General features: G+C 40.4%; 1 protein-coding gene and 1 long non-coding RNA gene across 3 annotated transcripts; one reads left to right on the plus strand and one right to left on the minus strand.

The window, feature by feature from the left end:
* The first annotated feature begins 1,831 nt into the window (after window positions 1-1,831).
* LOC114550361 (uncharacterized) lies at window positions 1,832-29,717 on the plus strand. Its single transcript, XR_003691686.1, has 2 exons — window positions 1,832-2,347; window positions 29,517-29,717. It is a non-coding gene; the product is annotated as an uncharacterized LOC114550361 (long non-coding RNA).
* Window positions 29,718-43,063: 13,346 nt separating this feature from the next.
* On the minus strand, window positions 43,064-51,602 carry ifrd1 (interferon-related developmental regulator 1). 2 transcript variants are annotated; one of them, XM_028571215.1, is made up of 12 exons: window positions 51,370-51,602; window positions 49,569-49,673; window positions 49,110-49,191; window positions 48,610-48,734; window positions 48,315-48,472; window positions 48,083-48,133; window positions 47,574-47,752; window positions 47,313-47,421; window positions 46,987-47,121; window positions 46,712-46,840; window positions 43,933-44,028; window positions 43,064-43,763 (listed from the first exon to the last, which is right to left on the minus strand). In XM_028571215.1, exons 1-12 carry the CDS (start codon window positions 51,398-51,400, stop codon window positions 43,677-43,679), a joined length of 1,287 nt encoding a protein of 428 aa, XP_028427016.1. In that variant the 5' UTR covers window positions 51,401-51,602; the 3' UTR covers window positions 43,064-43,676. The 2 variants fall into 2 exon arrangements, with proteins under 2 accessions (XP_028427016.1, XP_028427015.1); XM_028571214.1 differs by having other exon boundaries at window positions 48,598-48,734.
* Window positions 51,603-72,089: the final 20,487 nt, after the last annotated feature.

A 72,089-nucleotide genomic window follows, 5' to 3' on the forward strand; every position in this document is an offset into this window, starting at 1 on the left:
TGTCAAGATAAGCTGAAATGTATAGATTTTTATATTCAAGGCAGATATGTGCAGAGATTATTCATGGTTCAAGGATTGGAGTTACTCTGGGCATGGATTTACGAGCTGATGCAGAAAGGGGGTAGGGCGAAGCAGACCTTGTAGCCTCAGTTATTACACATCTGCCGTCTTGTAAAGTGAAGGTCAAGATAATGGGAGGATAAAGGAATTAAGTGTATTTTGTGTGGGGGCGGACATCTGGCCCACTGTGGCCTATTGTCATCTTGGCCCCATTAACACAAAAACACATTCACTGTCTTAACTGGATGATAAAAAAAATGCTGAATATAAATGCATGCAGACGCAGCTAACATTGGAATCAGAATGTGAACAGATGTAGAAGAAATTCAGGGCCCATCAAATCTGATCACATAATATGAGATGTGAGCGGGGCCTTGTCCAGGTGTGTCATCAGTATGAATTGCTAATTTTGAACTCATCCTTAGTCAAACTCAACTGCTCTGGATATTGGCTCTTGTAAGCAGCCAAATATACTTAGTATGAACCAGATGATGCTGAGACGCTTGATTCAATTAAAAGTGTAAATCGGAGGCTAACAAGACTGTCTCACTGTGCTCACTGTGGGATCGGAGGTTGGGTAATTAGCTTTGTTGTCACTTGTCACAGTTGGGTCGAGATGGGACAGGGCGAGGCTGAGCTAGGCTAGTGAAACAGATGAGTTTCCTATCCTGATCTCACAACTGGAGACACCAGACGTCAGCCGAGTCAGCCAAAGCAGGCTTCTCTTGCTCGAGGGAAATATCTGTTCATGTCACCTGGGAGTTAGGTCTGGACGGTTGAAATTTTGCTGCACTGATAACAGTTTAAATACTTGGATGCAATGTCAAAAATGGTTCTCAACAGACTTTTTTTCAGTGTTGCTTATTGAGCAACATCACATTTCATTGTGCAAGAAAGTTATTTACTCTCAATTACACATTACGTATGCTATTTTGAAGATTAGTCCTTACTAAGAGGATTTCTCCAGGAAAAAGTTGCATATACAAAAAACTCTTAACAAAGAATAGTTTGGGCACCCAGGTAGCTCAGTTGGTAGAGCAGGCACCCATATATAGAGGTTTACTCCTTGATGCAGTGGGTCAGGGTTCGACTGTGGCCCTTGGCTGCATGTCGTTCCCCTCTCTCTCTCTCCCCTTTCATTTCTTCAGCTGTTCTGTCAATAAAGGCCTAAAAATGCCCCAAAAAATAATCTTAAAAAAAAAAAAAAGAATAGTTTGACATTTTGGAAAGACTTATTCGCTTTCTTGCACAGTAAATATGAAGCTGAGGCCTGCAGCCTGTTAGCTTAGCTTAACATAAAGACTGAAAAAAAAGGAAGAACTGCTAGCCTGAGAGCCAAAAGAGAGCAAATTAAAGAGTATTTATTAGAAGGATGAAACCCTTGGATATCATTTTTGAGAGGGTCCAAATAAGTTGTGCTTTTCTAAAGGAATAGTTCAACATTTTGGGAAATACGCTTTAGTCTTAGAAATTTGTTGTCACCGTAAAAGTGTGTTACATTTGGACAAAGCCAGCCTAGCTGTTTTCCTGTTTCCAGTCTTTATGCTAAGTTAAGCTAACTGTCTGCAGGCTCCAGCTAGCCTACATCTTTGATCACCTCATCTAATTCTTGGCAAGAATAGAAATGAGCAAGTGTATTTCCTAAAATGTCTAACTCTTAAGTTAAACATTACATTTTAAATTATGGTCAGGCCAGCATCTGGTAGCCTATGCCACGAATTGCTAAATCAAATTCGACGTTGGCGCTCCCTGCTATGCAGCCGCCCGTCGCTAGGCGGACAGCAGCCCCCTGCCGAACGGAGAGGAGGTTGTGAACATCCTGCTGCTGTCCCAGGTGTTTTTTAACTAGCAATTAACGTCGGATGGATGGGACAGATGACACCTGCGTTCCAAATCGCATACTACATACTAGCTACTATTTACTAGTAAGCCATAAAAAAAATTGTATGTTCCAATAGTAGGCTAGCCTATGTCAAATTCAGTATGCGAAAAATATATAACCACTCGGCTAGATAAATGTGTAGGTCAGAAGTCTGTGCTGCTAACCTTAGCCACACTGCTAAGTCGTTAGTTATGGGAGGGGTGGTGTAGGCCTACTGTACAACATTGTAAACTGGGCTTTATAGACTATCAGTTTTTTGGCAGAATGCCAGAATTAGAAATGAACTGAGGACTTATGTGAGACAAGAAACTTTCTCTCATGCCTGAATTGAACTGAAAAATACACTGGACTTTTACTGATATGGATAACGCACTCCAGTGGTGGAACTGCATTAGGCTACATAAGGTAAGACCACTTTATGGTTAATCTGACTTATTAAAGTGTAACTTAGCCTACTTGTGTTTGTCATATGTGGCACATTCTTGCCTTGCTGTTCACTGGTTTTGGGGATGTTTATTATGTGATGCTTAAACGTTTCTCTTATTTGTGGTTGAGAGGGGTACATTTCTAATGAGCTGTTGGTTTTATGCGCTGTAAATCCTGTGTTGTTAAGATAAAGGTGAATGAATTCATTTAGCTGTTGGCGTTAGTGTTCAGGTAAATCCTACTGGCTATGTCTTGCACCTCTCCCTCCGTGCTTTTTGCCGTTGCATTGGCTGGACGAAGTGAGCGTCTTATTTTTGTTTCAACGCTGGAGTTAATTGTCAGATATTTTGTAGTATGAGGTCACAGAGTAGGCCTAGTCCTCGTCCCCAATATGCTCCCAAAATGGCATACATACCCACATACAGTACACTGTGAGATCCCGCTTTGATAACGCAGCCCATCGCGAAAATAACTTATTAAAAAAGCGTGCCCACTAGTTCAAGGTTTTTGTTTGGTAAATTGCTATTTTTATTCTCAATTCTTATCATTTTGCTGCTGGTGAAAACCCTGCCACTTGTGAAGCCCCCTGCCTATGCTGTACGAGCCGGTACATCATGATGAATATAGGTGGATTGCGGTAGACTAGAGTGGAAAGGTCTGTTCTGTGAAATTTTGAATGTTCGGTTACACTTTACTTGAAGTTTTCTACATAAGAGTGACATGACACTGTCATGAACGTGTCATAAAACATTATAAACAAGTCGTTAACGTTTATGACATAACGCTTTTTTAGTAGCCTAAGTGTCATTCGTTTTTTTCATGACAAGTTATGGGGTTAGGGTTCATGTGTGTCATGACAGTATGTGAGTGTCATGTGTTCATGACAGTGTCATGTCACTCTTATGTAGAAAACTTCAAGTAAAGTGTTACCGAATGTTCTTAAGAAACCCTTCACTGAGAAGAATTTGAAGTCAGACAGAAAGCAGGCCCAGCTCTCTGCCTGTCTCTCTATAGACTCCCATCCTGCATTGAAATTCTCGCTCCAGCAAATGCAGTGCTGCTGATGCATGACTCACCTAAGCCTGCTCCTCCGATCTTCAGTCTGTGTAACTGCCGGTAAGTGGGTTATGGAGCCACACTGGGGGTCTCTTCTCAACAATGACATAACAACGCACTCAGGAACTGACTGGAGACATACCTGTTTACTGCCTGTAACAAGCAGTCAGCTGGCTTTAAGTGTTGCTCATGCACTGAGAAAGGTTGGGTTGAAGGGGGATTAAGGGGTGGCTGCTTCGCAAGATGATAGATTTACAAGAGGTCTTTTGCTCTCCTCCATGTTTATCAGGGGTTGTTTATTTCTGCGCGCATAGGCAATTGTGTTTGTCGTGTACAGGTGTATCCGTGTGTGTGTGTGTGTGTGTCGGCAGAACCCCAGGGGGTCCAGCAGGAGCTCGTTTGATTGCAGCCTCACAGCTGGCTCACGATGTAGCCAGCCAGGCGCCAAGTGAAGAAAGAGAGAGAGAGAGGGAGGCAAAAATTTGAGGAATGGAAAGCCAAGATGACCCGATAAATAATGGCAAAAAGAGAAAACAGCTTGTACGGCTTTAGCTTTTACTGTACAACCAAACAAATTGAGAAATGCGAGAAAATCAGGGATAGGAGAAAGAGGCAGAAACAGAGAAGAGGAATTGGATGGATAAAGATAGTTGGAGGAGGGATGGAGGCAGGCAGGTGTGCCCATGGCTGTGTATCAGAGTGAAACGGGGGAGGAAAGAGTACACCTGTCCTTCAGTGATCAAACACACTCACAAACACTCTTTCACTCAGGGACTCTCAGATATATTCCGGCACACACTCAACACATAGGACACATATTCTGCAAGAAAAATGCTAGTGTCCACACAGATGGTATTGCCGGGGTTTTAGTGTTGGATTTAAAGGCAGGCTGAGGCCCTCGCTCAGTTTAACTGCTGCGGTCAGAGCCTCATTGCCCCCAATGCTATTGGGCAATTGGGCAACGGCATGGAATATCCCTTTCAGAGGCAGATGACTGGATGTCCCTGAACAGAGGAAAATAAAGACAGAGTGGCTGGGGGACACTATGGAGAGACCATGTATTGTATGTGCATAGGGGTTAGCATTAAACAAGAGAAAAATGAATTGCTAAAGAAAGAAAACAATGAGAAAATACTCTTATATAGAGGCAAGAAAACAAACACACACACACACACACACACACACACACACACACACACACACACACACACACACACACACACGCACACACAATCCCGTTGGGGATGGCTGTCATCCATCGTTGTGTGCAGTGTTGGAACATTCCAGGCTCATCTGTTTTGGCTGGAGTGCGACTGGTTGGAGAGAGAAATTCACAGAGAACGAAAAGGAGACTGCGAGAGGGGGGTTTAAAGAGGTGGAGCATAAAGAGAGAGGAGCAGACAGTGAGGAAGAGAGGAAGCAAGACAAAGAGACAGATAGACAGAGAGAAAAGTCGACTGTGTTTTCTGGGTGTCAGGTAGGGGGTGAACAAGAACTTGTTGCTACATTTCGAGTCCAGCTGTTCCATTGGGAATGAAAAAGGCTTTCTTTCTCACGCATTTGTATGTGTACAGTGTTTGTGCAAGCCTACATGAATCTTTGCCATATTCTATATGTTCATTTGAGTGAGATAGGTATCTTCTAATGATATCTTTATCTTCAGAATCTTTAATAATATTTAATGTGGTATTATGTGGACCAAACAGGTCATTTTACCCTTGGGTGTCAGGGTGACCGAGTAGCTAGTTAGTTGCATATTTAATAATCCGTGGTGTCAATGTGACATTTTTGCCAAAAAGTCACACAGTGAACTCCCGCATTTGTGTGTAATTCTGAGAGATATGCAAACATACACAGAAGTCCTGTAGCTAGAAGAAACTCAGGCAGTTTTTGTTTTGTTTTACCTTTGGACAGCTAGCTGTTTCCCTGTTTCCAGTCTTGCTAAGCTATGCAATCCATCTCCTGGCTCTAACTTCATATTTAAAGGGGAAACTAATTTTACACATCAAAGTCTGTTTACAAGTCTTGGGAAGTACTTCTGCGTATGTGAAAAAGTTGTATAAAGCCTTTGGAGGCTCCAGAGGGAGCTGCACAAAGTCTGATAAACGGCGGTCGGGTCTGACGACCGCAAGTTTGAAAATAAATTTAAAAAAATGTGTGTGGAGTTAAAAAGAAGTGAGATACCAGAGGCGGCCTCTAGCTCACCCAGTAAGAGCATTGGCCCCATGTTGGCTGAGTCCTGCATGCGTGGGTTTGAATCCAACAAGCTGCCCTTTGCTGCGTGTCGTCCCCCATCTCTCTCGCCCCCTTTCCTGTCTATCCACTGGCACTGTAATAAAGGAAAAGCCCCAAAAAATTATCTTTAAAAAAAAAAGAAGTGAGCTACCAGTAGGGTGACCAGATTTCCCGGAGCTAAAACCGGGACACTTTGTGCGTGACCGTAGTGCTCGTGCACGCACACGCTTTTTAACGTGAACATGTGCCAGCCCAGGACAGACTTCAAACTAAATCATTAATATTGCGCTCCTAAACTTTGTGTTGATGGCATCAATGTATTAGACTGATTTGGCTATGATTCCTCCGAAACTTCACCCAACTTTCACAGCTTTCCTCACGTAGAGACGGTTGCTAGGGATAGGAACAAATACAGCATGGTTGGACCCCGCACGCAGCTGCCCGTTCTATTCGCCTGGGAAAAATAAACTGGACAAAGTTACATTCGGGGCTACACTCAAAACATTCGGGGCTGAACCCCCGGCAAAATCGTCTGACTCCGCTCCTGGTGTAAACCGGGACATTTTAGCGTCCCGACAGGCTTTTGTCAAACCGGGACATCTGGTCACCCTAGCTACCAGACCTCTGCAGGCTGCTGCTCATCTTTGCTTGAGGCTAGCAGCTCAAGGCTACATAAGTCGCTACGAACATTACATACCCGAATCTTCGATCAAACTATTGACAGTTGAGTTACATTGTGGTTCATGTAGCCAAAAGGTTTTGACAAGGAAGAAGAATGCATGGGATAGAAAGATGATATCTCCTGTTCGTTTGCATCAATTTTGATACTTCACTGTCCATGTGAGTCTGTGTTATAGGAGAGCAATGCTAAAGCATACTCATTTAACAGACCGATATGTGACTGGTATCAATCTTATTATTTAACTCTCTGCAAGAAAGCAGACTATAACCTGACAATTAAACCCTGTTCTTCTTTCCCTGCTGCATCCAGATTATGTAAACCTTTTGCATATGAATAGTGACACCCTACCATAGAATTCCCTTTAAATGATACTGTTTAACTGTTTAATTGCCACTCAACACAGTCTGTAAATAACAGCCTGCTTTTAATAAAAAACAATAGGCATGTGTTGATCCTAAAAAGGGAAATTAACCACAGTAGCGTCAGTATTAATTGCCCCACTGATCATCATGAATGACACACAAAACCAGTCAACCTGTCTCATCACCTGAAGGCTCATTGCATTTTAATGTACGAAATGTGCTATACAAATTAAGTGTGTCTGAATAATCGATTCATTTCTTATTCAAAACACTGAGGAAGATTAAAACCTCTCTGAAGCAGCTCTCGTGGCGGCGCTTTAACGATGCCTTCAAGGACACCGCCAGGTCCAAACTGGTGTGCAAACCAGTTTTTTTTCCTTGACCGGTAATCTGCTGCTGGCCTTTCTCTCCTCTTTCCTATAACTGCTGCTTCACCTCCAGTTGCTAAGCTGCTGTTTCGGGTTGAGCTGTTTTAACACCCGGCCGTTGATCATATTCGGTTTAATTACCTCTGCGTGGACCGGAGGAGCATTAGAAATCATGACCTGATGCATATTCAATAAATTGTCTGAAACAGCAAATGGAAGTGGCTACACTATGATGCGTGTTCATCTGTGCACTGGAAATTTATGCAAGAATGACCTTCAGATGTTCCCACTCGCAGGGAAAAACAAAACCAAAGTCCTATTGATATCAGGTTATCAAGGAGGGAAGCCTTATGCAGACTTTTGTTGTGATATTAGATATGGTTAAAGAAGCAATAAATAATTCAAGTTTGTGCTAGAGCTATGTACCATAGCTTTTACATGTCTTATACATTGTATAATGGATCCCAGTGGAGTCCTGGAAAGTAGGCTTGCACGATAAATTGTCATAAAATCGTGATCTCGATTCACCCCTGTTCACGATTTAATTTTTAAATGACTTCGATTTTTTTTTTTTTCTCCTTCAATTCATTTATTGAAAGCATTTGACATTGACATGTTTTAATTATGTTAAGACATGTTCAAGGAGTTCAGATGGAGCCTGTATCAGGGCCATATTTAGTTCAATGTGTTATATGTCACTATTTTTGGTAGCCTTCTGTACTTAAATGGCCAGTATGTACTTTATTTTCTTTAGTCATTGAAGCCTCTATGTTTACAGGCTTGTGGTGATGCGCTATAGGTGCCAAAAAAAAAATCTGTTTGATACTGCCAATTTGTTTTGTTTTGTTATGGTTCATGTGTGCAATAATCATTACACTTTGTGCGAAAAAAGTCGTAGCAGAGAATCGTGATATCAATTCTAAGATAAAAAATCGTGATTCATATTTTTCCCCGAATCGTGCAGGCATACTGGAAAGTCCTTTTTAATACATCTCCCTGCTTCTTTAAGCAGACCTGGAATGCTATATGTTCAACAGTAATTCACACCAGGAAGCAAAGTATCAAATTAAACATGACAGACTCAGATAGACCACCAGTTGAGCTGATCGGATATGTCTTGGCTTCTTGTGCAACCGAGTAGAAAACAAAGAGTAACATCACAAGGGAAAGGGAAACAAATGTCTCTGAGCTGTTGTTTTCTGAATATACAGTCTGTATTTCTTTTTAAGGTGAAGGTGCAAGAGGCTTGCCGAAAAGAAAAAGGATATGTAGTATATGGATATAGTCTACCCTCACATGACACAAATCCAGAGTTTATGTTTCCAATATTGTTGCAAGTGTTCTGCACTCCACTCAACTTGTCATGATACGGCGCACATTTGTTACCTATGGCCCACCTTTAATGTCTACTGAGGTAAGGCAGAAATGTTATTTAAATTTTTTAGTACAAGCGGGAGAAGAAGAAAGTCCAGCCCTGACCTTTCAGAGAGAAGTGGCTGTCGGGGTCGCTGCATGTTTTCTTTATTTACTCATCAATGATGTTTACCAGCGGCTAAGAGATTGAAGTTGCGACATCAGGGACTGACTTTTATTACCCGGGAGTCCTTTGTATCCCTGGCTGTCCACTGCGAAAAAGCTTTCTATTGATCGTCTCAGAGCAGGGAAGGGGATTGGAAACATGCACAGGTGCTGAAAAGACACGGCTGTGTTAGCTATCTCTGTGGAATGCATCAGCCTCTTTAGACTGGGTGTTAACAATGTGGGAAAGGAATTAAATGATCAACGTTTTTCTTCTTCCCTTTTGTGTCCGGCTGTGTCCCTTCCAGCTGTGCATACTGTGTGTATTCCTTATACTGTGGGTCAATGTGTGTTTGCACGCATGCGCAAGCGTCCTCAGTATATACACTTCACTCCTGTGAACTGTGTGCACATTTATTGGCTTGTGTTGCATTACAGAGAATTAACTGACTGAATAACTTAAGCTCTCACTGTGCTAATTAAAACAGCTTGCACTCGCAGTGATGGTGCAGCCATGGCAAGGCTGTAATTAATTTCTGAATGGACGCTTTTTGGCCACAAGGATGTTCTGAGGACGTCCAATGTCAAAACATCCTGTGTAGTTTGGCTAAAGGTATCGTTCTTAAAAGTGATTCATTAATGTTAAGCGGAACACAAATTAATTTCTAGCCTAGTCAATACCACTGCATGATCAGTGTTTATCGTCCTCTTGCTCAAAGAGACCGTGTGTGCTAATATGTGATGAACAGATTTTTCTATTTCAAAGGCAGGAAATATAAAATATCTATCACGACCATCTCCAATGGCATTCTTCAAAGGCCTATTCCCCATAGTCTCACAGTGGTATTTAATTAATTCAGAAGCTATATCATATTCCTGTATAATATGGGGAGGAGGCAAGATGTTGCCAACAAGTCGTCCTTGCCAGCAGCCTTATTATCAGTCAACAATGAATTTAGACGACCCATGTGATACTGACCGAATGGTCTCACTCGCAGAATACAAATTCAAAAATCTGTATCCACCAATGGGTACTTGTGTGTGTGTGTGTGTGCGTGTGCGTGTGCGTGTGTGCGTGTGTGCGTGCACCATGTAGGTGCGTGCCACATGCGGCAGGTAATCTAAGGAAACGCCTGACCCAGAAAGCAGTACAAGGAATGTGACGCATTACCCTGTCGAGCCCTCCACCCCACCATTCATTTCCATCAAGACCTGAAATAACGCTTGTACTCTCAGCTGAAATTGCTTTCTGCCTTTCGGGTCAGTACAACTGGACTGTGGGATGGGGGTTGGTGTTGTTTCTGTGTAAGTGTTTTCTGCTTCTTCTTTTTGTTGCTGTGGTAAGTAGTAGCCGGGGCGTGTGGTCAGCCACCATGCTACGGTCATATTAGTGAGGTGATTTATATGTGCCCAGGTTTTCGACAGCATGATAGAGTGGCCTCCTGGTGGACTGCGTTTGCACATTCCTCCTCTTTCACTTTTTTTTTCTTCCTCTTATATTCTCCTTTTGCCAAGCACAAAGCATTGAATTTATTAGAGCTGTGATGTGATGAATAATGCACTCTCACACATTTTTTTTTCTCAGGGTGCTTTTTACTCTGAGCAACAGCATGACCAAATATTTATCTCTCTTTCTATCTGAGTAGCCAAACAGTTGTGTTAAGATATGGAAGGGAGACAAATTAATCCTGTGCTCCCTGCGATGACAGCAGGGCTACAGCCTTGAACAAAAACCCATACAGTTTCTGTGGCAGTAATGAATTTAAAAAATACCAAACATTTTGGGTTAAAAAAAAAAAGAATTCCACTGTGGCTAATCTGCATGCAAACCTGCATGCGGCGTGATTGGTTGCGACGTAATTGGTAGCTTTCATTTGACAGCGTGCTGATTGACCCGCCGTGACATTCTCAACGATGTCGCAGCGGCGTGTCAGGCGCTCAGGGTTCTGCTTGAGAAATCACATCCAATCATGCTGAGTTATGCAAAGAGCTCTTAGGAATGTGAAGAGCTGAAAACTGTAGGGGAGGCAGCTCGGGATCAGTTGAATCCCAATTATTAAAACTTTGAAATATTCTTCCATGTGAGTCTACACTTGAGACATGACTGCATTGATTTTCCAAAGGAGCTCACTGATGGATGCAGTACACTTACAGTCCGTGCACACACCCTCATAGTGCTTTTTGATCACAGCTCAGGGCGAGTGTTGAAACGGGTGATTAAGCAGAAGCTGATTGTCCTCTCCCTTTTGAAATATGTATTGAGAAGTTGTGTGCTGTATCAGCTCCTATAACAGCATTGTCATCAACATCTATTTTATCATTAGGACAAAACTGCCCTTACTCTGCACTTTACTCGTCTTCTTCACAGTGACATTGGCAGGCGTGAGCAAAGGCCAAAGATTACAGACAAATGGTTTTGTTCATTTAGGAAAATATGCTGAGAGTCAGATGTAAAGATCAATGTCACTAATTATTATCACTAATTATTAAGCTAGCTATTAAGCATAAAAACTGGAAACAGGACAAACGAGGTATAAATCGTTTCTAATCACCGTTTCATGTCCGATTCGACTGATTCGGACATTTGTGTCCTACATACAGCTCACATGTGTGAAAGCGGCTGTACACACATGGGAGTGGTATCAATCTTCTCATCTAACTCTTAAGAGGAAAGCAATTACAGATTTCCCCAAATCAATCTATTCCTGTCAAATACAAATATAAACACTGTCAATTTTCTGGCATGTAAGAAAAAGCATTTTTGTACCAATTGACATAATAAAATAAGGAGTAAGTTTGGTGGTTTCGAATCTGGAATCCAGTATCTAAATGCTTGAAAACAAAGTTTGCAGGATGGAGAAAATGAAATCTGCAAACAGTTACTACTTCTTAGAACTCACTGCTGCGAACTTAATGAGGCTCAAACTAAAATTGTATGATCAGGGGAAAAAGCCAGGTTCTTCACTTCTTGCATGGCGGATTAAACAACAGGAAACCATAAGGGCAATACTTTTCATTGAGGATGCAAATGGAAATACTATTGTTGACCCGCTGGAAATTAATACAGCTTTTTTTTTTATTATTATGAAAATCTCTACAAATAACAGTACATTACTAATATGGATGAATTTTTAAACCAACTTAATATCCCCCAAATCTCTGATGAAAGTCGTGGATAAACAATGAAGCACGGTTGCGATACTAGAAGCTATAGGTACACTGAAGGCTGGGAAAGCAACCGGGCCAGATGGCCTCCCAATTGACTTATATTAATACTTTAAAGATAAATTGGCAGCTCCACTTTATGAGATGTATCTAGAATACTACAACAATGGCTGCCTCTCGGCCTCAATGAGAGAGGCCTTGATCATCCTGCTTCCAAAACCAGGAAAACCTAAAACTAAATGTGAGAATATGCAACCTATAAGTTTAATAAACACTGATCCAAAAATCCTCAGTAAAATTTGGAAGAGAAAGGCTAGAGGGTGTGCTTCCAAGTATTGTGGGGGATGACCAAATTTGTAAAGGGAAGGCAAGGATTCCATAATGTAAGGTGCGTTCTCAATGTACTGTACTGCCAAAAAGAAGAAAAAGACACTCTTCTCTCGCTTGAACTTAGTACATGAATCTATAGAAAGGTGGATGCCATTACCTTTATCTATGATAGGGAGAATAAATATATTAAAAATGAACATATTGCCTAAATTTATGTATTTATTTCAAAATATCCCTCTCGCGCACCTGCTGGAATGTTTAAGAAACTCACAGCACTTCAGAAAGAATAAGAAATTACCTTGAATCCGCTTATCTCTGCTATAGCTTCCATTTAATACTGGGTGGCTGAAATGTCCAAATCTTTATTGGTACTATTTAGCAACACAATTGAGAACTAGCCTATAATGTTCTATTTTTCTTCTGGAGATGCTCCGTCATGGATGGACATGGAGTTGTGCTCCTTTAAGGTACCATTGCATTTGTACCTGTATTCAGCTAAGTTAAAGTACTTAAGAACACATACTGCTCATCCTATAGTTCTTAATATGATAATATATGGTATGAGGTAAAAGAATATATGAACATATTGGACTCTCTGTCAAAATTCAGCCCAGTGTGGGGCAATGTTTCATTTAAACCAGGCAAGCTGGATGCAGGATTCCAGATATGGGCAAAGAAAGGAATAAGTAAAGTAGGTAACCTCTTTAAAGAAGGGATTCTAATGACCTTTGAAGAAATATCTCTAATGTATGACATCTCAAGGATTTTGTTTTTGAAATATCTCCACAAGAGGAACTTAATTTCTTCTATGCAAAACCAATCAGTCAGGTTTCCTGCGTTTTCATCCTTAGAAGAAATTATAACAAACAAGTGCAATGCGAGGGGTTTGATTTCATCAATATAAAAATGGCTTGCATCTGGCTCTAAAGAAACATCAACAACCAGACTTGAGACATGGAGGGTGGACTTAAAAGAGGACATTTCAGAAAACGATTAAAAAAAAAACTAACGCATCTCAGAAACAAACAGCAAACTCTTAATATAAAGCTACTCCATTATAATTGGCTGATGAGGACATACACAACTTAAATTAAATAAATACAGTTTGTATCTGTTTTAAATGCAATGAGGCTAAAGGAACATTAATACATGGTGTCTTGGGTTGTTAAAAATTGCAATTAAAAATCAATAAAAACATTGTAAAAAAAAAAAAAAAAAAAAAAAAAAAGTTCATGGTTTCGGTAGCCGATTTTGGTGCAGCTATTGAGGAAAATACATGACGTCACCAAACTCCATGCACCCAACTGATATCGGGTGATGATTCAGAAATGATGTTGGGAGACCTCAAAGATGACGACCAGTCCGAGGATTACAAATCAAGTGCAGCTTTATTCAAACAGTGAACAAACTTTCATGACACTGGAACAACCATGAGCATACAGACACGTCTGCCCAAGGATGAACCACATGTACATCATAGTGAATACCTTTTAAACACTTTTTGTGCTTACACAGCATGAGACATCTATTTCAATTGGAACAGTTTACTCTTAAACTACACCTTTTATGGCACGTGCTCCTAATAGATTCTCACATTCCTGGCTCCAATTCCTCTCTGTGAAAGTTGTACCCAAACTCATAATAGATTCTACATTCCTGTGGGTGAAGGTTGTCCCCAGACTAACCTTCTTGTGTAGTACCCTTCATACAAGATATAAAATACATTTGAAACATATATAGGCAGAAATATCCAACCTATCACCAACTAAGTATGTCATGGGTCTGAGTTATCCATTTTCGCACACAATATGCGCGCAAGACAATTTTTTAACTGTGCAAATTTGCAGGTCAAAATTTAACAAAGGTTGACGAGTCTGCTGAGCTCGCACTCAAACAGGAAACTCATTCTTGAATTCATCAGTCGCACAGGCTTGGATTGATGTGAAAGGATATTCGAATATTCACAGAGAACTAAGTGTGACTTCACCTTCACAGGTGCAACATAACAGGAGAGTGAGGTAGATGCCAATCAATCAGAGTGTGCAGCGGAGGTTGAATCAGGTGAAATAAGTGGAAACACCTGTGTGGGTTTGTCATTATTGTGTAGAGCGTTCAAACGAAAAATCCAACAAAAAGCTCAGTTTCATGTGATTCATCCTCCTCTAACACTACAGCTCTTTTCTTTTGTGCATTACTGACACTTCCTGTGGTTCCAGACCTTGCTGTTTTTAGTGTGTTTCCGGCTCCCATCTCATCTCCTGATCTGTCACCTGCTCCCTATTAATCATCAGCCCCAGTACATATACTCCCCAAGACAAGAAAGCCCAGTTGCTCAGGACATGTCTCGATTCTTTATTATATAATGTTCCATTGAGGCTTCTGTCAGATTCTTATTTTTAACACCGATTTACCCCCCTGTGTGATTGCCGAGGGTCAGAGCAAAATAGTTTGTCTACAAAATTGCAATTAAATAGTTTATCACCAAGGCCAAACCTGATGTTGACATCTATGTTGTTTGAGGACATTTCTACTATTAAACCTGTATTTGCACTGTAATTACTCTTGACTAGAGGTCATGTCCACAGTTTACCAGTCAATAAGAAAACTACAACAACACTGACCCTTTTCACCAGGAATTGTTTCCCCTTTAAACACAAACCAATGAATTACTGGGGTTTCAACTGAAAAAGACTGTTGACTCTGGGAAAATTGTGTTTTATGACTGAACATAGGTTCCTCCAAAAAACTATCCTCAGAATAGAAAAGAAATATCTGATCTATTATGATATCATAATTAGAAAAGGGTTTATTGCCATAGTAAGTTACACCTATGTGGAATTTCCCTTGGTGAATGGTGTATACATACACACAAAAATATTAAACATAAATAAGAAATAAACAAATACAAAAACAATATACAAAATAGGCTGTTTAGCATAAGAAAAAGAAGCTGAATAGGTTGAGTGCAGAATACAAAAAAGAAGAAGATGCCGTTGAATGTTTGAGTCCTGTCTTTATCTTCTTTGACAGAGGAAGCCTCTGTGAGCAGTGGAAAATGACTTCACTGCAGAGGCTACAGAGTTAGAGCTGTCCTGGGCCACAGGGAGTGGATTGCCTATTTGTTGCATCAGTGGTTTAGCAGTTGCAGAGGTGGGTAGGGGGAGTGGATGCAGGGCCCTGGAGGAAGCCACAGTCTCCAAACTTTTTGGGAACCATTATTGAATTTTTACAAAGGGCCTCTGTGGACATGCGAGGCAGACATGGAGACAGACAGACAGAGACAGACAAATTTCATTAAAGTTGCATTCCTTAATATTTTAGACCTGATTGATTGGATGACACCCATGGTTATCATGGTAACAGCAAGTGTGGTTTAATACTTTAGCAAATACCATCTGCTATACTAACCGAATGCTACTACTGATTTGGCTAAAATGTAGCCTTCTAGTATGCAATCTGCAGTATGCTAAAATTACCCGGATGTCGTAATGATAAAAATGAATGTAAAAATCTCCAGTCTGTATTAAACCAATCTACCTCGTCCTCTGTGTCCCACAATGCAAAGCGCTGGAAGGGTCACAACAACCAATAATTACTTCAGTTTTTCAAAACCGGAAATTGGCTAAGCCTAGCCTAGAACATTGCAAAAATAAATTTAACAGTTTTATACTACATACTACCGACAAATGCAGAATGCGGTATTTAGTATGTAAGAGGCGGTTTTGAATTACGGTCTTGTTTTACACATTGCATTTCCTGTGGCTGCTTCACAGTAAAAGCTTTGACATAGTGTAAAGCGAACAAACAATAAACAGTGAGGCTGATATCAATGAGATATTATTGTGCTGGATTCCATGTATACATTCATTTCCTGTGGATCCCTCATGCTTAGCTGGGCAACCTGAATCCAGTGCAAGAATGGCAGACTGCACCACCACTTTTAGAAACTATTATACAGGGACATCGTCACTAAATGTAAATACATTAAATGGCTTTTGCCAAACCAAGTGGTTTGTGATAATATGTGTTTCAAACAAACTGCTGTGGCTTTCCCTGTAAATGTATAATGTGACACTTCCTGGCGTTTTTTTTGAACAGCTCTTCACAGGTAATACAAATACTTAATAAAACAAAATGCTATTAATTTATATTCTTGATATTATCTCAGTAAGTTGCCCAAGCTGTAGAAAGAGCCTTTTTTTACAAGCAGTATCAATTCAACAATCCCTAGATATTAGGGGTGTGACGAGATCTCGTTGTACGAGATCTCACGAGATTAAAACGTGACGAGATTTCTCGTCGAGGTGAAAAGTTGTCTCGTGAGGCGATGTGATGTCAGCGTGATGGAGCGTGAAATTACTATTGAAGATCCCCCTGCCACTTTTAAATCATTTGTGTGGCAACATTTTGGTTTTCCTGCGGAAATAATAAGCGGCGAAAAAGAGTGACTGACAAGGCGAGCGCAATATGTAAACATTGTAAGAAAAAAATGCCGTACTACTAACTACTGCACCAGCGTCGCGGGTGCAGTGAATAATGAAAACTGTGGTGGTGCTGTAAGTGTTTTGCATAGTGCTCGTATTAGCCGCGGTATACGGCATTTTTTCTTACAATGTTTACATATTGCGTTCGTCTTGTCTGTCACTCTTTCGCCGTTTATTATTTCAGGAAAAACCAAAATGTTGCCACACAAATGATTTAAAAGTGGCAGGGGGATCTTCAATAGTAATTCCACGCTCCATCACGCTGACATCACATCGCCTCACGAGACAACTTTTCACCTCGACGAGAAATCTCGTCTCGTTCTCGTGAACCCAATCTTGTGATGTGTCTCGTCTCGTGGAGTAAGCGTCTCGTCACACCCCTACTACATATTGATTAAAATGATATGTGAATCCAGAAAACTGATAAGCTGCTAATGCCTGTGGAGGTCTGGCGGCAGGTACAGGCATCTCACCTCTCTGGCCAGCAGCCAGCTTTCATCCCGGCTGCAGCCACAGAAAATCTAATACAGATGACTTCATCATTTTTGCCTAGTGACCTTTCTGGCATCCTTTCCTCCTCCACTCCCGCCTCTCCTCCTCCTCCCCCACACACACATACACACACACGCACACTACTCCTGTACAACCTTCCCACAGTCTCTGCAGCTCTTAAAATGCACACCCTGCCAGGGTCTCTCTTGTTGTATTTCTATCTCACCTTGCCTCCCCTTCCACCACACCTCCTCTCGTCCTTCCCACCACACTCTAACACCATCCCTTCCCCCTCCCAAGGGCATTATTCATAGTGAGTTGAACACAGCTTCAAGGTTAAGTGCCAGCGAGTGTGCTCCCGAAAACTCTGCTGAGTTGTGCCCGATGTCGCCACTGTCGCTGCTCTCATTTGGCAGCTGCACTGATCACATCTCATCCCAAAACCAATGGGTCCTTGGCCGCCACTGCTGCAGGCAAGCATAAGCGCAGGCAATCAATAGGTTTCAATATGGGCCCGCTGGCGACTGTGAATGAAACTCAATTTTATTTTGCAAGATTGTGCATTTATTAGATGAACAGATATTGATGGCAATATTGGCAGACTGCTCCTCACACATACACACACCAGATTTTGGTTTAACGGCAACGGCTGTAATTTCAACTGTAGACGGATCAGTGTTTTTATAAGGACATTACCACTGTCCTGGATCCAGCCAGGGGAAAGGAAGGCTGTCTCTTAGTTTGATTATTCTCAGATTATTGCTGGCTCATACTTCTTTGCATCATCTAATATTTCTTTTCTATCCTTTTAGTTATACATTATTGTCATCTCTATGGGCCAGATCTTTTGGACTTCCCTTACATTACATTACTCGCTCCCTGTGGTCAGATAGGTTGTCTGAGGCCACACAATGTCAGGTTTTGTTTTTGGGGGTGCGTGCGTGCGACAAGTCCAGTTAGGAGTTAATGCAATTACAGAGATTCAGGTGTTTTTCTCTCTTCACTATTTGATTAGGACCACTTGCTGAGTAATCAAACCATACATCAACACACACACACTAAACATACACCAGGTGAGCAATCAAGACTAGTTTAGTAGAGGCCTCTCTTATCCACTCTATCCCTCTTGCCCTTTTTTCTTACACACACACACACAATGGATGAACTCTCTTCTTGACTTCCCCAAACAACACACTCATATGAAATTGTTAAAATGTTCCCATGCAGTGCAGCAACAACTACCCTTGCCCTCCTTTACTCACCTCTTCTTCTTCAATTTGTCTTTTGCTTTCTCTCTCACATACATACACACACACACACACACACACACACACACACACACACACACACACACACACACACACACACACACTCACACACTCTGTCCCCTGCAGCCTTTGGGATGATGTCAGGTGGTTTCAAGGTGTTTGGGAGCAAATCATCTGGTGTAACGGCTTTACTTATAGGGCCCGAGGCTGATGTCCACTTCAGGGAGGTACAGTAGCTGTGGAGAGATTTTGTGGAATCATTAGATGAAATAGAGAAGCCTCTGGAGCATTATAGGAACATGTGAAGAAGTGGATGTGTTACTATATACACTTAAGCATGGAGCAAAACATGCAAAGAAATGCACACAAACGCACCTCCTACATACCTTTAGCTTCTTTTATCACAGTGATTCTGCTGAATTAGACAAAATGTGCTTTTAGTCATTCTGCACAGTTTGTATGCATAATACCATGCTGGGAAATGGACACGTTGCCTGGTTCAATTATTTTGGATCTTCACTGCAAGTTACTTTCAATGCTTTTTTCTAACATTTTCGAAGCAGAATTGCTTCTGAGAAGTGCCTGCAGTGTGAGGAGGACTGACTGAAATGTGCTGAGAAACGTACTGCTGTGTAATTTCACCTAAGCAGAAATGTTTCCAATTCTTTTCTTGATGTGTACATTTCTCAGCTCGGCCTCCTCAAGGGTTCAACTGTCTTTCGGCAGAAATATGTGCAGATCAATTCTATCTAAGGTTTATACTGCATCTGCGCTGAGGACAACCTTGAGCCCAACATGCTCGGCGATGCAATGCTCCAACGAAGGCTGCATAGTCAGCTGAGGACACAAAGACTGAGTTATTACTTTCATATGTGGGAGGAGGAAGTGAGTTACAGACTTGAACTCTCCTCCTGTCGCGGCTCATTTTCATCTCCGAATTACCTGGCCTGGCCTCGTCACACAGTAACTGTAAATCACAGCATGAGAAGAAATTATTTTGCTATTTCCAAAGGGCACGGAAGCCATGTTGGTGAATAACAAGATATGGGAAACCAGACAGATATGAAAGAGAACCAAAAGACTAATTAGAAAGCATCAACAATGAGTTGTGGGGGTGTCGGGTTCACGGCCACCCGTCCATAGGTTAATAGATGAAGGGAAACTCGTCCCACTGACATCCCATTGACACTGATGCTCATCATCTCTGAATATGCAATGAGACTTCTTATTCATAAACTCTCCCTCTTTGATGAAGTGGAAACAGATGATCTGAATTACATGTACAAGCTCCATCATCCTACAGAGTGGACAGGCTTCTTTTCAGTTGTCTCTAGAAAGGGATCTCAGTAAGCAGCCCCTTTTGATGCCGAGAGTTGTTTTTTTTTCAAGACATCAAACCCGATTTTCCTTGTCAAGAGCTGTTGTCATAGCGACTCATTGACTGGCTGTGAGGAGCTCGCTCTCATTGGATGTGGTTAACATCTCATGACTGAGTGAATGAGGCAACGTGACAGCAGAGACTTATGATCTGGTTCATTATATTCCGCGACCGACATTTCCTGGCACCTGAAATAGCACATCAGCTGAGTTTTTTTATTTTGACAGGGAACAGATTTTCCTGACTGAGGCACATTGTCCTGGGTAATTTGGCTGTGAGGGAGAAGCACCTCATCAACCTGATTTTCATAATGTGATTATCCTTGTTGATTTATGCGTAAGACACAAGATATGCTCCTCAGTTTGCGTATTAGTCTGGGAAATGCTAATCAATTGGATGTGCAATCGAATAAACTTAGTTTCAACCTCTTATTTTCTCTGTGTATAGCAGATACAAAGTCTTATACTATGGGTGGTGGTGATGGCGCAGTGGATATGACACGTGCCTTTGGTGTGGGAGATCTGGGTTCAGTTCCCACTGCGATACATCAACCAATGTGTCCCTGAGCAAGACACTTAACCCCTAGTTGCTCCAGAGGTGTGTGGCCTCTGACATAGGTAGCAATTGTAAGTCGCTTTCGATAAAAGCGTCAGCTAAATGACATGTAATGTAATGTGGATTACAACAGTTTGGAAGTAATATCTGACATAATGAAGATCGATCAGTGTGTTCTATGATGCCATGTTTTTTTTTTTATTAAAGAAAGTTTAATGAAACTGACCCTTGTTGGTTAAAGCATGTTTTAGACTTCTTGTGGTCCAAATCGAAAACACTAAAGTCATCCAAAATATGATTCAGATTCTTTACAAGAGTTGGAGAGTTGGAAGAAATTAAGTCACATATATATATATATATACAGACTGTATTGCCCTTCACAAACTTGTCCTTTCTCATGAATATTGACCACCACCATCAATTTCAAGTATTCGTATTAGCTTGGAATTTTACATTTGCGCTCGCATGAACTGGGGTAGACACTCCATAATGATGCGCCCATAGATATAGAACTATCTATGGATGCGCCATCTTGAAATGCGTTAGCCGGTAAGGGACATACAGGACATACTGCTCAGCCTTTCGCGTTTTCGACTCACAGCTGCTGCTGGTGGGTATCATCGCTTCCCAGCCCTGGCAAGTTTGAAGAATGAAACATGGAGGACCACACGTATTCAAAATTCAAATTTCAGGAACAGGAGTCTTCTTCTTTGCCCAGAAAAAGAAAACTGATATTGAAAAGAGCAAGAGACTGGAAAAAGAGTGATCATTGGAGCTGCTTTGGAGGCACACACCAAATACCCAAACAAAAAACCCAACTAGTTAATTATCCTCCGGACCACGGCAGTCTCCTTTTTCTTTCTCTCTCCTTTCCGTCGGGTGGCGCACGTGCCTGCTCGTGGTGTCCGCGCCACTCTCCGACATGAACTTACGGATGTATTAAGAGAACGCATGAACTCCAACAATGACAGCTGATAGACGGCCTTTTGTACACCTTCGCTGTTTGAAGCGTGAAGGCTACCGTAGCTGCAATACTGCGTGGCGAGAGAGAGTTGATTGCGATATATAATCTCAACGCTAGATGGGAGTAATTCTTACACAATGTAGCTTTAAGAAACTTATTATTTCTTCATACAGTGGCTCATTGGGAGTTTTTATGTCAACCAACTTACTGATGCACAGAACAGCCTCGTCACCATGGTAACTCTGCTCCCAGGGGTTAATTTAAAAAATATTGAGCACAACATGTCCGTTAGCCTCAGTGTGAATGCCCAGATGGAAACATGGAAGTCCAACTAGAGTAAACGATACTTTTGGACAAATAAATGCTGTTTTTTGTTTTAAGTAATTAATTGTATTCTTCCAACCTGGTTATACACATTAGGCCTACTGCACTTAAATGACATAATTCAATTAGCATTACAAAAACAATCTGTTGGATTAGCACAGTCATTAGACCATTATTATGTGATTTATAGATGGAGTATACAAAAGACTGATGCTCAAGTGGCATTGGTAGCACAGCTTATTAGTGTAATATGTCTGGTTGTAAGTGTCCTATGAATTTCCTCAGTATCATTGTCTAATGAGTTGTGATAATGACTATTGGCCCTATTTTCTACAGCAGATGTGAGCTGCTGTCTATTAGCATATGTTTTATTCCCCCTTCCGGAAGCTTTTGAAGCTCAAGATATTGTCAACCAGAAATTATTTTTCACGGAGAATTATGCCTGTAAACAAACTGTACCAGATTAAAGCAGAAAGCAGATCACCGAGGTTGTTATTTGTAACAATGTTGGGTGCTGAAGTTTTTTTTCTTGTCATCCATACATATATTTTTTTATTTGTTGCTGTTTGTTTAGGCTGGTTTGTGCAAGCATCCAGAATCTGTTATTTCAGCTATTTTTTTCACCAGCAAACAGTATATTTGAGAAATTCTTTTACTTTGCATCTTTAAGACTGACACGGTGCTGACCCCGGTACATACTATATGCTGAATGGGATACCATGCTGCTGTTTTTATTAGCCTTCACTTCTACAAAATCTAGAACCCTCAAAAATGAATTGTCATGAAAACACTAGATCTGTCTTCAATCTATCCCCATTTTAAGAAGCAAGTGGTGAAATGCACTGTGTCAAAGATTGTGTTTACATCCAACTCGTGTATCAACAAAATGTCTAGGAGACAGGATGGCTACATCCTTTCCAGTGAGTTCTCCTTGTTTCCTCTTTTATGTCTGTTGTTATTTTTCCACGAATGTTCTTTTAGCAGCATTATTAGTGAATATTTTTTTATCCTCAGAATTATTCAAACCTGAAGTAATACATTCATGGAAGACTTTTTTGGCAGCGGAAACAAGCTGTAAACAACACATGATATATTGTCACCTTTTAGGCTGATATGGCAAACTCGCTAGCAAACAAACATATCCAGTATAGGGAGCAACATTAGCATTCATTTGGAGTTGTATTTTTTGGCCACGTGATGAATTGAAGTCCAATATTCACTATCCTTTTTGCTCTGTTTTGCTTTCCAATATATACATAAAAATCGGGCTCTTTAGCTGCTAAATGCTTCAAATTTGCTTTGCCATTTGGTGCTAAGCAGGTATCTACTATGGGTTTCACATACAGTACATATACAATAGGGCTGGGACGATTCGTCATTGATTACGTAAATGCATCGACGCGTCGCTAAATAAAATAAATACATATAACTTGCGTGAAAATTAATTAATGTAATGCGGAACTAATGTAATGTGGAACTACTGTTAGATACGCGGATTCTAGGGACACCTGATCTGTAGCCCCATTTTAGCTCTGAAGCTAGCCAAGCTCCTCCGCATACATGCAGTTTTTTGTCAGGTCGACGGTCCAGTGAGTGAGTCAGAGATAGCAGCACGAAAGGACGAGTATGGCGAGTGGTGGTGACCCACAAGAGTTAGAGTTCTCCACCGGCCTCTTTAAGATCGCAAGTTTGGGAGAACTTTGAGACGGTACTGGAGCCTCCTGTTTCATGTCCTCTCGTCTCATGCCGTCCCCGCCTCGAAAACTTTGGTCCTCGGGTCAGTTCCAGTATTAGGCTACAGGCGAGAGAGTGGTGGATAAGACGAGGACTGTGTCGCCGTTGTTCAGCAGTTGTTGGGTATGTGAGTGAAAATACATCTAACATGCTAGCGCATATCCGACGCCATCACCTAGATGTACCAATCTAGATGAAAAGAGCTTTGAACGAGCTTATTCATTATTTTACCTACTGTTAAAAAAAGCAAATACAGGTTAATCTCTCATACGCTACTCTTTTTGCACTTGCTCTGCTTACTTTAAAGGGGTGATAGAATGCAAAACCGATTTGACCTTGTCATAGTTGAATGATGACAGTTTAGTGGGTAACTAGGTCATACATAGTACCTCTAAATCCCATTGACACCTCTTTTCTCTGCAAATCTCACAATTTGAAACTGCCTCTGAAAACGGGCAAATCTCAACAAGCCACCTAGTTGACGTCAACTCGGCGGCTCCTATGTATGGCGATTTGCTCAACCAATCAGCGCGCGTCTCTAATGTGTGTGTATGGCAATTTGCTCAACCAATCAGCGTGCAGCTCATCTAAATATTCATGAGCATACCATATTTGAAAGAAAAGCTCTTGTTACAAATAGGGCCAAAACACAGGAATGCATAAGGGCTAATAAAATATCAACCAGACCATTTTCAACCCAACCAATGTTACATACCCCATTAGGAGACCATAAGGAACAGTGTGAAATACCCTATATAATCATTCTATCACCCCTTTAAGTTTTTATTTATTTTTATTCCTCCTGAAAGCGTGGTTGGATGGATAGCCTACAGCTGGCTTCAGGTTGCACTACAAACTCATTTTACTTGAACAGTGCAGTGTTAAACTTTTATAAAATTAAATTTTAATAAATAGAGATTTGAACCTTATTGAAATTAGTTTTGTGTAAATTGTTAATAATTGAGCAATGGGAAAATAATGGCTAATTGAAAAATGTATCGTTGGATTAATCGAAAAAATTAATCGTTAGATTAGTCGACTAATCGAAACAATTAGCGATAGATTAATTGTTTAAAACATAATCATTTGGGACAGCCCTAATATACAATACATGTAATTTGATCCATTTTTAACAGCTTTAACATTACTGTACTGTTTTCCCTTATGCCTTCTTTTGTAGTAGACTTTTAGACAAATGATTATTTCTTTTAATAATTTTTGTATTATAATTTCCTCCAGTGTTTTTACCCTAATTTAATTTATATCAGCATGCACCGTTTCAACCATGGCTTTATGATTATTCCCCCCCTTATATTTGTTATTGTGTGTACTGGAGAGTTTAATTTGTTGTCTTTCCCATGTCCCTGGGTTGATTGAGTGTGCCTGGTTTCGCTCCACAGTGTTGCCATTCTTACTTTTTATTTCCTTTTAGAAGTAAACATTACTAATCTGATTATTCACCCCTTCCGAGTTGATTCCCCTCCTGAGCGTGAATGTCATCAAACTTTTTAATTCTATGCTCGGCTTCAGACACTAATTCATCTTGTATTTCTCGGATTTTTTTCAGCACTTCAATTTCATGTTTCTTACAACACTGCCTGAAAAGTTGGCACTGACTTCTTTTTTTTTTTTTTTAAATACATCTTTGATGTATTTTGAACAGAAGCCCTCCGCTTTGCTATTCTGCTCCCTCATCATTTTCTACTCAAGTAGCTTTTGGTGAAATAACAACTAAACCTTGCCTTTTGACAAGGTCTGGTCACTTTTTGCCTCAATGCACAACTGCAACTCATCCAGTAAAATTAATCTGGAATAATTCTCGCAGTTTAAAGTCCTCTTCAAGCTTTTGTATCTTGCCATCTCTTTTTTTCTGCTGTTCTCTACTGGTGAGTGTATGTGGAGGTATACGGCAGAATAATGAGAAAGAATTTGAGTGTGAAATAAATAAGTTAAATAAATCTTGATGTATTGCATGAGGCAAACAAAACCCAGCAAGCAAGATCATTGACATTAGATCTGGCACTAGGCGATACCAAAGATGTCTATCCAGGATGTTACTAAACCAATGTAGATCTTATAACTGATGAGGCAAGACAAGGAAAACTAAAATAGCAATCCATCAGGAATAGATTGGAAATCCGCTTTTTTTTAATTTGTATTTTATTTTATTCAGCCTGTTCTCATGAACCATTCGTTCAAAAAGCTACGAAAAGTTAAGCACTCTAATTCGTAACCATTCCACTTTTTTTTGCTGTATTCACTACATTGACGGCCGCTGTATAAGAACGCGGCTGGCCGCAAAGGGAGGAGGTCGGGCTGGATGGGTGAACAAGATTTTCAAGCCAGAGAGCGGAGTTCGCTTCCCGGGAAAACTAAAGCCTTTTACTCAGGAAATGCGTGTTCCTTAGGAGTTTTTTAATCCAAGCCACAATCTTTTTCCTAATCTTAACTAGTTGTTTTGGTGCCTAATCTTAACTTTTGTCGCGGCAAAATGCTCATATTTTTTTATTTTCAGGTAACTGAACCTGTAGCCAGCGTCACAAAGCTCTGTAGCGGCTTAAACAACTTGACCACCTGGCGTCACGTGACCAACCGTCTTCTAATTTCGCAGGATATCATACGTTTTGGTGTGCATACATTTTTATACAGACCCGTTCATGAGAATGTGTTGGTTTTATTGCTTTAAGCAGAAGTGTTGTACGTTTTTTACCACTTTAACTATAGACTTTATTAATCAGTTAATTAGTTAATTAATTAATTAGTCAGATGTTGTTTACCCGCTGCTCACTATAATCATGCCCTTCTTAGAGCCTTATCATATGGACAATGTCAAGTTGAAACAGTTTGAACAAGATGCATTTTATTTTGAAGATGGGGACATTGTGCACGTACAAAGTCAAGTCAGACAACTGGAATCAAGTCGAACACAGAGAGTTAAGGTACTCCCAGGTTTTGTGAAGACAACTAAAGATAAAGTACTGCTCAGGAAGTCAGTCACACGCATCCTGAGACCACTCAGGCCATTTTGTCAGGAAACATCTACTGTATGAGACAAGTACCAAATAAATCAAGCCAAAGCATTAGTGATATACACAGTTGGCATCTCAGAGTAAGTTCTCGCTGCACTGATCCATTAAATGTAGAACAGAAACAGGGCTTAGTCAAGGGAGAAATATTTCAGCAACTGAACAACAACATTAACAGAACAATATGAACAGGACTGAAGATTACTTATTTGGAAGAGGAAACAAAAAATGCCTGAGTACATTTTTTTATCATAACAGATAGGAATAGCATCCATTCATTTCTTAAATCATTCTCCGTTTATTTCACAGTTTCTATGGGGCATGTTTCCACTGCACAAGCAAAAGTTTCCACAGGGTCTGAACTGATAACTGTGCAGCTGTAATGTCTGATATGAGGTTATCTGGTCCATCTGCTGACAGAGTGTTGTGCCTCAAGCTGTAAATCTACATGTACGTGTAAAGCAAGACAACAAGGGTAGCTTTCACAGATTGTTCTGCTTTGGGAACAGTTCAAGTAGTCTCGCATTGCCAGACCCTCCTCAACTGCGCTGTGGATGAGGGTCTGGCGAGTCCACACAGCATTGCGGGATGGGAGAAAAACATGCTGTGGTTTATTGCCATGTCCAATAACCAATAACCAAACCAATAAAAATCGTCTTGGGTGGCGCTATATGCCGCACGGAGCCCCAGTGCCGCTGCAAAATAGCCTCAGGAAGGAACTTGTTTTGGTGAAACGTGTACGTTCAAAAGTTGTTTTAGTTGTGCAACAGAAAACTCCGATTGGACAGATAGTCTAGCTAGCTGTCTGGATTTACCCTGCAGAGATCTGAGGAGCAGTTAACCATAGTCCTCATAAATCCACCGGAGTTTAAAATTCAAAAGCAAAGAAAGCATAAAGTTACGGACATCCGGCCAAAAAGAGTGAAAATTTCCGCAGGCAACAGAGTAGTCCCGGAAGTGGAACGTCGTGGTTATAGACTACAGTTCAGGTGACAGAGATATGTCCATACCCAAGACCAGTATTCAATTTAAACAAACCCGGGTAAATATTAATTATTATAGCCATCCTGACAATAATGTTAACTGCTGAAACAAAAACAGTCCTCATTTCCATTTGTTTGATATCACTTATTTAGTAATCTGATGTACTTTTGCTAAGCAACAAAGAAGGGAACATCAGGGTGTCCATGGTTCGATGTACGAGGGAGCTTCTGTACTTCATTATCTATATTCTATGATTGCTGAAACTAGAACATATTATTGTGTACAATTCAAAGTAATACAAGTTGATTACCCTCCATGCAGTGTTCCAAAAATTAACTTCACTTTCATTCATCAGATGTAGCAATATTGTGGGCGACATGTTATTGTCATTCTGTTGGATAGTTTTATATCAATCGTTGCCAACGCTAATTGCTGCTCGTGTGACTGTGAGAGACACAGAGTGAGATGTGTGTTTATGTATGGACTCAGCTTATGATGACAACTACTGTATAATATGTAGTAGGTCAGAGTTTAAATATGTAGCATAATACAAGGTGGTTCATGATTTGATCTAATATGTCTGTTGCCATAATTTACTCTCAGCATGTGAACATCATTCACATGCTCATCATAATTTCTTTTAATGGAGTATATGTTTCAAAGCTTAGCTTAGCTCTGCACAAAGCTAGGGTGGCTGTGTCAAAAACTAAAAGAACACCCCTAAGAGCCCATTTCAAGCCTACTAAGTAAAAATGTCACGTTTGTTCAAAAACTTCAGTGTAAAAGTGGTATTTTATGGGGGGGGATAAGTGCCGCTTTCTAGAGTCCTGTTGTTTTGTGTTTAAACTAAGCTAACCAAGCTAAGCTAACCGGCTGCTAGCAGTAGCTTTGTATTTACCATAAACAAATGAGAGTGGCATCAATCTTCTCATCTAACTTTTGACAAGAAAGCAAATTATTTCACAAAAATGTTAAGCTAACCTTCACAAAAGATGAAAATGGAGCATCATTTTTTTCATTGTCCCATAATTGTTGTAACTGAATGTTCCCATTTTTGAGACTGTGCTGGGTTTCAGGCTTCCACACAGACACGCTGGAGGAGCAGCTCTGATCCTGAAATGAACACATCACATCTTACCTTTAGGTCTTGCTGTATAACAAGCACCACATTTATTTTTTTCTGCCTTTTGGCAATAAGAAAAGAAATATGACCAGATTTCTTTTTGTTAGCATTGCCCGGTGGGAGTGCAAGATCATAAATGATGAGGACAAAATACTGAATGATTCATTTTCGATCACTTGCTAACCACTTTTATGAAGGACATTCTTTGATAAGAGAGCGTGTGTCTGGTGACTTTAAGTACTTCTTGAATGAGGAAATTGCTTTGTGAGCATCAATGACATCCTGCACACAACAAAACTGTGAGACAGCCTAGAGACATGTTGGCTGAGACTTCCGAAAATGGAAGGTGACAGACTAGAGAAACTAGGTTTACCCAGAACATCGACTGCAGTGAACTCTCTGCCTCACACCCCCTTAACAACATCTGATAGCAAGCGTCAACAGTTGTGTTTGGTTGTATAACAGTGCTGGATAACACCATTGTCCTGAGCTGTTATACCAACCAAACCATTCTTTGTGAAGAGAAACACCTTTACTTTCACAGTTGTAGTGTGGTTTCATCCGTTCTGTGAGGACTATGTTGTTGTTCGGAGGCCTACAACTTCAAATTAGCTTGCGAAACAGCACATTTGGACTGTCACACCATTTGTATTAGCAGCTCAGAGTTGTTGAGAAAGTGTTGCGAAAGATGGTGTGTGACTATGAACTTGGCTATTCTCTCTTGCATCTACATGTAGTGTGTCAATCCTGCATTGTGCAATGTGTCTGAAACCACTTAATTTAATCAAACTCATTGTACACCATTGTGCACCAGTGACACTTTTTTTAAGCCAATATTTGAAGTTATTATTACACATAATTAAATGTCTCAAAAATTGTGTGACTGTTCTGTGGAAGCCCAGTCTTTATGCTGAATGATGTTTCATTAGGTCCTGCAGGGCATATCAGGTTGTGCTGTGTAAATCCAATGGTCCCTCTGGCAGCCGACACCATTCTTTAGCCCTGACGTAATGTACCTTTAAACTGCCTTTCAGTCCTTCCCTCAGCCCAGCAAATAGCAGATACTATGTAGCCACTGATCTATATTTTATTTGCTCAAGCTAAACTGCAGGTGGATGATGAAGCCAGAAGCTCATCGAGGTGTACCCCCCACACTCCAGTTGACCCCGTTCATCCCCCCGGCAGTAGACCCTCCTTTTCATCCCTCTCCTCATCCGTTGTCTTCCCACCGAACATGACCCTCATCCTATCCTTCCCGTATCCTCTGGCTATTCCAAAATAAAAACGACTTTTATACCGTACCATGCCGTGGTGGTGTTGTTAGTGAATGCATTGTTTTCACTGTCTTTTCTGATGCTACCGCTGGGGGGTTGCCAAAGAAAGGATTTTTTAAATGTTACTAGTGTGTTAATTGGTTTCAGGTCTTACATTTTTTGTATCGCAATAAATTGCTAAGACTATAGAAGCAATAATCAAAGTTAAGGTTTTGAGGAAAAAACACTCAATAAGTCTAAACTCTGCCCACTTTAAACCAAAAAAAAAGAGGTCAAAAGCAAGGACAAAAACAAATACAGACATCTTTCATGTAAAACATTGCTCTATCTGGCATATTATTTTGTGTTCATATAGGATCACAATGCTCGTAGTAGGAGGCAGATTAAGAAAATATTTTTTCTGGGCCTTTAACATTCTTGCATATAGAACTTACAAATACTGGAACTTCACTCTGTGGAATCTGACATGTTTATTAGCCAGCAAGGATGTTGCTATAAGTATATTTGCACTAACAAAGCAATCAATTCAGGTCACACAAGCACACACACTTAAACACAAAAGCTGAGGAATGGAGGCATAATAAATCAGGTATGAAACGCAATCAGGTTGAATGTGACTAACATGTCTTACCCCTCAGATGTTAATTAATTGATTGTCTGACAGGTGTTTCAGTTGACAGTTTTTTATGTTCTATTTTATAACCATATGTGTGAGATTTGTCAGCACATTGTATTTGTAAAAATGTTTAATGTACGAAAGAGCTTCATTGAGATATATTTCTGCACATGGCATTGACATAGAAAAAGGAGAATCCACAGAAGCTGACAATACAAGTACAAGTAAGGAGAGTGGAATGTTTCCTATTATTAAACTCAGCTTCCTGTCACCGGAGAGGTGAACAAGGAGTTGCAGTAAACACGCAATGGGTGACAGAATTGATGGAAAGGAAAACAGCTGCCCATAAATAACAAACGCATTCACCGGCCCTTGTAAAAAGTGATGATGGAATACATTTGAACCCTGACTGCCTGGTAAAAGGAGTGATAGATATATGGTGTACAGCTAACTGACGATAATTGGCTTCTTCTGAGCACTGTTCATCCTTTACTGGAAAGAGTGATAACGACTGTTGCCTTGGAGAGGGGAGAATGATGATATTTTTTATTTTTTGGGAATGGTAGGCAGTAGGGCTGCACGATATAAGGAAAATATGCGATAATGTTGTGAATATAGCGATAACAATATTACTTTGTACTCAGTTCTGCAATTCTGCTGCTTTCAGTTTTCTGCTAAAATACAATAAATTGCTTATTGAACTTAAGACAAATGAAAGGAAATCATTTCCAACCTACTTTTATTGAACAAATTGAACATTGAATTGAATATATAAGGTACCACTAAACAAAGAATGACAACTAACAATTGTTAGTTTCTTTCAACTAACACAAAAAAATCTCTGAGTGTCTATCGCAATATGTCGCAGCCTTTCGCGATATGCATATTGCGGCAGTTAATATTGCGATGATGCTAAAAAAAAAACGATATATTGTGCAGCCCTAGTAGGCAGTAAACCAGTAGGCACAGTTTTGGTGATTTGTAGTTAAAGGACAAATCCAACGATAACGAACCTAGGGGTTAATAACACATGTACCTAGTTAACCGTTCTCTGGGATATGTTTTCATGCTAATCGAATGTGACCAGTTTTATCGCAAACCACTAATTGGCTTATAACGCTAGTCGTCAGGGCTAGGGTAAAGTAAAAAGAAATCGCCATCTTGCTACGACGAACGCCGTGCTTGAGCTATGTTACTGGTTACTGGTTGCACGCCGTTTGTTGTTTGACTGGTCGTGACTGTTTTCCCAAGATGGTGCCTGCCTGTATACGTGAAAGGTAGGTCTACTGTCTTTCTAAACTATCTTTTTAATAAACTGTCTGTACGCTTACAAAGTTCTCAATGCTTCGGTTTACATGTAGGGACCCTCATTATGCTACCGTGGAAGTGTGGTGCTATTTTGATCCTTGTTAGTGGTATAAAATAGCGATTTCTTTTTACTTTACCCTTGCACTGATGACTAACGTTATAAGGTAATTAGCGGTTTGCGATAAAACTGGTCACATTCGATTAGCATGAAAACAAATCTCAGAGAATGGTCGATGTGTTATTAACCCCTAGGTTCATTTTGCGCCGGATTTGTCCCTTAAAAGACATGTCATTTTGGTTTAAGGGTTAGGGTTTTCTAAACACGTTTTGACACCAGAAAAACAACAATCAGGATCCTAAAAGCAGTGATGTAGTGGAGGGTATACACAGGTATGAGGTATAGCCTTACCTGGTGGTTTACAGTATACCCACCTATTAACCAAAAAGTCATTGGAATATATAGAAGATATATCCTCAGTAACCTTCCCATCTACTTACAGTAGTAGTAGTACACCTACCTTATCAACTACCACACTACACCACTACTGCCTACAAGGGGTTTCAAGTAACGTGAGAGGTCGCAAGATTATTAACAGGATTAAAAAACAACAAATGTTTTCATATTCATTTTTTCACACTTTCCTCTAAACTTTGCTTTTTTCTTGTGATTTACTTGATAATTTAACTTTTTAATAATTATTCAAACAAAACAAGTTGGTTAAATGTAAATGTTTTTTAACAGCTTCCAGCCTTTATGCTATGCTAAGTGAAGCTAATCACCTGCTGGCTCAAGCCTTATATTAAGCGTACAGACAGGTAAAGATTTCCAGAGTCATATTTGAGGATGTCACTTGTCATTTTTCAGGATATGTCCTTTTATCTCTTTATGTTCTTCCAGAGACAGGGGATGTAAACCACTATAGCATATCACTATAGACATTCTGTCTTGATTGTGTGTGTGTGTGTGTGTGTGTGTGTGTGTGTGTGTGTGTGTGTGTGTGTGGGCTGCAAGATTATCAGCCTTGCATTGAGTGACCTTGTTTAATTCAACACATGCATCGCAGAGCTATTGCGCACACACACACACACAGCCGCACACAGCCAGAGGCATGAGGCACGCAAACACACAGCCATGCGCACACACACGCTTACAGTCATGCACCCAGACACACAACATGGACGTGCGAACACAATCAAGCGTGCTCACCCTGAGGCCGAGGACATATTTTGTCATTGGTGCTTATCAACGGATATAAACCACAGACAAGGAAAGTGTCTGTGTGTGCTGCTCATGCTGGCTAGTCTACACAGGATATGTTTTCTGTTCCAGGATTATGTCCTTGTGCTGAATATATATTACCATACATATATCACCCCTCAGGCATGTGCTCTTCACCTCATCCAGGCAAAGACAAGTGGGAATCAATATATTGCTGTGATCATTTCTTACTAGAACCATCATTCATATAATAATGTAGATAGATCTGTACTCGGAAAATGATTTTCCCCCCTTGATTCACTTGACACTACTTTGCCAGCTACAATAAAAGCAATAAAAGTGAAAAAAGCACCACTGTAAAGCCGAGCTAATTAAATTGGATGAGCAGTGTGTGGCGATAATAAGAGAAATGAGAGATCTAGTGGTTGGTATAGGAGGAGTCGGGAAAACATCTTGAAAAGCTCCCCTTTACACAACCGGCCAATCCAACTGGTGAGTTTCTACGGTGATGAGCAGAGGCAACCAATCAATTCGCTCATGCTGAGCCTTGGCAACAACCTCACCGTCAAAGCGAGAGAGTAGTGATGTGCGAGTGTGTGTGTGGATGGGGGGGTTGTCTTTACATCTGTGTGTGTGAAAAGTGTGTCTTTGTGCAGTCTTGCTCCAGAGTGAGTGTGCAGCTCGTAACGTCTCCTATAAAATCTGTCTCGTCTCCTCTGTATTCAGTTCTCGTGCGTGAGCTGCTTTGTCACAGACGTACTGCCACGTCTCTTCTGATCTACTTTGTACATTGGGGACTAAGGCTGAGCCATTTTCATCCCTTGAGTGACAGATTAATTGATGACCTCATGAATTCATTATTACGATCTCATATAAACATACGAGACACATGCTGACCTACACACACACACACACACACACACACACACACACACACACGCAGGTGTGTGCCTGCATAAATAGGATCGAGCGGAAAATTCGCCCAAGTTGGGTCAGGCAGAAATTGATTGTAGAACAGCTGATGTACAGATAAAGTCCCCTCTGGTAAAAGTGAAACCAATATAAATCCAGCATAAGGCTGATGGGAACTTTTGGTTTTCTGAGACCCAGATCAATGTAAGACACTTTTGATCCGAGGACAGACATTTCTGTATCTGTGGGATTATTTAACTCTTTTGGTTGGCCTAACTGTGAAAACCTGCTTTGTTGAGTCGATATGTTGAAAGATACAGCGTAAGCACAGTGGCCATGTTTAAAGTAGATAGATAGTTGCAAAAAAATCAACATAGATACTCCAGTCCATTTCAAACTTGATCAAACGGCTGCTGAGGAATCAAACAAACAGCTCTGGCTGCAGCTGAGGCAGCACGCATGGTTTATATCATCTCCACTACTTCACAAGTCATGTGTTTGACCCGTTATACACCTGGAATTAGCCTCCATCCTGAGTTGCAGATCATATATACATTTTAATTATAATCTAGGCATAAATGTACCTTAGATAATACAAACAGAATCTAAAAAAGTAGAGAGCTGACAAGACATTAGGGGTGAGAAAGAGATGAGACATGACATGTATTAATGGCTGGTGAAATTGCAATTACACATTCAGAATGTTGGACCTTTAAACGTTCAGGACGCCCCAAAATCTCAAGATCTGTCATAAAAAAATTATCCTAAATTGCCCAAACCAACTCTTGACATGCTCAGAGACCTTTTGGTCATCCCCTTTAGTGTTCTTTTTAAAGAAATTGTTTTTTGGGAAACGATTCGCTGTCTTGCCTATAAAATCTGCCTACCAGCATCTATAAAGCTAAGCTAACTGTCTTCTGGCTGTAATTTTATATTTAGTGTACAGACATGAGAGCTGTATCAATCTTCTTCGTAAGAATATATACATACCAAATGCCACACTCATCCCTTAATTCTCTATTGTGCTGTACTCTCCTACTAATCCAGAAGTTGGTCATGGGTAAAATGACAAAAATGTACTCCAGTTCCTGATTTATTTTAGAGCATCATGGGCTGTATTTTGGCTCTAAGCAGCTGATAGTGGGAGCTGACAGGGAGGGAAAGCCTGCTATCTCTTCCCTCCTGTCAACCAAGTACTGCCTGCGATTCAGGTTGTGAGTCAACGCTTTAAAAGAGGAGATAAAGCCTCGGCCTCCCACATGTGCCGACTTAGCTTCAGATGCACTCAAGTGTGTATTGACATTGTATTGTTTTGGAATTTTTTTGGGGAAAAAACAAATTTGGAGGTTGGAGTCTAGACTTGTATCCATCCAAAAGGCCTTTTTGTCTGTGTTTGCTTCATCTCTATATGTGTGCGACTGATGCTGCTGGACACAGAGACAGGTGTCGCCCCCTTAACTATGGCCTCTTGCCTCCTCTCTGTGGCATCATCCGGCAAACAGTTGTCAGCCCTGATAGGGGTCTGCGCTTGTCACTGGCCTACATCACAGAGAGAAAAAGAGAAAGGGAGAAAGAGAGTGTTTGTCTGCACACGTGCACTTGTGCAATGTGTATTTGTGTGAGTGTGCTTGTTTGAGTGTACAGTAGCTATGAGTCACACAGTGTGGGGGCTACAATGCATCTGTGCCCAGCACGACAAATGTGTACCGCTTGACTCTATTTCAAGTCTACAACCACATTCCATATGGTGTCAGCTTTGCACACGATAATATAGGGCCTGCGCTGTTTTGCTGAGAGATGAATAAGATGTGTGGAATCCAGTCAGATTTTTTTATTGATTGATACCGCAGAGGGTCATCCATTACATTCAGTTCAAAACAGATCTGTTTCACACACAAAGGACGAACATGACTTCTTTTTTTATTTGATAGTAAATCAGTCCTACATTATAAGTAGCAAATGATTAAGTGGCCAAAACATCAATTGAGAATGTGCATTTCTATATAATGCAACACAATCTTTTATGTTTTAACCTTAAAATCCATCCTCCGTATCATCAGTTATGCTTAGTTGAAAGTGCAGAGCTGATTACTGTCAATTCAAGTGTTGATACAGCAGACACAATGGTGAACAACTGCCACCACCTGGTGAAGTTTAAAATTGCACTCACGTTGACATCATTATTACTCTGACATCGTGTACATTTCAGTGATGTCAACAGCAATGCGAGCAAGATTAACACAGTGCATAATTGCACCAGGGCTTTACCACTGAGATGATTCATAGCCTGTGCTTTTATTTCTCTCGTGCTCTAGAAAAAGCTGAAACATAAATAAACTTCTAATGACTTCAGCTAAAAACAATTTCCTCAACCTCTTTTTAACAAAGTAAAAACATTATGCACCCCCATCATGTAACAAATTATGTTTTTAAACAGTATACAATAATGGAAGTATGCCTTTTCTGTTTAAGCATTGTGTCAATAATTTATAAAGCCATTATTTCTCCAGTTTCTGCTGAGAGCGAGTTCTGCTTTCAAGTAGATTGGAAATTGCACATAAGAGAGACCTATAGGGAGAGTAGTAATTATATTGATTTTGTATGCAGCAAATCACTCAGAACAGAGTAAACACAATTTCTAATCCTCTTGGAGACATTTGTCAACTAGTGAACAAATATTGAAGCTAAAGTGACTATGTGCATTAAAGTACCCTCATGTCACAACGCTATCCTTTGTATAGAAGAAGTGGTAAACACAGATCGTAGCATAAGTACATACAGTATGTGCTTGGATACATGTATTTGTTGTTAATTGACACCAGTATTGCATAAAAACAGTAAAAAGAATTTAATTCAACCCTATTTAATGTTTGGACTTGTTTTAGCCAGGTTAAACTGGACAGGTTTGGTACCATCTAGATCACAATAGCATTGTATGCCAAAAGTTGATATCGACGACATTTCATTTACGGTTTTCCCTCACCTTCCGCTTTCTTTGTGTTGGAATTTTAAACTGCGGTCGATTTACGAGGACTATGGTTAACTGCTCCTCTGTTGTGCGACTAAAACAACTTTAGAACATTTCCAAACAGTTCCTTCCCAAGGCTATTTTGCAGGGGCACCATTGCTGCGTTCCGCGCTTAGCCGATTGTGATTGGTTTAAAGAAAGGCCAATAAACCAGAGCATGGTTTTCTCCTATCCAGGAATGTTGCGTGAAGGACCAGACCCTCTTCCCTAGCGCTGTGGAGGAAGGTCTGGCAATGCAAGATTATGTACAACCCCACCTAACAACAGGTATGAGGGGGTGTTACTTAACTTTTGGAGAGTTAAGAAGAAGAAAAAAACACCAGGTTACTGGAAATAAAAAAATTTCAATTAAAGTTCCATAACTAGAATCTGTCCCCAAAATTTGATGTGTGGAAAAGTAGCCTCCTTATGGGCACCAGAGGTGTGGGCAACACCTTGTGCCCCCTCCTCCTGCTTTTTCACGTAAAAGTGTCAAGATAAGGGTCCTCACCAGATCGAGTGAAAAGAGGTCCGGCCCCAGGCCATGAGTGTATATAGAACATAAGTTGCTATGCATTAAACATGAATTGCAGCCTAGACAGCATAGACATTGGTCTTGAGAAACAGAAACTATGACCAATGATTTATGGCTCAGTATGCTGCACCTGGAAAAATAACTAATATCTTTCTCACACAAAAACTCAATTTTCTCCACATCTCACTTCATACGTAGACACATTAAAGGAGAATTCCGGCCAATTTTTACGTTAATCTTGATCGCTATAGCTACGCGAGTACTTTCGATAGAAAAAACCCCGACCCGAATCAGTGCAGGTAACACGGAGAAGCTGCAGCTACGTACTACAAGCGTCCCCTGAGCTAAAACGGCAGTGCTCGGGGCAAGTTTTAGAGTGCCTTTGTGCCTCTTAACAGACACAATATGCAATTAATATGTCTGTGCCACATGAACAGGGCCCTTACGTGTCAACAAGATGCGTTTTCAACTCAGACATTGTTTAAATTCACCTACCCTGGTCCCTGTCTCGATCCTGCCAGTAGCTAGCTTGCCCTGCTAGCTGATAGCCGTTAGCTGCCGTTTGGTGAGTGTATTCAGACAGGCTTCTGTGATAATCATCCCAATAACAATCCACGGAGTGGTGGTGGTGTGGCTATGTCCTCCAGAGGACAGGTCATATCACGTCTTGAAGTGTATTCCCCTAAAAAAAAAACAATAGTGCTGTAGTAGCTGTTAGCTGCTAGCTGCCCTCCGGTGAGTGTGTACAGCCAGATAGCTGTTAGCCGTTAGCTGCTAGCTGCCGTCCGGTGAGTGTATTCAGCCAGGCATCTGTGATAATCATCCCAATAAAAATCCACGGGCGCCCGGTGGTGTGGCTATGTCCCCAGTTACTGAAGGCTACCTTTAGCTTGTGCTTGGAGCAGCAAGTTCATCTGCCTGTTTCCCCTCTGTCTGTCAGTCTCGTTCTTTCCAACTCTTGAGGCTAGTTCTTCGTCTGTATACTCTGGTTCGAATAAATAAGGATGACCATCAAACGCAAAAGGCTCTTCCGTGTGTTGCATATTTGCTATATTCTTCATACTCCAAGCTTCTTCCGTTATAAACAACTCCGCTTTTCACTATTCACACACACTACGCTCCAATCTGCAAATTACTGTTTACCTTTTTCTGATACAACTGAATTCCCAGGAGACCGCGCGATGCAACAGCTAGGCTTCAGTAACGCTATTACTGTGCAAGCCACAGACATCATTTATCCCGTTTCCATGTAGTTACATAGTCACTGATATGGTCATAACCACTACAGTGCTCAATTATCTATTTTGAGGGGGAAATAATCTAAACCTTTCGCTGCAAAGGCATGATCTGTCCTATGCAGGATATCCACCAACCCACCGGGCGCTCCGTGGATTTTTATTGGGATGATTAGCACAGATGCCTGGCTGAATACACTCACCGGACGGCAGCTAACGGCTAACAGCTATCTGGCTGTACACACTCAGCGGAGGGCAGCTAGCAGCTAACAGCTACTACCGCACTATTGTTTTTTTTAGGGGGGAATACACTTCAAGACATGACATGACCTGTCCTCTGGAGGACATAGCCACACCACCACCGCTCCGTGGATTGTTTTTGGGATGATTATCACAGAAGCCTGTCTGAATACACTCACCAAACGGCAGCTAGCAGCTAACGGCTATCAGCTAGCAGGGCAAGCTAGCTACTGGCAGGATCGAGACAGGGACCAGGGAAGGTGAATTTAAACAATGTCTGAGTTGAAAACGCATCTTGTTGACACGTAAGGGCCTTGTTCTTGTGGCACAGACATATTAATTGCATTTTGTGTCTGTTAAGAGGCACAAAGGCACTCTAAAACTTGCCCCGAGCACTGCCGTTTTAGCTCAGGGGACGCTTGTAGTACGTAGCTGCAGCTTCTCCGTGTTACCTGCACTGATTCGGGACAGGGTTTTTTCTATCGAAAGTACTCGCGTAGCTATAGCGATCAAGATTAACGTAAAAATTGGCCGGAATTGTCCTTTAACATTTCTCACTTTCTATTTACACTCCTTTCACTTAACTTTGGTGCAGATATGTAAATAAGAACTACACAACCAATTAGTTTATTCTCATGGTGACTTTGTGATGTGTGCAATATCTTAAATAATAGAAAGCCATCCATCCTCTATGGTGATGTTACAGCTCAATATACAACACACAGGTGCTTTAGATGGTCAATACAAATACATACTGTGTGTGTGTGTGTGTGTGTGTGTGCGCGCGCACATGCGTGCGTGTATATGTGTGTGCTACCACTCCCTCTTTACAGCTACCTAATTATCCCACAGCTGATCTGATACAGGATGTTCTCCCCAGAGATCAACAGAGGAGCAAGAGATGCTTTAAGAGTTACATCATCTCATGTGCAGTAAAAGTCAGTCCCACAAAATTAGTCACACAATCAAAAGTGAAGCAAAAATCATTCTGAGGATTTGTCAGTGTATTGCGGTCCCTATGTGGCACATCAACGCTCCACAAGGTGACAAAGAGCGGGATAACTAATTCTCTTGATATATGTATGCAGCATAATTGAAGTCGTCAGAGGCAGCAGCCATTTTATCAGTCACAACAACAAGCCCCTTGGCGGGTTAGGGATGGAGAACACGCAACACTCATTTGGTGACAAAGTGCCGCTAATCTCTCTATCCACTTGTCATCGTGATAGCTACTGTATATGTCTTGCTCCAGGGAGCAACTGGGGCCAGGAAAGGGAGATGTTGGAGAGAGGAGGAGGAAGTGAGGGTGGCACATGAGACGCACAAGAAACAGGCTGATCTATGGTTGGTGACATAGCAACAGCTGCTGAGACGCCAGCAACACACAAATGGAATAAATACATTAACCTGGTTTGCTATTGAAAAGAATCCATCTGGTGTGTGTGTGTGTGTGTGTGTGTGTGTGTGTGTGTGTGTGTGTGTGTGTGTGTGTGTGTGTGTGTGTGTGTGTGTGTGTGTGTGTGTGTGAGTGTGAGACGATGGATTGAAAACTTAACTCAACATGGGATTGCCTAACCAGCCATGGCAATGACCAGCTCTACATATTGCAGCTAATCAAACACAATGCCACATTACAACAATGATAGACAAAGCCTCCCAGTTAGAAATCTATCGCCTTGAAAGGTCAATTGGCTGAAACCAAATGCTTATTTCAATCACAATCTCATATTAAACCGTCAATGGCAGCAATCAGTTGTGGTGCTTCTCTTTAAATACTGCCTCTGAGCTCATTGCTTTGCTTCTCCACCCACCACAGTGACATTTTGTTCCACGTCTCCTCAAGCATACAGCCCTTTCCACAGCTTTTTGTCATCTTGCACACAACAAAACCTCACAGAAGGAATTGCTTAACCAGTAAGTCAATGGTGCAGTGAGAGTATTCATATTTGTAAACTGCATTGAGTGCATAACGACACACAAATGAACTAGCTATTGATTAAACTGAAGATACCTTATCACATCTCTTACTCCTTATTTATTCCTCGTAATTACGTAGTGATGAGGTTTTTTTGCAAACAGACTGAGATGAAATATTAATAATAACAGACCATTAGCATTCTCCACATTACTTTCTACCTTTCTGCTTGATTGTACCAAAGTTAGAGAGGATCTAATCAAATGATGTTTATCTACAGAAAAATTTTCCAATCCAGAAATCAGGACTGAAACTGTTATGGATTGTATTGGCAAGTATTACATTCTTAACACTGATGAATCAGATTTCAAGCTGCTGCAATCAATATTTTTTTAAAGTAACAATGGATTAAAGGATTGTGTATGTGAGAGGGGCTGATAGTAGTGATGAACACAGAGAATTATAAGTTCCCCTCAGCTCAACGGGGACTTGAGGCTTTTGTCTATCATCTAGTTGCATTGTGGGTTATGTAGGCGCCAGGTTTAACAAGGAAGCAGCCTAGATCACCAAGGTAACCACCGGCAAAAACAGACCATGCTAATTTAGAAATGTAAGTCATGGCATGATGTAAATTCACCACCGGGTCAGTATCTAGCACTTAAGTTGTCGAGAACGTGTACTGTACATCTTTTTCTCTCCTACCAAAGAGGATTCAAGCAAAGCATACTTTTAAAAGTGACTCTTTTAAAACCCAAATCCTAAAACAGTTACAGGTCTGCCATGCTTAACATTCATCCTCCCAAATCATTTAAATAAAACATTCCAGAGGCAAAGGATTCTTCACGTAATCAGTTACTGCCTGGGCAATTTTGTTCAGTTAAAGGTTTTCTTCTTAATCAGAATAAACCAGCTGGGACCAAAATGTTGAAGACATTTGTCTAACAAGAGCAATTACCCCTCTGCTGTTTGGGCTATTCAAAATGGAATAAGTGTAACTGTCTCCCGAGCTATAAAGGCTTTACTGGTCCAAGAACAACCAGAGGTTGAAAGATGGACCGCCTCAATCCACAAGTGTTAAGTCAACTGATGGCAGGGAGTTGTGATAAACTACCCACAACTTCCCATTTTATGGCAGGAGACAATGGTCTGCCCTGAGAGAAATGGGGAATGACAGGGCAGAACTTTACAGCATGCCATTAGGCTCAGGCGGCCAGTCAGTCAGTCCCAGACACTTTTTTTTTGCCCTTTAAATTGTGATGTGTGATTCAGATTGCTGTCTGAATGTGTGACAAGAGTTAAAAAAAGTTTTAACAGAAAATTAAAATTTTGAAAGTGATACAATAACGAGACACGTTATACCTTTACATAATGTGTAAAGGTGACAGAGGGACAGCGATGAGCTTCAAAGCGGCGGGTCAACAAAGTGTCTCCCCTGTGCTTTCTGACCACGGTCGGAAATCTGTAGCAGGAAAAGTTAACCCTCTCCTTGATTTCATGTTACCCAGTTCATGTGAATGCAAATGTAAAATGTCAAACCAAAAGGAATACTTGGAATTGATGGTGGTGGTAAATATTCATGAAAAAGGACAAGTTTGTGAACAGGCAACACAGATTTTGATAATGAACAACTAAACACGTTACACACTGGACCTTTAAACACGACCATCCTCCGGGAGAAAGCCAAAAGACAGGCCATGAAAGATGTATCAACTCCATGTTGTCGCTTCCTCCTGAAGGTAATAGTTTCTCGGAGGTACGAGGCTGCCGAATGGGTGCATTGATTGCAGGGTGCTTGTGTGTGCGCTCTAAACTCCTAGGAAACCAGCCAACATTATTGATGGGACTATCTGTAGCATTGTGATATTAACCTTTATCATGCATTACTCGCTGCTGTTATGGACTATTTTCACTGAGTTATAAAAGAAGTAGCCTTCAAGTGGGAGCCTGGGGAGTAAATATACTGTGTGCAATGTACTGTATATGTTGGAGCTCTATTATTTCCTGTATCAATAACCCAAGAAGTTCCATCACAGAGCCTCATATCTAGGAAGGTGCAGGCAGGGTGTACTGCTCAGTTAGTTTTACTGACACCGTCACCTTGGCCACAAGATCCTTCACTTTGATATATCGAAGTAGCAATAAATAAGATTTGTACTGCCCCTTAGTTTAAAATGGTCATATATCTGCCAGGATATATGAACATGGGTTTTTTTAAAACGCACTTGCTAACTCCTCTTCCAGTGAAGTTTCAAGTCACTTCCCCGAAACCTACTGCCGATTTTATTTTCAACAATGGGAAATTATGCTTTGAGCATCTTAATTAACTAATCTTGGTCAGTCAGCATCATTGTGCCAGTTTATCTTCTATAATAAACATGAGCAAAGATTAGGGAGCCATTTCTTACAGCTTTTGTGTTTATTTCACCATCCTTGCCCTTTAGATTACATACCCAATACTAAAAAGACAGCAGAATATTCATCAAAGTTCTACATAAATAACCTGCTAAGAAAACAAGGTAGTACAACTTAAATAGAAATTCAACAAAGTGTTACATCAGTCACAACATGTCTTGACATTGCTATGAACTAAATAGACCTACAAGACAAATGCTGGAAAAATTATATAATTTATGTCCACACAAAAAAGAAAAAAGAAAAAGCCACCTAATGAATATTAACATGAGGAGCAGACAAATATACACTATATGTACAACACCACCATCTAAGTGGATACATTAAAGTTATACTCCAAACCTATTGTTTGATTATCAAACAAACACTCACCTCCTGTAGACCTGAATGGAGGCTATAAAAAGAATGTTTTGTCCACTACAGAGCATCTGTGATAAAGCCACCTTTCAAGTCTACAGAGGGTCAGGGTTTCAAAAGATAGATTTCGAGGGAGGATCACAGGGACACAAAGTTGTGACAATTCATCTAAAAAGCAGGGAAGCCTGATGAATAGGGTATTAGAGTGAAAAACAAAAGATTAAAAAGAGTTAAAATTCTCCCACGTCCACTCTCTTGTCCCTGAACTTGCTTCTGGCCTTGGTCCGAGCCTTGAATGCAGCAGAGTTATGGAGATGCTGGAAAAATTGAGTGGGGAAAGTTAATGCAAACATAGAAAAATAAATACATTTAAAAAAAAAGTCAAGCTTCCAAAAAGTAAGATGCTAGAGTTTTAAGTGCCTTTTGACAAGGATTATTTAAAAAAAATAAAAATAAAATTAAAAAAAACTAGGTGTGTGCACATACCCTTTCAAAGCGAGATATTTTCATGGCCTTCATTGTTGCGGAATCAACCAGCATAGGTGGTCCCAGTTCAAAAACATCTCTGATGAATTCATTTGCCTTGATTAGAAGTGAAAGAAAAAAAAACAAAAAACAAACACTCATTAAAAAAGGGAAACAATTCTACGAACCATTACAAACATAATACAAAATGTAAACGACCGTAGCTAGATCATTTTAGATATCGTTTAGTGTTAGGGGTTCTGAAATATGTTCCACTGTCTCACTTGTGAAATGTTGCACTTGTACACAAGCACTTGCTGCCAGCCAGAGTGCTGACTACTTTCCGACTAGCTACTTTTACATTACGCAACGTTATCCTAAATCAAGTTGCAAGTGTTGTCTTCCTGCATCAGGCAGGCCTACAGATCTTCACGGTCTGTAAGTGGCTTTTCAGTGCAGGAGAAAAGAGCTCCTGTTACACATCAGACCTAGGGCGTTTCTCAATACCAAGAATGCAAACTACGGACTTGTGTTCTTGGGGAGAACGTTCTTGCTGGTTGTTCTTGGAAGAATTAACTCGCAAGTTCACAAGCACAGAAAACACTTAACAATTTGAGACGATGCGCTCTTCCGGTTATTGCTCAACACTGCCAGCACAGAGGCTACCTGCAAGGCTCCAAAATACCAGCTAGAAATAAAGACCACAACAATATAACCACTTTGTATGTATGTATGTATGTATGTATGTATGTATGTATGTATGTATGTATGTATGTATGTATGCATGTATGTATATACATACATACATACATACATACATACATACATACATAGAGCTTTAATTTTATTGTTCAGCTCAAACACCCCTTACTTATTAAAAAAGAGTGGAACGTGATCCCTACTATTATTAGCATCAGTTTAAATGAAACAAATAAATAGGCATATGCACTAGTGTGTCCTATGTGTTCCTATTAGTGTTATGTGGAATTATCATTTCTATATTATTGTAGTGCACTGTATATGCCCAGGGAGATGGAAATTAGAAATTCAAATTACAAAGGTTGGTGTCTCCCCTTTAGTCTACATAAGATGTTAGCACTTTATGTACAACTGTTCAATTATCATAAAGACTGAAACTCAACTTCTAATAAATCAGAAAACCAATACACCAAAAATATGAACTAACTACAAAATATAATGTAGGCTATAGCATATGGCATAATTTAAACAAGTTTCCCGAAAAGAAACGGGTGTATCTCATAGACTAATAATATGCAGTCTATCTATGGTATATCTCTCCTCTGTGTGTGTGTGTGTGTGTGTGTGTGTGTGTGTGTGTGTGTGTGTGTGTGTGTGTGTGTGCGCGCGCTTGTTGAGTTTAACTCCGAAAAGACAGTTAACCACATGTGTTGCGATATTTACACAAACGATCCAAAACGGCGAAATAAAAGCCTCTTATTTACGGGACCTCCATCTTACAGCGGGATCTCCAAGTGTGACTGTCCGAGCGCCGAGCAAGCGGCCCTGGCAGGCGCAAGCTGGCGGCCACGTCATTTTATGGAGCTGCGAAAAATCGCTGTACTGTAGATTTTCGCAAGACTGCCTATATTCAAAATATAAACCGTTCATTTCTCGCCTAAAATGTTCTCATAAGTGAATTTAGTGATGAATAAGATGGCGAAAATTATTAAAATTGTCCCGTTTTTGGGCTGTCTATGTACTGGAAATCCAACCATCTTTGAATGCCGAAATGAATGTTGGGATACAGGTGCTGCGAAGTTCATACAAGTTACCAACCGATGTATCCTCGGTAAATGGGCGTGTCAAGCATACATCCGGGAATTTTAACTGTTATTGGCGAAATGCGAACTTGTGTATTGGGACAGTACTTTGGTAACACGAGATGACGTTTCACAGAGACACAAGAACACAAGTCAATAGAAGAACACATATTGGGAAACGCCCCTAATCTCACATTGCCAGACCTTCCTGGATAGTTCACACAGCATTCTGGGATGGGAGAAAAACGTGCTCTGGTTTATTGGCATTTCTTTAAACCAATCACAATCGTCATGGGTGGCGCTAAGCTCCGCACAGAGCCTCTGCAAAATAGCCTCAGGAAGGAACTGGTTTTGGTGGAACATGTGTATGTTCAAAGGTTGTTTTAGTCGTGCAACAGAAAACTCAGATTGGACAGCTAGCTGTCTGGATTTACCCTGCAGAGATCTGAGGAGCAGTTAACCATAGTCCTCAGAAATCCACCTGAGTTTAAAATTCCAGCGCAAAGAAAGCAGAAGGTAACGGACATCCGGCCGTAAAGAGGTGAATCTGGCGGAATTTCCGGCAGCACCGGAGCAATCCCGGCAGTGGAACGTTGTGGATATGGACTACACATCACTCAAACCAACCTCATGATTCTGCATTGCAATTATATTTAAAAAATGTTGACCGCATGCATTTCAAGTTTGAATGAGTTGCGATTTCAAGGTTATTTTGGTCAATATTGAAATCACGATAATTTGACACGATTACTTGTTAACTTCTGGAAAGATGTTGCAATTATTGAACTTAAAACAGTGGAAAAACTTAAATAAATCAACAGCAAAAAAAAAAAATCTGTGAAATTTGCCGTAATACTTTTCCACATTTAAACTCCCCCCATTCAGAACACAAGAGAAAATAAGTTTCCTTGCAAAACGTAATGTGCCAAATAATTGTTTCTCGATTATTCTGTTTTTGTGATCGTTGGGAGCCAAAAATCATAATCACGATTAAATTTTGATTAATTGCACAGTACTACCTGTAGGTGGTAGTTCATCCCAGAGCCTACAAACTCTCTGAAGGCATCATAGGTCCTCTTTCTGACCCAGCTGTCAATGGTCATACGCTCTGTCCCAAAGCGAATGGTCTCTGACTGGAAGTCAGCCTCCTGGAAGAATATAGATGAAGACAGGAGGTGAGAAAAACTAACCATTGCCAGAAACCGATTCTTAAATTGACAGACACACTCCACCTATAGCAAGTCAATAACAACCTAGCAAATCAAGGTGCTGTCAACTGACCCTGAACACCCACCTCAACAGCCTTGAGTACGTCTCTGAACACAGACCGCTGCTTCCTCTTGTCGGTCTTGGCTCTGTGCTTGTTACAGTCCGTGGCCAACGCGTTCAGTTTGTCACACAGTTCATCCCAGTCATCAAACTCAAACTCCTGAAGGTACAAACAAAGAAATGCTGCACTCATGACCAATGAAAAAGTAAAAAGACCGACAGACTGAGTCAGGTTATCATGCAATTTAGAGCAAAATAAACATGATACAGTCCCTTTTGCATCCAACATCAGCAATTTAGTCTCAATTTTAGTCCCAATACACTGCACTACAGGAATGACAATGAACTTACAGAGTCCATGTCTCTGGCCAACTCAAAGAGCAGGGCAATGGTCTCCCCTGCAGCAATTCTCATGTTGACATCCTCACTTTCCAGCAATCTTGGTAGTTTAGGCAGGTGTCTGCACAACAAAAAGACATGCATTGAAAAATATTAAAGAAATATATTAAAAATTCTTAAACTTTTTGGTACTTATCTGGGTGGCAGTAAAATAAAATTATGTGTGGTTAAAGAAAACTTAACTTAGGTAAAAGGTGGACCAGAGTTGCTTACTTGCACATGATGTCTTTGAGCTGGCTGGCAGTGCAGATGGTGAGCAGCAGTGCCCAGGACAGCAGGGCGTTGGTATGGAGCTGGCTTGTCTGGGGATTGATCAAAGGACAGGTACCATCCTTCCTCGCATAGGACCGGGTGAACAGATTCTCAAAGCACTCCATGGTAGAATGCACGTCCTAGAACAGGAAACAGTAGGGATCATATGAAGACTGGGGTTTGCAATGCAAGAATTAAAATGCTGTAAGTTTTCAAAAACACTTCAGGAAATTATAAAAGTACATTACAAATAATGTGAATGACTTAATTACTTGAGGCATGTACAAGATCAGCTGCCAGTGCTGTTGACATCATAAATGTTAAGACTGAATGAGGCACAACGTCACAGCTGATAATAGGAGTACAAATTAACAACTGACAAAGTTGTAGAGGAAACATAATGGCAGCTTGCCCTCAAGCTGAGAGTTGTCAAGCCACAGAAAAGACACCAAAGGTGATAAAGAACTTACCAAAATGTCATCTTCTGCCACTAAAGTACACAGGCCCAGACTTGTCGCAACCTATTAGAGAAGCAGAGATTTGTTCAGTCGACTTCACCCCAGTTTATACACTGATTTCCGAAAGGAAAAAAAAAAATAGTAGCAGCTACAGTGTGGCTGCTGTTCCTCAACCTGTCAACAGTGCATTCCTCCAATGTCATAAAAATATATTGCTCTGCCACCAACAATATTAGGCACTCACAGCCTGTCTGGCTTGTATGTTGGCTGATCCATCTGCCAGGATGTTTTTGAAGATGGGTTTCAGCGTCTTGAACACCTCCTCGCTCTCGATGCCAGAGCCCAGCTGGATACACAGCAGGCAGGCTAAAGAAGCTGCTGCCCGCTGCTCCTCTCCCTTGCCTGACAGTGAGAGGGGTGGGCATTAACAGGTTCCTCAAATTCAGGGGACATTTGTCATGAGTGGATTTATAATAACAAATCTTATTAAATCAACTAACATGTACAACTATTAATCACACACACACCTTTTCTGGTACCTTTCTTTAGGCAGCGTTCAATGCTGTCTGTGATAGTCATCCTTCTCTCTGAGATGAACTCACACAGGATCCGTGTGGCCATTGCCGTCTTAAGCCCATCCAGTGCCCCTTGTCTGGTCTTAGCACTGAGAAAACATTCATTTTTGCCATTATACAAATCATTATCTCTCTCGTTTAATACTGACCTGGCTGAGTGATTCATGACAGTGAAATTCATCAAAAAAAAAAAAAAGTTAGCCAATGCAAGGAGCATGTGCAGAACACCCACTGCTTTGGCCTATAGCTTGGCTTAGGGCCCTATGAGTTAAACAATTGAACAACACTAAGCAATTAGATCAATTTCAAAATTAAAAGTTTCTATACATACTGTTTTGGGAGCCAATATGTTCAAGCATCTCATGTTAAAGTGAAACTCTGCACAAACATGTTACCGTCTGCATGCAAAGATCAGATAACATGTGTATGTACACTGCTGAAAAGCAGGGAGTACTTTGAATTACCTCTTATCAACCGTGCGGTCTATGAACCCCTTCAGCTTGTACTGGAAATCCTCCTGGGCTGTGTCCTCACTGGCCTCTCCACCTGGCAACACCACAAGATGTAGAAACTTTCCTGATATGCTTCACAGTATCTATACTGTGACACAAAACATAGGAAGAACTGCAATTTTCATGGTAGGGTTCTGTAACTTTTAGGAGGTCCTTGATTTCAAATAAAACAAAAAACTGTCAGTTTTACTCATACGTTTGCCCAATAAGAAACTTTATGGCAAAATTTAAACCCAGAGATAAGCTAGGCATCCAATATGTGCCTTCTGATAAGTGCACACAAACTGCAAACACTGGCCCATGCCAAACACCCAATGACAGAAAAGCCAGCATACATACTCAAGTTGAAACTAAGACTGAAGCACATATAGAAACACATAATTGCATACCCAGATGTACAAACAAACCTACCTTCATCTGCGACACTGGCAGTGTCACTGAAGCTGCTGCAATGACTGAGGGTCTCAATGGAGGCATCCTCATCACTGAAAGGCTGCACATTTCCATGCTGCCCCCCTGGAAAAACAAAACAAAACAGCTATAAGCACAGAAATTGTAGGTCTGGTTTAGCCAGTTATGTAAGCCCAGCTGCACACAGGTACTGTAGCAAATACTGTAGTTATCTAATCGGTCCTTTAAAAAGCCTTATCCTGCTGTACTTTCTATCTTATATGACAATGCAACATGTTGGCAGGTTCAAGGGCAACCCACACTTCTGTTGACTGTTTAAACACAACATTACGTTCAGGTTTGAGGGACATTGGTCAACACAACTGAACTTCTGTGACATGACAGAAGCTCTGACAATCTGCCACAGTGATCGATTTCCGCTGCACAGCTACTGTTCAAAATAGACTCATTCAGTTTTGGCACAGCCCAAAAACACAAGCAAGCAACTATGTGTCATGGAGGCCAAGGAGGAAGCAAGTTTTTAATCCAGTGATTATCAGTTCAAAAGGGTAACATTCCGAATACGGTTAATTGGAGAGAGAAAAAAAACTGCAGACAGCAGGCACCTTAAAACACACAATACTTAAATGGTTGCCAGGGTCTACTCCATGGAGAATATGTAGGTCCTCCTGATAACAAGAAGAGTGTGGGAGAGTTGTGAAAATTCACAGCTTAAAAAAAAAGAAAAAGTGTGAAAATCACCAGTGTGTTCATTTTTAAAAACGAAAATGCTTTGGTTGCATTAGCCTTATTATTAAAACACATACTATGTAGGAAAATTGCTTCCTCAATGTTTGGGAACCGCAACCAGACTTCAACAGGCGTATTTGGTCTGAATTTACCCCTGGAAGACATGCTAGTAAAGATTATCACTGAGAACACGTCTTAGTAGTCATAATCAAGAAGGAATATGTCAAGCCATGATACACGCTATAGGCAGCACTGTCAGCAGATTTTGAAAGGCCACTGTATCCACATAAAAAGAGGATATTTCTGTGTTGACGTGGACTCTGCTCTGCCCCCACGACAGCTGATTTCTGAGAACTGGGCGCCGCCTCTATTCCACCCCGCTCTCTGGAGTCCAAAATGTCCACCTTCTGTCGCTAGACAATAATAACATATTGCTAACCAATTTACAAAACGATTATCTGCCATACAGGTTTGTATAAAGTCAGCCAACGTTAGTCGGAATTAATACCAGTAACGTTAGCCACAAACTCGGCTAAAGATCTCACTTTACAGAGTTCAAGCTGGCTAGCAATAACGTCATGTCTTTGGTTTGCAGACCTAGCTAGCTACAACAATGTATTCTTCTACGGAGTCAAGTTGTCACGTTAGGTTAATTTAAATTAACTTTACCTAGCAACCAAAGCTGCATCTTGGTAGTGGGGAGTTGACAGTAACGTTAGTTAGTTAGCTAGCTAGCTGACGTTAGCTTGTAAGGTTAAAGTTAATTGAGGGCTCTTGTGATGTATAAATTAGTTTGTGACAATTAAACGAGTGTGTCAATAAATATGAAGCAAACGCATATTGTCGTATGGTGGAACGTTTTTGTAAAAGTAGCTAGCTAATGCTTTGTGTGACCACGGCTAGTTAGCTTTGTGTTGTGACGTAGGCCAGAACTCTGACATTTGTAGTCCTTACTATAAACACGTCCAACTCCACTCAATGGACTGACAACACGAAAAGAACTACAACTACCGCCAGCATAGAGAAGCCAAATAAGCAAGGCCAGAGCAATGCGGCTGGGTCGCTTACTTACCCCTGCCATTCTTTTTCTTGGTCCTCGGCATTTTCGTGCAGATAAATGTACAATTTGATCCAAAATCAGCCAATACACGACCAGCTTTTATTATAGTGTCTCGTAAAATGAAAATATTCCCGTGGCACAGCGGATAAAAAGGAATTGAAGGCGATCTTGGGGATACACTGTTGACCGAGACGATACATTTTCCCTCATAAAACAGGGCTGCGTAAAAAGAAGGCTGCTCCAAGTATTTATACCAGCTGACATGTCAGGAGAATGTTTCCCGGCACCGCTGACCAATCCGAGAATAGGAACAAGCGTCGCGTGTGTTTGCGCGTGATGCAGTGGACAAAACGTGGCCACACAAAAAAAAATAATAAAGCCAAAATGATTATTTTTGGTAACAGTCTATGGCAGGGGTCACCAACCTTTTTGAAACTGAGAGCTACTTCATGGGTATTGAGTCATATGAAGGGCTACCAGTTTGACACACTCTTCTGAAATAGCCTAACAAATATGCTCCGTTTGCCTTTCGTTATATATGATTATTAATGATTAATGATACTCATCTATGTGAAGACACTGATCAAGTTAATGATTTCTCACAATAACTATCAACAATGACTTAACAAGGTGGGAAACAGATAATATCAATATTCAATTTTCATTTTTAGAACAGGCCTGAGGGCTACTCATGTGGTCCTTGGGGGCTACCTGGTGCCCGCGGGCACCGTGTTGGTGACCCCTGGTCTATGGCTTATGGTCATTACAATTTGAGACGTATTATAAATCTAAGGACAAATTAAACTTCTGATAAAGCAACAAAAGAACAATTGACAAAAACAGCCGCAAAAAACACAAATTGTAGTATTGTATTTAAAACAGACAGTGTTTGGGATGTAAATCTGAATACACTGATGATAGGAATGTATGATGAAATATAAACAGCGAATGCCTGTGTGATCAGTGGTGGAAACTTAGTAACAGAATACATTAACTTGAGTTCTGTATAGTGTTACTTTCTACGTCACTGTATTTCTGAGGCAAATTGGCTATTGCAGATAATACTCCACTACTATGTGAGAGATATGTAACTTTGCAGACTCAGATAAAATATGATGCATTGTTATAGACTGTACAAAAGAAAGCAGTAGTTGTAAAGATAAGCTCCAAATGTTGCTGCTTACACATTAGATTAAAACATCATTAACATCAATAATTATGTAAATATTGTAGGCCTATAATGATATAGCATCTCTATAAAAGACCATTCTGCATAATGAGTAGGCAGCTTCTACTTTTGATACTTATACATTTTGCTCATAACACTGATACAACTGTACTTCTACCTATGTAAAAATGCAGTGCATTTACAAACCATACTATTTATACTTTGGTATTGCAACTTTTACTTAAGCAAAGGGTCTGAGTACATCTTCTAACTATCTGTAATGCAATTTGCATCTTTATGGAGTAGATGGCATTACAGGGCTCTCTGCCATGATGCTGTGATTGTAATTATTTACCTCTGTCAGTCAATTGACACTGATGACAGGGATCTGTGATGGAGTTGATGATGTCATTTTATGCATCTGTGATTCAATTGATGCTGTGATTAGAGGACTGAAATGCAGCAAATAGTGCTCTGCTGCAGTTATGTTATTATATAATGCTTTTGAAATTGTGATTACAACCTACTGTGATGACAGAAACAATGCATAATGTGGATTAATAATAATAATGCATTGTATTATTTTTATTATTAATCCACATTATGCATTGTTTTCTCCTAAACATTCATTTGCCATGCAGAATATGTACACTAAAGTCATACTAAATTAGACAAAATAACTGAAACACATTACAAAACAACACCTAGGCCACTCAGCAAATATTTTGGTGAAATTCTTAGACAGTCGGAGGTGCACTTAAAGCCAATTTTTAGTCAATTTCCTAATAGTGTTGTTTCTGAACTATGGACATTTAAATATCTTTTTTTAAGTCTTTGCTGGGGTCAGCTTGTGGACACGGTTCCAATGTGCTTTTGCCAAGTTTTCTGTTTTTGGCAACAGAGTTTGATCAAATAGTGTTGTACACAGTGTCCAATATAATGCAATCCAATGTGAAAACACTTCAGTGCTTGTGCTCAGGGTCCCGAGTAAGATGGATTTGGGCTCTGTCCTTCTGGAGTAGAGCAATTGATAGGAACTGTCCATAAATGCTACAAAGTCAACGTCTGCTTGAAGTTTTCTTATTTTGGCGGGCTGTGAATAAAGGTCAATGCAACCATTAACATGTGTTCATCAGTACAATAGTGTGAAACAGTAATTCATATTGATTTATTTCAGAGAAAAGTAATATAAAATATAGTTTTTCACAAACCCAGCACTGCTTTAGTCTTGTTGCTTTATTTACAGAAGTACAAGGAGTATGGATATTTCCCAGATTAATGTTCTGAGAGATAATCAGTTCCAGCTAGTAGACAACTGTTTCACACACCTACTGCAGTTAGTGGCAATTGCAGTAAACATGAGATCTCAGGAATGAGGACTGAGTTATAGCGTTTACAGATAATGTTAATGTTCAATTGGATTGCCTTAATCTAAAGTTGAAATGTTATTTCTGCCAATCAGAATCATTCCTAGGCTCCAAAGTAGTTTCACCAACTTGCAGAGTCACTTATGTCTTGTTCTGTAGGAAGCTTGATTTATTACACTTCAGTTTTGAAGAGAGATGCCTGCTCATATTATAATACAATCCTATTTGTATGACTGACTGGAGAAAATATACATAATTGTTCATTTTACATCTTTGCCAACCCTCTTTAGTTTGCCACTGAAAATAAGGCCAGTTAGTGCCATTGATAATAATTACTGGCGCATTGTAATCCAGCCAGATGGGAAATGGTACATTTCCTCAACTATGGGGTACAATGTGTATCAGTGACACATAAGCTTCCTAGGCAGTAAAAGGCAGGCCACATGTCCAATATCTGTACTCCAGTCGTGTTGGAGTTTCCTGGATTTGAGTCTTTTTGGCATTGTTCAGGAAATTGTTCATGAGATACTGTATTGTAAGGTGGAGCCATTATTCTTTCCACCCCCTATAGGTATATACTTTAAATAGTGTTTATTTTCTGTGTGATGAAAACTCTTCTTTCACACACATAACTAAAGCGAACTTATACATCTAATTAAATCTTGTGTTTGTAGTTCCATCTCTCTACAGTGTAAAGGTCAAATACAGAACAGCATCTGACAACCACAGTTTCCACTAAATTGTACTGCTGCCTTATATCCTAATGAACGTTTATCAAATCTTGGCCTAACAAAAGAGATGAGAAACACTAATTATCTTTTCTGGCTTTTCTTATTTCCGTCACTCTGTATTTTTGCTTGACAGAACAGAAATAGTTCATTCTTTGTTACGCAAGTGGAAAATCTCACAGATGCAGTTTCCATGCTGACATTCCCACGGCCCAACTGTCAACAGTGTTCTTGCCAGCTCAGACCTGACAAACATCAGAATATAGGCTTGTAGAAATCAAAGCTGACCTTCACTTTTAATGCACCTCGCGTTCGACTATTGGGAGGTTTCCAGAGCTGCCTGAACAGTGTTCAGTGAACACACACGTGCACCTACACCCTGATGGTCAGTTGTTGCCTTGTTAAATCTAATTAATAAAGCTGATTTTTTTTCTCTTTTTTTTTTCCATCGTATATTCAGTTTAGATGTTCTTTGGAGAAGCAAGTGCTGTGATCCAAGACGAGGGTGGACTCAAAAACAATTTTTTTTCTGTCTTCACTTGACCAAATGCAAAAGTAGATTTTCCTCGGACATCCTGCCAAGACACTAACATCAGATAAACATGAACGTTCAAGAACAAGAACAACATACTACCATGTATAAAAATACGCATACAATACAATACAATACAATACAATACAATACAATACAATACAATACAGTACAGTACTCATAGAAAGAGCAAATAGTATGTGCTTAATCACTTCAGCAGGCAGTGGCCAATGACAGCAGGATGGAGCAGTTGAAATCTAAATAAAGCACAGACAGCTTTGTGCTTCACAAACACTTTTTATGTACAAGACGGCCTAACACAAGACTGTACTGCACTCATTTCTAGAAGAGCTTAGGGCCCAGTGCATGGACAGCTCTGCTTGCAGCATCAAGCTTAAATAATTCATTGTGTGTGAAGCTGGTGTGTTTTAAGTGGACACAGTAGCACATAGTGTGAGGTTAAAAGGAGAGCATTCCACATTATATGGTATGTTTTGTGCTAAATAATTTATATTATTATATTATAAGATAAATTACTTGATTTTTTAATGGGGTCTAGTGTACAATTACTCATTGCTGAGTGTTAACAGTTGAGTTTGGGCAATTTAGCAAAATCAGAGAGCTGTGAGTTGGTTGTATTTGACCATAAAAAATCTATCAAGTGGTTTTAATGATTAAAATTATTATCCTGCTATAACATTGCTAGACAGACACAGACAGACACACATTGAAAGTTGCCTTTTGCTTGACGAGGACTCAACATCCAGACCTTACAACTGTTTTTGCCACTAGGGGGAGCCATTCTGTTTGAAATTCAAAGGACACGCTGCTCTCGCAGCAATATAGCAAGTGGAATTCCAAGAGATGTTTTTTGATGCATAATTTATGGAGTCAGTAAACTGTGCTGTGCTGTGTCTTGCTTTAAACATTTAATGGGCTGGAGCGTGGAATGTATATATCAAATCTCCAAACCCATTTGGACATTTGTAAAAATAAATTGTATTTCAAAATGTAAACAGAGTAATGAAAAAAGCAGATGTTATTTTGAAGGTAGTGGGAACTGGTTTAGGCAAGCCAAAAGCAATGTGTCGTGGAAAGAGAGAGAAATCACCTGCCAGTAAACCAGTGTAGGAGTAAGGCAAAACAGAGCAGCCCAGTGTAACCTCACTCTGCATGCCAGGCACGTTGCATCAGTGGGCACAAGCCCTGACCAACCTAATGCCACAGGAATACAGATCATTACAAAAATAACAGATAGCAGGGAGGGAGAGAGAGAGCTGACAGCAGATAATAGGACATGTCTGAATATTAATATAATGTGCAATACTACAGTTTTTAAATAATTCATAAATGACATGGCCTGGAGCAATGTGTCGAGGCTGCATGGGTTAAGCCTGTTGGGGAGGGAGCAAGGTTAGAAAATGATTTCAGGTCTGTAGGTGGATAGAAAAACAAAGTCAAAAGCTAAGCAGAGGTGAACTTTCAAAAACGTCCAACACTTCGCCTTGAAATTTAGCAGTGTGTCTTATCTTCCTTTGCTCGTCACTTATTGTAGACAGCCCTCCATAGACCTCGAGGTGAAGGGGCTCTCACTTGTTCCACTTCCTGAACTATCTGGCGAGAGAATTTCAAACAAGCAAGGTCTCGCCAAGCATCTGTATTCATTCATTGTATTTAGTGTGTTTGTGCAAAGGATTTTTAGGTGTGCAAATATTAATTCACATATCAAGCCTGTATTCTTTTCATGCTATATACAGGTTTAAAGGAATAGTTTGACATTCTGGAAAATAGCCTTATTTGTTTTCATGCTGACAGTTAGATGAGAAGCTCGATACCACTTTTATATCTGAGAGGGGTATCAATTTTCTCATCTAAATCTCAGCAAGAAGACGAGTACCTGAATTTCTCAAAATGTCTATAACTATTCATTTAATTTGAAAATGACATAATGATGTGTTTCTAAACTCTCCTATCATGCATATTAAAAACATATAGCTATTTCTGATTCGGTTGCCTTGTTTACTATATTTTTCAGAATTTTGTTTCCCTCAGGGATCATGGCATTTTTTTATCTTGCCATAACTGCCTTACTGATTTGTGTGAATACCACACTAAACAAACTTGATTTAATGTGACATGTATTAAAACAAATATCCCACTGTATTTTTTGGCATCAACTCCTCTTGGGCACCACCTGCCATAATTCCAATTCATATTATTTACGAAATTTCCAGTTCTGTTCAGGAAAAACAACTGCTGGTTGATAGAGGCAGGGTGCTCAAATTTAGAGCATCCAATTCCTAATTACAATCTGTTAGTCACTGGCTGAATCCCATATTCTTTCCCTTCATTTTGTTGTTTTGAGAGGGATTTAGCAGTTTATCAGACAGCTTAATGTGACAGCGAAGCTACGCTTCTGTCATTGTGATTACCTCTCCATCCCTGCACACATTTGTCTTACTGGCTCATATTTTTCAACTTCAATCGCAATCCATTAACCTCCAGAGAGAGGGAGGCAGAGAGGCCTTTGTTCTGAAGATGGGGTGTGCCGTGCCGTTAGGATCCCAAACATGGATTTAAATTGATCAAAGATGGTTAAAAAAAAATAAAAATAAAGAGAGAGTTGGAGGAAGGTCGGTCAAAAACACCTGTATGCCCCAACTCTGCTCTGCCTTTTCATCTCAACTTCAAACCTAATCACACTCACAGCAGAAGGTCTCTTTAAATAGCTATTTTCAATTTAGTTTGCTCATCAGTCATCCAATAAAACATCAGGATATATTTGAATTTTTAGAGCCAACCAACTTTGACTGGCGCTGCTTGCGCCGGGTCCACTGCAATAATAAGTTGCTTCTGTTTACCATAAATGTTATTTTAAGGTGAGCTTTACCTTGTATGTTGCTCAAAATTTGCTGTGGAATCTGAATAAGAATCTGCAATGAGAGCATTTTGCACCACAGATATAGTCTTATCTGGGTCCTGGGGAATATCCATTAAGTCCATACTTGAGCAAGCACACACACACACACACACACACACACACACACACACACACACACATATACACAAAGCTGATAAGTTGATGTCATTGTCATCTGGCCATCTGATTAAGTAGAATAAAAACACATTTAGTGGCTCGCTGTGGCTCTGATGGCTTTGTGTGGGGCGTAAATGGCACCCTCTGCTCTGTCCTCTGTACCTGCTGCCTTCTCTGGAGATATAGCATTTATAACATTTTCCACCTACATTTGTGCTACAAAATACTGTAGTATGTTGTTAAGACCAGCAAAACCAAACCAATTACCTAAAGGCCATAACTCCATCACGGGCATCTAGACATATATTCACCTGTTAGTAAAGTAAAGTAAAGAATGTTCCTTAAACGTTTTTTTTTCTTTGTGTGATACTGTATCACTCATTTGGCCAGGTCCTAGGAGCAAACGGAACAGTCACTAGGATGTGAGGTCCATTTTGCAGGTTTTCAACGAAGAGACAGACTAAGAGCCCTGGGCATTGAATCAATAGAGGGATGAGCTACCAGATAGCTTGTTCAATTCCATTTTCCTCAGAAAAGCCCCTTTCCTATTATAGGAATTTCCTCTGTGTTCTCCCTTCCTCCACTGTGGTAGAGCTTGTGGAAAAGGTTGGAAGGAAAGCACTTAAAAAAGGTTGAGACATAAAGGTTCATGCTCATTTCAAATGACAGTCTTCTTCCCCAGTTTTTAATATTGTACATATTATGTCAGTTTTGTCAGGTTGTCAGCCTCACAGTTCAGTACACAGAAAAAAGAAAATAAACAACGCCATAATATACTGTAGGTAATCATGGATGCTGCTGGAGTCTGTGTGTCTGGCCAGGCAGCAGACAGTGGAATCCCATCTAAAGAGAACAAAATGCCCAAAGGCTATTAAAACAGGCAGACGATCTGTTGGGGAATCTCTAGCGCTTTGGTTCGCCACAGCGGATAACTACACCTCATTGTTATATGCTAGCCTTTTCTTTCCCCCTGTATCTCTCTGCATCTTGTGCATCATTTCTTTTTATTCTCATGTGCGGGCCGTACACACAAACATCTCCCCCACCCAATTCTCCCCTTTTCTTTTTCTCTGCATGTGCATGTGGCACCTATCGAGCCATGTGGTATTATTTGTACCCTCAGAGCTGAAAAAATATCAAACCTCTCTGTGAAAAGTGCCACAGAAGTCCACTCTGCTTACAGTGCGTCATGTAAAATGTCATTTCTTACAACAAAACATTAATATTTCACAGTCTGCTTCAAGCTAGTATTTAACGTGACATAAGCTTGGCCTGTGTAAATCACTCAGACAGGGTTTGCTGTCTGATTTTGCATCCATTCAGGGCTGTGAGGGCTGCCTCTGTGTACCATACCACGCAGCGTCAATGCACCTGCACTCGCCATACAGAGGATGTCTAGTGTGAATCCATTTTCGGGCCCATAATAATCCATTTTAAAGGAAGAACAGTGAATGGATTGTTCAAACATGGAACCCTACAGCCCATCTCAGAGTACAGAAAAGTCATTAGGGTGTAATTACAGTATATCAGTATTGAGATATTTGAAACTAATCACAGACTGGGTAGTTCATGGCATATACAGTAGAAATGGCCAAGCACCACACAGAATTGTATTAAGCTAAGCTAGTAGGAAAATTATATGTTTTGTATGTATTGGTAAGTACCTCTGTAAAGGTAAGATACAGCAACATGATCACAAATCACTAAATTGGACTTTGTATTTCAAATCTTTAACAGAAAGCCTGTGGTAGAAACTGGGAGCATGTAGTTTGAAAGACTTTGACATTTAAAGGGCATAAAGGGTCTATATATAGACCCTTTATAACTGTTAATAATATAACTGAGTTGTATTATGGGAAATGTACGATTAAGAGTAACTTGGGACTAAAAGTCACGATATGCCAGACCCTGTTGCTTCAATTTTGACCACTCTTTTTATAAATCTGTCTCTTGTAAGTCCTTGTACTTTATGTGTGTCCATTATTTATGCACAATACTAAATCACATAGAACCTCTTTGACTGACTCACCAAGTTCAGCCTGAGTGCTACGTGATTCTGATGATTCCTTTTTACATTAATCACCAAAGAAAATCTACATTTGTCAAAGTCACGTCCGTCTGACTAAAAGTGACCAGGCACTGGATGGGGAGTCAAAGCTTCCAGCCAATTCTGCACATTCAATAAAATTATGTTGCACATTTGTATTGCTTGTATCGTTTGTTTTGCGTTCTTCCTGTCCTGAGGCCTGTACTACGAATCAAGATCAACATGCCCTGGATTTCTTTCAGTTATCCGGCTTCACCAAACCTAACAACCGCGGTCCTGCATAACCGGTGTCACGACGGTGGTTATCAACTAGTTCAGTCAACTCAGGGTTTCCCAATCCAGCGGCGCGCACGTTCACATAAAAGAGACGGTGTTTGCGCACCACAACCAATCACAAACATCTACCAGAGCCACATATTTTAAACAGGAAAAGCAAACTATAATTCTACATAAATATGAAGAAGACAGGGTTTTACAGGCAAAATGCAGGAAAGAAAGCTGGCAAAAGAGCCAACGCTGTTTTACGTAAACCACAACGTTTATCCTATCAATATCACTTCCAGTGGTGTAGTCTACGTGATAGTAAGCGCCAGGATTTCTATATACCCACTTAAAAATGCCCGATGACACGTAACAACATAGGCAACTTTCCATTATATTTTTGATAAATTTTGAATTGTCATCCGTGCTTTTTTTCTTAACATCTATAGGCTGAATAAAGGTATTTTTCTACTGTAAATTGGTGCATTAAAGTGTATCGGAATGCAGGAAATGAAGTCATTGATGCTTAAAACTTCCCTGGGGGAGGACACCCAGCCCCCCCACTAGGATATGCCCCCCTGTGCCAGAATCTGCCTTTGGGGGAGGCCCCAAAGGCAGATTCTGGCCAATATACAGTAGGCTACAGTACACCCACTATAATAGCCTACATTAGACTACACTGGTCACTTCCCCATCAGTCTGGCACAAGATCTGACCATAATTAGCCTACATTTTTGTTTTCCATGAACTGTCGTTGCTTTAGCCTTTTATTTCAGTTTCAACCCCAGCAGTGGTAAGCGATTGTGAGAGAAAATAAAAAAATATCAAAACATAATTCTAACCGATGTGCGTATTGGCAGTACACAGCTGAAGAAGCCAACAAATAGCCTATATGTAATTCCCTCCGCTTAAAAATCTAAATCTTTCATAAAGATACCCATCAGTAAATGCTGATGGAGTTGCCGGTCTCTAAATGTTTTAACTTTTATGAGCGCGCCTTTCTCTCCCTCTCTCTCTCCGCGCACCGAGCTCCGCCTGATCTTCTAAGAACAGTGACGCCGTTATCAGTCGAGTATTGATTGGTCAGTAGGCGGTGCTTTTACACCAGTTGATCTCTAATCTCCAATTTAACCTGCTCCCGACCAGGTTAGGTGTTCAGCATAAGTTACCGCAGCGATTGAACCTGGTAACAACTAATCCACCGTCGTGATACAGAAAACCCTGGGTTGAACCTGAAGTTAACTCGTTAACGCCAAATCCTGCTTTGTAGTACAGGCCTCTGGTGGTTAATTCTGTTCTGTTAGCTTCAACAAAACGTTTGACTGAGGCAAGGAAAATACTACCCCAAAGATGCAAGACTTCAGAAGAAGACACAAACTTAGATGTAGCCTCAATATGGGTCCAAGTTCATTTGGCCATCTCTGTCCAGGAAGTTAGTTGTGTAACTCCACGCTGTCATCTGGTGTCCATGTTTCTGTTCTCTTTTCAGACTTCTCCTTTTGGCAGCGCCATTAGGTTCAATAAACACAGATAACAGCCAAGTAACCTCATCAATACCTCTGCTCTGAGGCAAGACACTTCCAGAAGAGAACAAGTGATTTAAAGGATTGGATTGTATGTGTATATGCGTGTGCGTGTGAGTGCCGCAAAAGGTTTCAGGGACGCAGCAAGGCAGACGTTCTTGGAGTTGCCTGGCAACCCTGTAGCCACAAAGAGGGGGAAGTGTGAAGCTTGTTATGACGCCTTATGTAACTGCAGGGATGAGTTTCAGGACAAAGAATGAAATAATCCATTCCCACAACTTGTTCTCAATTTAGTATGGGAAAACTAAATTGAAAGAATGTGTGAAAGATAGCTGGATTAACGCTGTTTTACAAACCTGCCACAAACAACACCAGCATCGCAGAATCAAACATTCACTCAAAGGTCTTATAGATTTTGCTTTATATAAACTCCACAAATGGTTTTATAATTTCACAATCCAATATAATCAGCCTATCCCTCATTCTTGGTGATGTTTTCTTTTCTGTAGGTCAGCACCAACTGTGCGCTGCAGGGTGGCATGCAGTGAAGCCATGAGAACCTCCGGTGAACCTATGGTGAGGCTTGGTGGGGGGATTATTCTCTCCCTCGCCTGCCTGCCAGGGGAGCCTGGAGCTTGGGATAAACACAGCCCATGGGTACCCTGAGCTAGATTTGCCAGCAGTGTGGAAGTTTATAACACCGGGGTAGAGAGGGAAGAAAAGAGGGGGGGAAAGGATGGATAGAGCAGGGAATCTGGAGGAGAAAAGGAAAGTGGGCAGCAGTGGGAGATGATTACTAAACAGCTATCGATACTGTGGAGAGTGAATATTGGACTGAAATGGTGGACACAAAATTACTTTAAAGCTCCATTGTGTAATTTTTTTGAGTTAATTCTTAGCAAAAAAACCTTTGTTCTTTCACAAATATGTGCTCATTCATGTGTAATTACTTCCACCAACTAATCAAAGTATTCTCGTACGCGTAGAATCTGCCATTCAGAATCATTCAGAATACATACGAGCGAGTCGCTTGAATGGCGGCAGCCATGTTGCGCCTCCATCTTTAAAATACATTAGCCAAAGAGGGACATATCTCCGCCTTTTGCGCTTTTACACTTAGTGCCAGGGAGGGGGAGACGATTACTTGCTACTGCCGGCAGATTTGAAAGCCTGTTAAAAATGGAGGCGCCTATTCTCGAGGACATGTAACAGAGTTGCCAAGCCAAAACGACAACGCGGCAGGCAAAGCAACAAGACCAAAGTTAATATTGGAGTGGCTTTTCCAAGATGGAAAGAGTTCATAAGATTTTAAAAGGGACACCGAAGTTGTCTGCTTTCTTCTCGATAGGTAATTCTGCCTATTTGTGTACATTCAAAGTTTTATAGTTGCTTGGCTAACTATAGCATGGTTGTGCATAACGCTAGAACGACATCTAGGATACTTTTCCTCGCGTCAATGATGAAAAAGGATTGTCTACCTTGTAACATAAACGTAATCATATGTGTTGTAATTTCCCTGGCAGACAACTCATGTCATGTGCAGTTGTAACACAGACTAGCTACAGCTAAAACAGCTGCGTGTAAACATGGAGATACTAAGAGCTAATTTGGGTTTCATTGACATTGTTCATACTGCTCAGAGAAATATATTAAAAACACAAACCTCCATTGCTTCTCTCCTACACTGTAAACATTGCCTTACAGTCTCGTACAATATACAGAATAACGATAGCACTGATACTTTTCTAACATTAGCTTGCATATGTTTGGGAATCTGATGTTAGCAATGAAATGGTACCAAAATAACGTAAAACTATTATTACACTGGAAGGAACACTCATGGACGAAGTCGTACTTCTTGGAATAATTACAACACGCTTGGAATGGGAGGGGCTAGAAAGTAATATTCAGTTGGTTGTCATATACAATTTCACTGCCAGATGGGAGAAATTCTTACACAATGTAGCTTTAAATGAATGCTAATGATGCTATGTGTCTGCTTGATGTGTAAATAGGCAACTGTTGGCTAACAACACATCAACTTTATAATGTAAAATGTCAATGTTGTGTTTACTGTAAATGACAATACTCACAAAATAATTTTGGAAATAAGCAAGCTAAAATGACAGCGTAAAAGTACCAGAGAGTAAAATTTTATAAAATAACATTTCTGCAGCTACAGCATAGCATGTGTCAGAAGCATCATGCATTTTAGATTTGCTTAATTCAGCCAGAACAGCATATACGCAGAAAGTTATGGATAGAATCTGTGCAGAATATCTCAATATAATATCGTACTGTAGTGACAGATGGTATGAAAACACCTTTTAGGTGTGAATGAGGAGTGCAAAACAGGACTACATTGTAGTAGACAGTTACATGTCACTCCGCAGGCCTTCATTTGGTATTCAGCCAGTATTTGCATCCATGCATCTTAATGGCATACTCATTTCCTACACTGACACAGGCCTTGCCGTGCTCTTTGTCTGAGTTTCAACATTATTCAACGAAGAAAGAGTTTTCTGGCATCCTGGCAACTCACCCCCGTGGATTGGGTGAATTGATCAATAGTAAGAATATGAGAGAAGAATATAGGAGAAATGAAAGAAGCTGGTATCAAATAATCATTGGAAAGGTGAAGGAGCGATGCTGTGAATACACAAATGAGAGATAGTCCAAGAAACAAATGCAGAAGCAGTCATGACCAGAAGCATGGGAGGGTCAAGTGAGAAAGGCAGGGGAGAGATACACATAATGATAGAGACAGAGAAATACAGTAATGGCTGTGGGCAGTATTTAAATGAGTCTGTCTGGCGGTCCAGTGCACTGATTGGCTGTGAATTATAACCACTGTGTGCTCACTGGAGCTGCTTGCCTGCTAGGCCAATGGGCCCTCAGTAATTCAGATAGACAGAAACAAAGAAAGGAGAGCAGGAAATTAGACAACCTTGAAAGATAGGAGTATACTATGTTAAACTAACAGTTTTCTTAAAGATAATGAATTACTTTGTAACTTGTCACCCCCATGGTGGACAGTCATCAACACTCTCAAATAATAATGAAACCAAACAAAGAGGTGCAGTAGGAGCTGCAAATGAGGATATGGCAGTTATATGGCAAATTGTAACAGTTTTACAAAATGCAATAAACTGTCTGTTCTCTCTCTTTGGTTTCCTAACCCAGAGAGGGAGAGAGAGAAAGTGTGTGTGTGTGTGTGTGTGTGTGTGTGTGTGTGTGTGTGTGTGTGTGTGTGTGTGCGTGCACGCGCGCGCGTGTACGCATGCTTGCTTAGATTTCTAGAGTAGATCTGTAAGGCCGTGGGCAGAAGGAGGGCACTGGGCCCCTTAGTCCCAAAACCATCACTAATACTGCTGCCCTCAGCTAAAACACACACACACACACACACCTTGGGAACTCAAACAGCACACATATCTGTGTGTCTGTGTTTCTTTGGTGTTTGTGTTTGCTTGTTAATATCTGAAAAGTGTGACTTTATGGATTATGTGAATATGCATGCACATATTATTTTGTATTTAGGCATGTTCACAAGCCACTGCAGGCTAACCATTACGCCAGTCTGCCATCCTATTACATGAATAAAGAAACATTGTGTTTCTTACTGCAACAAACAACATACCTTTTAGGGATGCATATCTTCAAGCATTTTGTATTGCAGCGTTGCCTATGTTGTTTGTGTTCCATTGTACTTCCATTAAAGCCTTTGCAAATCGTGGGGATCAAAATATTAATTCAATGTAATGACTCTATAGAAGCAGATACATAATATGTGAGGGATTCAGTTAAGTTGTTTATTACATGTTTTATATTCATCAATCATCTCCGTGCACAGCTTCTTTAATTCCACCTCCTAAATTCAACCTTCCCTTTTTCACCACCATGCCATAAAACTGCACTTCTGTAGTCTCTGTATTGTCGTGCAAACAAATGTACTACAGCTACACTTGGTATTAGTAATAGTATTCATTGTTTGTAATGCATCTCAATTTCAAGTCAGTACCATGAAAAAACTCCTCCGAAGAGCAGACAGCTTATGTTACTGTTTTCTTTGTGTGTGCAGGCTCTTACTTGTTTGGTGTTTAGGCTGAATAATAGAAGCTGGTTGAGGAGGAAGCTTTGTTTTTTCCCACCTGGATACTTTGCTAGCTATCTGGCTGCTATCAGCTAAAGGAAATGCCATTAAACAGTCAGCATAGCTTCCCTGCAAAAAAGCTTAGTTATGTGTATGTCTTTTTTTTTTTTTTTTCTTATCTTTGTCTGTGTCTGCATCTGTGTCTGCCTTTATCTACAGTATGCTTAAATCTATACTGTTTCCTGTCCCGCTCTCACACCACAAGTCTGTTTTCCTTCCTCCACTTATTGATTCTGATTTCGGCACTGACAAAATGTTGAATGGAGTGTTACTTCCAGCTGAGGCAGCTGGGTGTTTGTTTGTCTGCATGTGTTTTACTGTATATGTGTGTGGACCCCCCTCTGTCCCTGCAATAGAAAGAAAAAAGATATCTCTACTTGTAGCTTGCTGACACTCTTCTGTACCAATCCCTTTGAGCTGTCTTCTTATACTAAACTAGTATGAGTAGTTACGAAACGCGGCTGGAAAATCTGCCTTTTTAAGCTATACATTATTTATATATTCATAATTTGTCATACTACATAATCATACTGTGTCTGTACACTTACAAACTATTTCAATACCCATGGTAGCATGTTGGCATTGGCATTGAGGTTTGACTGGAATGATTGATATCCAACTGTTAATATTTTATTTTTTACTGTTAAAATACATCTTTGGCAACCTGCCTAATAAAGCCCTCAGAGAATTGCCGGAGAATTCATAATTTTCCAGCTTTCTTCTCCTCCAAGGTGCTTTTACCACAAATCCACCCTTGTAATATATGCAGCCAGCACAGAGATCAAAGATTCATAGATCACATTTTGGTGTGTACATTCGAACATGTATGTGAGCTGCTAACAGGCATGCATGCATATCTTCAAAAACACCATGACTAGGCCCTGAGGCAAGTGGGCAAGGAATACAGATTTTGATGTCAAATGCCTCTACAGTATTTGCCGTCTTCATGCAGTCACATTATGTGGCTCCAGCATGAAGGTGACCAAATGTCACATTCCAAATGTGACACCATAAAGCCTTGCCAATTTCTGACCACTGACCTTAAGTAAATACAATTCTGCATAGCATGTTGTAAGTCCTGCTTACACACAGCTAAGGGCCTCAGGGAGGCAGAGTAGAGTGCATGTCTTTATCACATAGGCCTACGTGTGTATTTAAAGAAATCCTTTAACATTTTGCGTAATAAGCTTATTCACTTTCTTGCAGAGAGCGAGAGATAAGAAGGTCAATACTGCTCTCATGTCTGTACAGTAAATATGAAGCTACTGCCAGCAGCTGGTTAGCTTGGATTAGCATACAGACTAGAAACGGCCAGAACCTCATAAAACTCATTAAAGGTGCAGTAGGTCAGACTTATAAAACTAACGTTCTGTCATATTTGCTGAAACTGACCCTATGCTCGATTAGAACTACATGAACCAGGTAATTTAAAAAAGAAATCCAGCTCCTCTGGCACCACCGCCAGTAGTGCAATTTGCAAAAATCCACAGCTCCCTGTTCAGATGCTCCAATCATGGCCCGGGGGTGTCTAACTGCGTGTCAATCACTGCTCATGCACACGCATTCATTCTCCCTTGTGGGGGGAGGAGTTTAGGAGACCGTTTTGTGCTTTACCTGAAAGGGGGGAGGGACTGAGAAATTGTTGATGTTCAAATTTTTGGGCTGAGTCCTGGATCTTCACAATCCTACCTACAGCACCTTTAATGAACACATTACATCTCCTTTGTTTCATCTGTAAAAAAAAACTGAAGTGTAAATCTACAATTTGTGGTTTTACAAAGGATCAGGACTATCTTTAAGTTTTGTCGTTACTGTCACCAGCAAAGACTCCAGGAAGTCACTGCTACAGGCCAAGAACTAGTCTGGCACATACACCTTGTAAAACTACAGCTTGTCATTTGTACACAAAATTTTGCTTCTTGCTGCACGTAAGGGAACATACATGGGTGTTGTTCGGACACTTTTATACTTGTACGGATTGGAGATATAGGAAGCAATGTACTGTAACCCACAATACCCCTTTCTGCAGGTAAACCAGATATAAGGTATTAGACAGTCTTGGAAGTGTTGGGCAGATGTTTTACCTTTGGACAGAGGCTAGCTGTTTCCCCCACTTTTAAGTTAACTGCCTGATTTCTGTAGCCATACAGTATATCTATCAGACAAGTAAAAGAATAGTATCAATCTTCAATCTAACTCTAAAGAAAAAAACATAAGTGTATTTTCCAAAATGTCGAACTTTTCCTTAAACACATTGTTTAATATATTATCCAATGATCGCGTAGAAAGATTTCAAAGTATTTACACAAACGCATGTGTAACTAGGAAGAAAAAAAACGTGTAAATTAAACTGTTGCTCTATCTTGTTTTTCACTGCATTACTGTATCCATGTTGGTAGTCTAATATCAGAGACATATTAAGGTGCATTGTACCATTTCCTGGCACGGCTGTGCACTAATTGTATTGAATTTGTCTTCATTTTAGAGTGCTAGATGTCATGTTCGGTTGATAATAGACTGGGTTGAGCATCTAGTAAGAAATTGCTGCAATTATAGCAGGTTGCTGTACAGAAATAGAGCAGACTGATGTAAGAAACTGAGCCAAAGGGCTTTTAAAGGTTATGTCATCGCTTGTGACAGTTGGAGGAGAAAAGAATATTGCCAGGACTCAGCTCTGTCTGTCAGGCCAGAGATGAAGAGGGAGATAGAGAGACATAGAGAGGAGAAGCAAATGTGTTCGAGGGAAATAAGAAAGTCTAATATAGGCAATGATCGCAAGAATAAAAGAATTGTTGCTTTTTATCTCGTGGATTAAAGGTTGGACTGTCACCCACAGCCGATTTGCACCAGTGAAGCTGTGTCATTTTGTTTAAGTGGAGAAGAGTTTCAATTTCCCTCCAGGGGGCTAAAAAAGTGTTTTAATACGAACTACACCAACGCACAGAAATAAATTGAAGCCCTGCTCACTCAACATTGTGGTCAGGCATGTTGGACACAATCTATTTACTTCCCTCTCAAAGGGATTTACGATGGTGAGAACCGAGGGATGATAAGTCTGTCTGGATTAAACATACACTACCTGAGGTGATAAATCATAATCATGGGAACACAGCTGCTGTTTCATTCCCGCTGTATATTTCTCCAGGTGTCAGTTTGTATGTCTTTCTATCACTCACCTAACCTCCCATACATCAGTTCATCCACTGAGGAAGGGTCATCTCATCTGCTATATCTTTGCCTTGTAGCTTCATCTCTGCTTGCAGAAGACATCTAACAATCAATGTCTCAGGACAGCAAATCAAACCATGAGGGCCTGACAGAGAAGCACAGGCAGGCCTGTTATCCAGCTGCCCTGACATTTGGAAGAGGAGGCTTTTTGATGTGGGAGGCAGACTGGAGCTGTGTTTTTCTCTCTGTTGCTGCAAATCTGTCCAGAGCTGTCTCTCTCTCTCTCTCTCTCTCTCTCTCTCTCTCTCTCTCTCTCTCTCTCTCTCTCTCTACGCCTCTCACTGCATGTCTGTCTTGGTGTCGGTTTCATGATGTCACTCCTTTCTTTTTTTCTTGTTTTGCCTATACTCCTATTCTGTGGTTGTATCCCGTATGTTTCTGCATGCTTTAAATAGTGTGTGAGTGTCCGTTGAGGATATCTCTGTTTTACACTCCTGTCTGCAGTGAGTAAAGCAGCAATTCACAGACCCTCTCACTGTCAGAGGGTTATCAGAGTAAAGCATGGTGTGTCTCCCACTGAGCCATGAGCCACATATCTTCCCTCCACCAGCTTTCATCTGCGCTTTAATGCACCTGCACTGAAAGCATGCACACACACGCACACACATATTATTTTTTTGCCACTCTGTCACATTCATTTTCAAACCCCTTTTCTCCTATTTGTACCCTGATTTCTAACCATCATTTGGAATCGTGGAATTGTGTTTGTCCAAGAACATTTGATGCTCAAGGACACACATGCGCAAGAAGTATTCTAGCTTTAATGAATGTTGATTTTTCAGTGACAATTATTTGGTATTGACAAGTGTTGACTGGAGTGGTGTTTGTTCACTGATAGTAGATACAGCTCTGGGTTGAGTGTTCTAAATTATCCAAAAAGTGTTCACTTGACTCCGATGGTGCAGACATTAATGTGCACCGACTAAGTGCTGAATTTACATCCTTAGTTAAATTAGCATAGATTATTTCACTGGGTTAACATGTACACAGAGTAAAATACAGAGTGCTATTGTCAGAACTTTGGGAGAAAAACATGTGCTTTATGCTGTGTGAAATTTATAAATTCCTATCACATTATGTTGGGCAATTGTTTATGACAGTGGAGCACAAAGACCTGTAAGTGATATATGTATACAACATGTGAGACAGTATGCCTGATTGAGCTTCCCAAGGCAGTATAACTAAGCTGCTTCATATCCTGCTGTGATTTGTAATTCTGTTGACTTATCTCTCCAGATCAGCCTTTCCTGCTTCTGGTTTTGCTGATAGGCCAAAGCCACTTCATAGTACTCACCAATGCTCGAACACACACATGCACACGTAATAATAGCTTGTGTCATCCTGACCAGTTTGAAGCATGCATGCAGAACAAAAGCAATTAAACTACAAAGATGTTGTTGCTTTTCTTTCTTCAGTAGATGATTTTGAGGCCCCGGGGGCTGTCAGACCTTCCCACTAGCATATGAGCTTACCATTATAACAATGACTTAAGATAATCATATAATGTCGGAAATCCCAGATCTTGATCACCACCAAAATTGAATTAACTGATCCGTTGACCTTGGGTTATCTCTCTGACAAATTTGAGTTAAATAGAATCAAGAACAGCAATGTAAGATTTGTACATTTGTTACGTAAAAAAGTAAATTAAAAAAAGACACGTTCCAACGTTTAGAAGCCCTGATTGCCAATCACGCATAAGTTTGACTTCAGAATATCACATAAATGCCATGCACACACTCACACATTGCCCATGCAAATAAATAATGTTCTCACACAGCCTTTTCATACACCTCATACTTTACATATTCAGTGGGATCACATTCCGTATGGCATAATAATGTGTATAATGTAAGCAGAGCTATATGGAAATTCATGTTTGGCTTATATATTTCTGGGAATCAACTCATTTTCTCCATAGCCATGTTTTTACCAGAGACAACCTAACTAAACTGCTGACTTTCAGGTAAATCTAAGCATTAGCGATTACAGTATGTAATTCCAGCCCCTTGTGCTGATAGCACTGCATGTTGTCACAGGTGTCAAAGGCTACAGTTAAATGTGTCAGCATGTTTTTATCTTATTTGTCCATGTAAACATGCAGCCGTGGTAATCGCACCCCTCATGACATTTTTATGCACCGAGGGCCTAAGGAAAAGCAGAAATTATCAGCTCACCCGCAAGTGAATCTTTATACACCACCTCTTTATGCGGATTACAGGATGTAGGTGGAGCGGGTACACTCATCGCAGCACAGACTGCTCCTCACACCAACACCCACATACCAACAGAAGGACAGAACATCTAAACACCAACCAGAAAAGAGCAAACAGCACTTAACTGAGAGCGAGTCGGGCTATTGCCAGACTGTGGTTTTACAGATATGAGTAAGACAGATGACTAAGGATAGAAACAAAAGATTGCATGTTTGTGCACATGGACTCTTTGCATGTTATTTAATGTGGTGATGAATCTTAGTAACGTTAAAAACAAGTGAATCAAATCATGAAAATGTGTCCAGTTTAATTCCTCTTAATTATTCTCTGTATCTACTTTTTGTTGGATTTTCTGTCAGAAGAGTTTTGGTTCTGTGCTTGTTTTAAGTATCCATTTCTGTATTCATAATAATCCACTTTTAGCTCATAAAATGTTGTCACTTCCTTTATGGTTGCTAATTTTCATGGGAATTCC

Source organism: Perca flavescens, chromosome 23, assembly GCF_004354835.1.
Source record: "Perca flavescens isolate YP-PL-M2 chromosome 23, PFLA_1.0, whole genome shotgun sequence".
NCBI classification, from domain to species: Eukaryota; Metazoa; Chordata; class Actinopteri; order Perciformes; family Percidae; genus Perca; species Perca flavescens.

Bases quoted from the DNA above. Each gene is read 5' to 3' on its own strand.
- ifrd1 (XM_028571214.1), bottom strand. From the start codon at position 51,400: ATGCCGAGGACCAAGAAAAAGAATGGCAGGG. The intron at 48,735-49,109 runs GTAATTCAAAGT...ATGTTTTCTCAG, and splicing joins GACCGCACGGTTGATAAGAG to TGCTAAGACCAGACAAGGGG. The intron at 48,134-48,314 runs GTGAGTGCCTAA...CTTCTCTAATAG, and splicing joins ACATACAAGCCAGACAGGCT to GTTGCGACAAGTCTGGGCCT.